General features: G+C 35.3%; 5 protein-coding genes across 5 annotated transcripts; 3 read left to right on the forward strand and 2 right to left on the reverse strand.

Moving 5' to 3' along the window:
• Nucleotides 1–5,027: 5,027 nt before the first annotated feature.
• Nucleotides 5,028–9,086, forward strand: LOTGIDRAFT_165083 (hypothetical protein; the record flags this gene model as incomplete). The annotated part of the gene is made up of 2 exons (XM_009061602.1): nt 5,028–5,517; nt 8,617–9,086. The coding sequence occupies 2 exons, from the start codon at nt 5,028–5,030 to the stop codon at nt 9,084–9,086; spliced, it is 960 nt and encodes a 319-aa protein (XP_009059850.1).
• Nucleotides 9,087–13,677: 4,591 nt separating this feature from the next.
• On the reverse strand, nt 13,678–17,699 carry LOTGIDRAFT_234316 (hypothetical protein; the record flags this gene model as incomplete). Its single annotated transcript, XM_009061603.1, has 2 exons — nt 13,678–13,989; nt 14,460–17,699. The coding sequence occupies one exon, from the start codon at nt 17,697–17,699 to the stop codon at nt 14,598–14,600; it is 3,102 nt and encodes a 1,033-aa protein (XP_009059851.1). The 3' UTR covers nt 13,678–13,989; nt 14,460–14,597.
• A 13,170-nt stretch (nt 17,700–30,869) lies between these two features.
• On the reverse strand, nt 30,870–37,871 carry LOTGIDRAFT_218859 (hypothetical protein; the record flags this gene model as incomplete). The annotated part of the gene is made up of 5 exons (XM_009061604.1): nt 37,794–37,871; nt 37,148–37,312; nt 36,638–36,826; nt 31,373–31,511; nt 30,870–31,144 (listed from the first exon to the last, which is right to left on the reverse strand). Exons 2-5 carry the CDS (start codon nt 37,298–37,300, stop codon nt 30,870–30,872), a joined length of 756 nt encoding a protein of 251 aa, XP_009059852.1. The 5' UTR covers nt 37,301–37,312; nt 37,794–37,871.
• Nucleotides 37,872–44,086: 6,215 nt separating this feature from the next.
• On the forward strand, nt 44,087–46,694 carry LOTGIDRAFT_165087 (hypothetical protein; the record flags this gene model as incomplete). Its single annotated transcript, XM_009061605.1, has 2 exons — nt 44,087–44,387; nt 46,426–46,694. 2 exons carry the CDS (start codon nt 44,087–44,089, stop codon nt 46,692–46,694), a joined length of 570 nt encoding a protein of 189 aa, XP_009059853.1.
• Nucleotides 46,695–49,989: 3,295 nt separating this feature from the next.
• On the forward strand, nt 49,990–50,211 carry LOTGIDRAFT_125190 (hypothetical protein; the record flags this gene model as incomplete). Its single annotated transcript, XM_009061606.1, has 1 exon — nt 49,990–50,211. The coding sequence occupies one exon, from the start codon at nt 49,990–49,992 to the stop codon at nt 50,209–50,211; it is 222 nt and encodes a 73-aa protein (XP_009059854.1).
• Between the last annotated feature and the right edge of the window lie 278 nt (nt 50,212–50,489).

Here is a 50,489-nt window from a genome sequence, read left to right on the forward strand (position 1 = left end):
TAGTGTATTGAATACAAACCAATATATGATTCTTAACCGTTTATCACAAATCGGGTGAAACTGGCGAAATAAATGAATTAAAGGTGCCCTCAAACCATAGAGATAACTAGTAGGAGGAGAAAATACGAGACAAACTTCGTCTGCATCATCTGATTGGTTGGTGGCTTTTGACGAACCTCCGGTTACTGCTCGTGCTCATGAACACATTTCAATATTTCAGCCGAAAGAGAAGAAAAAGGATGATGGTTTACATCCGGGTATCATCGCTGCTCTGGTAATTCTGTCTGTAGCCCTTGTGGCTGTCATCGTTGCTTTTATCGTCTGGAAGTGTTGTGTTGTTCCCAAAACCAAAACACATGGTAAGTTGAGATATAGTTTCATCCTGAGGAATCGCGCTTCTCTATGGGGCAGATTTAACAAACCTGAATTCCTGAACAGAATAAAGGTACAACGTTTTTAATGATTCTGGATTAACATAAAGTGGACTGCTCAGGTTTATTTTTAGAATCGTTTCCGGATGTACAAATGCCCTTTCTTTCATTAACTTATTATTTTATTTATTTCAGATTCCAGTCGTCAAGGAAAATATGTTGGATACCCCAACATCCTCTCTGCTGAAGACACGTTGTTCTCGGAGAAATCATTCCTCGGGCTGAGTGGAAGTAGCGCATCGACACCAGTGCCACCTGTCGACACTTCGTACACTCTTCCTCTCGATAGACATAACCATAACCTCAAGTTCAAATTGTAAACTTAATATTTTTTCATTGTGATGAAACAGAAAACGAAGAATTTTGTAAACCTTACTTTGTAGACCTTTTTACTATGACGGATCATGAAACGAAGTATTTTAGATGTTGATTTGATTTTAAGATTTATTTGTATGCTTTCATTCACATTAGGCCCAATTTGGTTTTATGCTATGATTTTGCGCAGTCACTTTCTTGTGTGACGTTCGAGATTAGGTAGAAAGATATAAATTGAAAGTAGATATTCTCGATTGTCAAACATGAAAATAACAGTAAGTTGAGAATATAATGTAGCCTAGATTATCAAACGGGAATAATTTTAATTAGAAGTGTTTATTCTCGGTTATCACACATCCATAGATTAATATTATTTGAAGGTTATGGCCAATGTTATTTTTTGAAAATGATGTGCTTTATAGCTTGGATTCGGGCCAGAATATTGCATCTACCCTAATGCTCGTTGACGCTTTTTAAATAGAGCCCGTATTGCACAAATCAAATCATTTCATTTACTTAATGTTATTGAACGCTTACACAAAATTATTTATGCATTTTAAATGAACTCTGTTGAACACACACCTGTGATAGAGAACTGTGAAAACTATCGTTGGTTTTTGACAAAAATTTCACATTAACTCAAAAAATCAAACTTTTTCAAGTGCTATTCGTTTTAGGTATATATATAGCCTTATTGTGTATGTTTATTCAAATATTGTATATATTATTGTTCTTATATTTTTGTCTTTTTATAAAATATTTCGCTTTTAAGCACACTTTTGAAATAATTTACTGGCAAATATCATCTGTGTAAAATGTCTCATTTAATGAAATTTGATGCACGTAATTTGATGGACAGTTTTAAAAATAAAAAAGGCCACTTACGAAGTATTTACGTTTTGTTATTTTCTGTCCTTTTTGAATTTAAGGAATAAATTTACGACACTTTATCGAAAAATAAATTAAATATGAACATTTTTGTTCTAATTTTCGTCAATAATTTTTGATAAACAATTTACAAATTTGTAATCGAATAATAGCAAAATCTTGAAATGAAAAAATTGTAAATTTTCTCAAATTCTAGTGCCTATAATAAATAAGATTCCGTCCAAATTTTTATAAAAAATATTTTATTGTTAAAGATAAATTTCTTAATTTTAAGATTGTTAAATATTTTAGGAAAATTGTAAAATTTTTGTAATAATATTATAATATTTGGAGTAAAATGTAAAAAATGAAAATGTAGCAAAAAGAGTCTTTATTACAATTCAGACTGTTGATATTGATAATGTTCTTTAAAAAAATTGTACTTAATCCATTTATGTCGAAAATACGACTTGTTAAAAAAAGAAAATTATTTTTGTGATAATTTTTGTGATATTTTAGATATTTAATCAACTTAGTGGAAAATTGTTTGTAAACCAGTATAACAATTTTCTTAACCAAATTTTCAAATTCAACTGTTAAGACATTTTGGTGCAAATTTCATTTTCAACGATTTTAATCGGTTGATTAAGTTCTTATTTTTATGAGTAAATTTCTAAGTTTAAGTACGCTGTGAACATTTAACGACAGTCCAATATTGAATATTATTGTTGTAAATTTCGGAGATATCAACAATTTTCCAAGTTCTATTAAATCTGTGATATTTTTTGTATTTATATAATATTTATGATATAAATGTTTCTGCAATTTGAAAGCATTGTTGTTTCCTTCCGATTCCATTTTGTCCATTATTTCAACACGCTTCCATACAATAAGTGATGCAGGTCAAAGAGACTGACGTGAATGTCTAAGGGATGAGATGGATCAATAAACCGAGGCTCCGAGGGTTCTATGCTGAGCACTCCAAAAATTCCGTCGATGTTTGAATAAAGACCAGAATAACATAATGTTCTGCCATTGTCTTTACAAACCTTCCTCCATTGCACACGGCATTTTTCTTTGACAAAAACTTTGTAGAAAAATAAGACGTGAATCAAGTCACTCCTCATTCTCAAACTGTCGAATTAAATGTAGTGCAATAGAAACTGCATGGTTTTGTAGGGTTTAAACAAACCAAATGAAAGAAAATAGAACATAAAACTCATTTCTCATTCAGAAAATTTCGCATCAAATTTGAAAAACCAAATAGAAAATAGGGCATGAAACTCAATTTCATTTCCCATTCAGCAAAATTCAAAAAAATTCTTGTATATAAGAAACCGTAGAATAAACTAAATGTTGAGCTAATAATAAAATCAAATAAGTAAAATCTTGAAGGTTTTTATATCTAAGTAGGTACTTGATATTCTTGATCGATTTAACCCTACTCCTTCCACTTTTCAATCTCATTGTTAACCCTACTTGAACCCTCCCTGAACATATGGTTTAAAGATTTTTTTAAATGAGCAACGCTCTGGATGATCACGGATTAACCCTAGCAGAATCATGGCCAGATGTTGGTATTTTGGTAGCAAAGATGACCAGGGTTAAAGCCGAGTTTTGCCCTTTTTTGACAGGACCACAAGAACATTAATTGGTGTTCAAATAGGAGATGTAGATTGTATCCCATTTTAAAGGCATTACATCAAGCTGAGCACAAATATTGAAAATGGCAAAATTAAGGAAAAAGATTAATTATCATAAAGTACTTCAGTATGAGATGTGAACTCTCTGAAAGGGATGATGATTGCTTAGTTGACATATAATTACCAAAATATAAATTATTAGCTATGTAGACTCTCTGAAAGGGTTGCCAAAGTAACTTAATTGACTATGTTTCAAATATTGATTTTGAAGAGTCAGATCTATATACCAAAAAATGTGGACGCTTCGAAAGGGATTTCTCCCTTTAGCGACAAACGCAAGAGTAATTAGCATATTATTACCATTTTCAAAATGATCAATATCTTACTTCAAAATTATTTTTTTTAATTCGAAGTTATAATCCAGCTTATATCTAAAAAATAATCGAATTGATCTCTCCAATGGGCGCCAGTAAACTGTAAAAGGCTAAGCAGGATCATAATTATAGGATCAATGTGCTTTTTATTATTACAGATTTAGAAAGGGGCACAGTTGGAAAATTAAAAGATAAAATATAAGCGGTTAAATGATAATTATAAGATCAAAGATTACATTAATACATATAATAGACTTAGGTTTGCCATCGGGAAAAAAGCACAGCATGAAAATCAAAAGATCAAGTTTAAAAAATTAACTGAGATTTTAATTGATAAAAATCCGTACAAGCAAGATAATTTCGTTAATCAAAATTTCGTTCAACGTATAGCAAAATCGAGAGTAAATGTTGTATAGATTTATAACACTGCTTGAGATATCAACAATCCATGATGGATTATTGCCCTTGTTTGAAGTTTTTAAGCAGACAGAATTATTGACATACTGGGCAATTATAGAATTATAACACTGCCTTGGATATCAGAAATTGATGCTGAGTTATTGCCCTTGTTTTGAAATTCCAAAAGAAGACAGAAATATTGACATATTGGGCAATTATAGAATTATAACACGATCAGGTTCTCCTTGAAGTCAAGTATGGATTATCGCCCTTGTCAGACTTGTGTCAATAAAACAGTCTACTCAATTAATCACTAGCGACAATCCAGCTTAATCCGGGGTTTATCTGTCCTCTGATCTTCTGCCTTCTCCCTCACCTTTACCTCATTAACAATGTTTATAGATTAATTAATCGTTGGAGTAATTATCTAAGTTGGAAAGGGATAGGGGTATAATAACCCAGAAATGCGATCAGAGTTTCATTTTCATTTCATATCTCACAAGAGAAACATCTTGACTTCATATCATACCATCAATTATAGCTTTACAGACTCAACCAAATTCTAACATCAGGTAAGGTATAGAATACAATATAGTAGGACGTAAGATTGTCCGTTAGCGTTACGGTCTTGGATATTGGGTTACGACATCGGAGTTTGCATATTGTAAATTTTTGAAACGTCGCCTATGAATAAATACATCTTCACAATGTCAAGCTATTACGAACTTCGCCTGGCATTATGCAGATGAACTAAGGACCACATAACAATATTACGTACCGTATGATAGTAGAGAAATGTGGAAGTCTTTATGCTTGTAGTGTCAGTACTACCTCTCTGCGATTGAGCATTTCATCGAATCGTCATTTCCACAGACTATATTCGTCTGATTTTATCGCAGCATCAAAGTCATTCCATATCTTATTATTTCAATCTTTTTATTTCAGAAAACATCATGATTCGGTGGATCAAAAAGAAATGCAACCGTACTCCCAGAAAGATGGATGCCTTGGAGTCATTGTCGACTCTCAGAGCATCTGACTTGACGACAGAGAACGAGTACCATATTTACGAAGAAATTCCAGAATACGGTATGGGCATCCCCACTCCAATAGCAGAAGACATAGCTACAGATTGTCCCGTGTGTAGATACAGCCCACAAGACGATATCCCTTGCGTTTGCCAGGATTCCAAAGTGGCTCGTTCCAATCCGAAGACGAGCTCAAGCAATGCCAGACAATCTCTGTCTCTGGAAGTATCATCAAAGAAAGGTTTCCAAAATGGAAACCGAAAGTACAATCATGCTAATCGCCCCCTACCGGAAATTCCTATTGAATTGTCGACGACGTCTTGTAACAAAAGCAATTTCAGAAATTCTGCTGATCTTTGTTCTCGCAACTCGAACAGTTTGTCATCTTTAGATTTAGAAATTGATGATGAAATATCGAGTCTGGATAATCTTTATATGAATGTGCCAGAAAACTTTGGGAGTATGTACTTGAGCTTGGAAGCGAATAAAAGACACTCTATGATCTCCACTGATTCTGGATTCGGCGAAGAACACAGCTTTAGTGGGAGATCGTCGGTTTTATCATCTCGCAGCTCCCTATCAAGTGAACAGGACTTTTGTTTCGAAGGAGTGATCTATGAAAATGTATTATAAGACCACGTACTGAACTGTAAGGTGGTTGATTCCAAACACCCACGACCACATGTGCTACCGGATGAACACGTTAACGATTCCACGGTGGTTGGAAATCGAAAACGAATATACGCTTAAGTCCTGGTAAAATGATAAGATAGCGCAAAGCATGCCCAATCGAGGCTAGAAAGGCCCCCATTTCCTTCTCGAGCTGGTTGATAGATATTTGTGAACGGCAATATTATTCCCCTTATTCGAAGTGCTATTTAAAATTGTTGATCATCTTATTGTAGAGATTGTTTTATTTGTTAATGAATAAATTTGTTATTTAAGTATTTTTTGTATGTATTTGACACCAGAAACCGCTATGGTTTAATATTAAAGCAGTTGGATATGACAGTAAGTTGTTCAAATCCTTCCTGTTTCACAGATACAGGAGGCTGGGGTTATTCTCTTTTCGAAAAGCATTCGGAATAATTTAATACGATAAGGTGCAACTCATTTCAATTAATTTCAGATCTCAACTATTTTTCGGTTGTGGATGCAAAATACGGCTTCAACTCAAAAGGTTAATTTTATTTAATTTAGATCTTTTAGAAACAGAGTTCTCATAGCTTTAATTTGAGGTAAGGGTGCAGGTAGGATAGAGCAGGAGGGGGGATGCTCGCTACATGCCAGAAAAGAAATGACAACTCATGCAATTAATCTTTAATCGTACAACTTAGATAATTACTCCAACGATTAATTAATCTATAAACATTGTTAATGAGGTGAGGGAGAAGATCAGAGGACAGATAAACCCTGGATTAACCTGAATTATCGCTAGGGATTAATTGAGTAGACTGTTTTATTGACACAAGACTAACAAGGGATATAATCCATACTTGACTTCAAGGAGAACCTGAGCGTGTTATAATTCTATAATTGCCCAATATGTCAATATTTCTGTCCTCTTTTAGAGTTTTGAAACAAGGGCAATAACTCAGCATTAATTTCTGATATCCAAGGCAGTGTTATAATTCTATAATTGCCCAGTGTCTCAATATTTATGTCTGCTTAAAAATTTTAAAACAAGGGGAATAACTCATACTTGACTTTACATCATTATGTAACTTTATTTTCGATATTTCTGTACGTTTTAATATCAAGGGGAATAACTCATCCTTAAAATTTGCTATAATTCGTAGATTAGTTTTTCAATTTCAACCAAAATCGTTAAAATGTTTACCTTGTAACTAGTTTTGTTGTTTTAAAATTAACGACCAGATACTTTAAATAACAACTTTCAGATAAATTAATGGACATATTTCTTTAGATTTTGGTGTATAGTTTTTATAAATTTGAGACAAAAAAAAGTTTTTTATCGACCTACATAAAAAGCTCAATTCCCCTTTAAGTTTGATCTAGACGCGAAATTCCACCGACTGAAGAAGACAAATTAGTCTTATAACACCTTTATGAAAATATTCAACAATTAAAAAATCTTCAAGACAAACAAATCCAAACATTGAATTTATGGATCAAGTCGGCATAGGTATAAGGCAATCACTACATAAATGTTTTCGCACTTACTGTTGCCTATTTTGCTAATAAACAATATTGGATTAATTGTTGACTTTTCTGCTTTATTTTATCTTAACTCTTTTCTGTTTAAGAATAAACAATAACAAGTTCAGAGCTCTGTTGATATTAACATCGGTAGATCTGAGGACGGTTTTTAAATAGATAGGTGCGAGGAACGACTTAAGCGACTTATAAGCTCACTATATATGATGTGATTCTTAATCAAAAATAAATTGTTGCAAATACATTTAGCTTTGATTTCTCCGTCAGATCACGCGAGGAAAATGCTCCAATTTCCTTGATTTATTTATTTCATGATGATATGAGAGGGGGAAATAAAGGGAGGTAATTTTTTCTAAAAGAGGGGAGATAATCCTCATTAACAATCACCTTAGATTGGGTCCCACATTTGATTTATTGATATTTATAAATACAATTAAGACCGATAGTTGTTCAATACATTTTTTACAAAAAATGTCCAGGGAAAATGAGATAGTCGATATAGCATACCTATCCAAATCACAATCTATAATCTACATGCAAACAAAACAGATAAAGTCCAAATCGCAAGCATTCCATTCAAATTACCATCCATAAGACCTTGACAAAATCAATGTGATAGACATGAGTCCAATAGCCATCTTGGATCATGCAAAGCCTGGTGTTCGTGGAAAGAATGCCGCTTCCTGACTTCAGAGATCGCAGTACAAACGTTTAAAATCGTGTTCTTCCATAATAAAATATAACAAATAACAAAATACGTTATGTGGACAGCTCATTAACCAATTGCAGATTGACAGTAGATGTTTCAAACTTGCATAACTTGCGTCGGAAGGGACACCCGCTACATTAATTATACCACCTGTTTTGCCTGGAATTTCAAAGCACATCTGCCTTAATCGTAGAATTTTACAATGTTAAGCTTAGAGAAGTATTAAACTTTAGGTTTTTTTTCGAATAGTACAGCTCTATCAGTCTAAAAATCTCAAATTTGCAAAGATAAAAATATAAAATTTTACTGTATTGTGATAACGTAACGTGATTGTTCCAATGACGTCATTTTCATTGTCATCACTGATTGTTCTAAGTTTCAACTAGAAACAGCGCAATTAGCACTTTCTACTGAATTTTACAAAATTTTCACAAATTTCTGGATTTTTTTCAAGAATTGTGTGCTAAAAAGGTGAGTGTTTATCGTATTTTTCTTTGTGTCTAGGTTTTGGCAAAAAATTCAAATTCTAAGGTAAAATTTATAAGTTTTTCTTGACAAAAGTATGACAACTTTGAAAAATTCCTATCAAAAGAGCCTTAATGTGTTTTGAGTCTGAGTCTGCTCTGACAGGACAATGAACAGTATAAAAATAACATGTTGTTTATCTTTCAGGAAATATGACAACTATTGATTCTGGAAAGCCACCTCTGCCTAGGGTTGCTCTAGGAGTTACTCTCAGAAAAAGTCAAGGGGAAACCGAGGAAGACTTCGAGAGAAGAACTCAAAAGTTGAACGAGTTTAGAGATTATAAAAGAAGGAACTTCCCACAAGAAAATCTGGTTCTCCCTGAGAAACCATTACTAACTAACAGCTACCATCAACGTCGTCAGTCACGACCGAAAACGATTCTTACCAATGGATCGTTACGATCATGTGTTGCACTTATGGATGCTGCTACGGCCACTAAAATCATGCCAGTACCTTCAGGAGTGACGGGAAAGGATACTGATGCGTCTGAAAGCATTGTAGGTCGATCAGTTACTGGTGCGTCTACATCTACGACTACTGCTGCGTCAACCAGTCCCGCCCTTTCTTTTGAACAAGAGGATAAAGAACTACAGAAGAAACTGGAAGAAAGATAGTGATAGATATGTCTGTGTATGTGATTCCGAGGGGAATATTAGATTTATCTAAGTATTTCATCCAGGCGGATATCAACTCTGATCACCAGGTCACCAAGAAGATGGCAGGTGAAATCCTCAAAGATCTTTTCGACAATTTGGGTTTTGGTGAAGAAAATGGAAACCAGGATTGCCAGAATAATTCTTCTGAAAAAGGTTCGTTTAAAAAAATAGCGTTTGAGCCCCACTGCAATTAATATCGTAGTAGGAAGCGATAATGAAGTATGTCATGGAGATCTATCTCCAAAACTCATTCTGCGATCACAGTTATAACTGCATGTAGCGGGTGACCCTAATGAAGTAGGAATTGATTCTCATGCTTCTACAATTTCCTGCTATTTTCAAAGATAAGTGTAGGCGAAGGGAAGTGTATTTGGACTGTGTTTACTACAAATTCATTGTTTTTTTCTTTTTGTGTTTCAGAAATTAAAGTCACCAGTTTCCAGAGATTCGGAAGAAGTTTAAAGTCCCTGAAGACAAGAATCGTACGTCGTTTGAGACCATTAACTTCTTGTTGTAGTTCCAAAACCACCTATACTACAGACTAATTCATTGACCCCGAGGTCAGAGTTGAGGATAAGATAGATCATTTGTCAGAGTTCGGAGTTGAGAAAAGGATCGACCCAGAGAGCAGAGCCTCGCGATTTAATGGACCGATAACGGCGACGCATTTTATTAGAATTATTTATGAAATGACATATTTATATAAATTATGCTATTTATATTTTAGATAAATATTTTTATTTAAGAGTCCTTCGTGTTTTATTTCTTAGTAAAAATGATAAGAGACTTGACGAATATAACGACTGTGGTCTGGTTTAAAACCCATTTATGTACAGTTATGTACCTTTTCCCATCTGTTCCAAAAGCATGGCGGATCATATTTAACTTATTGTAGCAAAAGATTTCGACAACCCAAAAAAGATATCAGATTCCGGAACTGCCAAACAAGCATCGTGTTGATTTACTTGTGCAGCAGGAACTAGAAAATGTATGATGTCCGAATATCGATATAGTAGAATATAGAGGTAGCCACTACACGAGATGTCTGAACACGATGTAAACACGATTTCCTTCTTCTACCGTCAATGGTATCAAATTTGCAACACATCGGACACCGTATGTTACTTCTTCGTACCTTAAGTTGCTCTCGCTTCATAGCGATCATCAATTGCGTATGATTGCGAACAGGCATCGCAATCATAAGTTTGGAACTCTCATGCAATTGAGTTGTGAGTTGCGTTCGGAACTCATTGCCATTTTCGTTATTCGAACCATACGCAACTGGTAATGGCATTGCTGTAAGAGCACCTTTAACAACGAACCAAAACGCTACCTGGATTACAATTAGTGTTACACAAACAGATAGTTAAGGGTGTCAAAATCAGCAATGGATGTAATAACGAACAATTTCACAAATTTTATTTTGACACCTTTCATGTATATAGTAACTAATGATTGTTTTTATAAGATATTTGTTTATTCAGGGCAGGTAATGGAACATCAAAGACACCGCTAATTAGTTGATTTAATTACAGTTTCCGTAAAATAAACAAATAAACAATTTTGTGGCTGAATGAACAATGATATATTTGAATTAAATAAACAGAGTTTTACGTCTTACTGTTCTGTTCCAAATTGGGCTAATGATGACGGTTAAAATAAAACGTAGAGAGATTTAACCTGAAATATAAATGAAATCGAATCTTTTCGCAGATCTTACATGCGGAATATGTAGAATAAAATAGTCCTGCAATACAGTGGCATTTATACACGATCTATATCAGCAAAGCATCTCATATCTATATCTTGTGCTATTGTATCTCAGGCAAATTCATATAATTATTTATCTCATTAGCTCTGCTAGTGTTTGCCTTAATATGATTGAGATTCCCCGGAGTGAAAGATTTCTTGGCCTTTGAAATCTAATTACGATGAGGATCTCAAATGCTAAAAGCTCCTATACTCTGCAAAACATATCACATGGGCGTTATGTCGTTGGTAAGGGAAAAATAATTTGAAAATATAATCATTGGCCCTCATGTGAAATGCAACTGTCTTTATAATCTGCATAAAGCTCGGTTGTCAAGAATCATTGACGAAAGGTGATCTTTTAAAGATTTAAATTAAGGAGCTAAATGTAAGTTCTCTCAAAAAATCTTTGGCATAAGGTGATCTAAGCTTTGGGTTTATGCCCAAGGAACAATCGGGCATACGAAAAATAACCTGTGAACGCTGTTTGCCTTTGAAAGTATAATAGGATTAGGATCGAGATGCTATAAGTGAACGTCTATACGATTAAACCCTTTGCCTTTAAAAAAAAAATGTCTGTGATACGATTGAAATCTGGATACTAAGTGAACGGTTAAACTCTTTTCTTCCATAATATCCTTGCATTTAGGTGATGCAAGCTTTGGGTTTATGCCTGAGGGTAGATCAGACATACAAGAAACATAATCTTATTAGAATCTAAAGACTAAGTGCAGGGCGAGTTCAAGACTAAAACCTTTCCTAAGAATCTTTGAATTTAGGTGATCTAAGCTTTGGGTTTATGGTTATGGGACGGTCGATGATATGAAAAAAACATAATCCATGACACCTTCAAACAATAGACCCCTTATAAAAACCTTAAGGACATTAATTTAGAATATAAAAAACGTACGTTATCGCTGCGTCTACAGACAAGATTACGGTATAATACGTTGTTTGTACGGCCGTAAGATTAGCTAATCAAAGAGACCGCATGTCATGTAAACGTCTACTCTGTTTTCCAATAAAATATAATCAGCCCTAATCCACCATAAATCTTTTAAAATCGTTTTTTCTGAAAGTTGATGTCGCAATTCGCCCTGGAGTAATGCTCGCTATTGATCTCTTATTTAACCCTACAGATATCTGAGAACCGTTAGTTTCAATCTTAACCCTGTACAGTTCACTTCGATAATTATTTGGCTATCATTTTTTATTTTTTTGGAAGTAATTTGACTTTTAAGGTAAATATCTTTAATGCCTTCATCATGAAAATTATGTATTTGATAATTTAATGTAAATTTATGCAATACGCACTCTCGGCATAATTCAATACCGTATATTTTCTTATATAGTGCGCAGTTTGTTTAATGACATTTAAGCTGAAAGATGACAAAATCCTATCAATATACCTATGCATTTACTTGTACTGGATTTTCGTTTCTTGCTTATGAATTTTGTTTTAGTTTTTTTAGGGATAGCTTAGGTATTTTGCATAATTAGATTTTTTTTATATATTCGTCAACGAACTTGTTATCAAATAAGATTTATTATAGTTTCAAATGCACGGAATTAAAATGGTGTTTCTATTTATATTGCAGAACCACCATGTTTCGTTGGATTAAAAAGAAATGCCAGAGAAAAAAGATCGAGTTGTTTAGACCAGAACAACTGGTACACATCCAGGAAGCAGAGTACCACATTTATGAAGAGATCATAGACCTGGATTTTATGAAGGAAGCACCTGCAATTCCAGCTCATTGTCAGTGTTGGTTACAGAGAGATATTGGACAATCTTACACATGCGTGTGCAAACGCAGGTGCACAGAACCTAGTGCTAATGTCAAACGATCAAAGTCTGTCTCGAATGCCGATTCTAGAAAATTCAGAATAGATATCAGCAAAAGACCATTGCCAAAATTACCTACAGAGTCGGATATATGCTGCGAATCCCAGGAAGATGCTGGTAGCGATGCAAGCAGTGGATATTATTCAAACAGTGTGTCCTCATTAACTCTTGAATACGACTTTGATATGTTGGAGAAACTAGAAGATCTTTACTTGGACGATTCAGTGCTGAATTCCATGTGTCAGAAATATTCTATTAATAGTAACACTTACTTACCACCAAAAAGTTCAACACCGAAGCCAGAGTTCAATACATTACCCAGAACCGGATTATCACTCTCGCCTATTGACAATTCGTTCGTACGAAATACAAGAAATGTCGATAATTCGTTAGAGCGAAATAATAGATGTGATCATTCATTAAATAACAATTCGCTACTACGAAATAGCAGATCATTAAGCTCAAATACAAACAATTCTGTGGTAGGGAATAGGATAAATACACACCCAACAAATGCAAATTCGTTAGTACGAAGTAACCGAACTATCACCATCAACCAAAAATTTGAACCCTGTGAAACTGGAACTATTATATGGAGCAGTGAAAGCATTTATTTGTAAACCATTAAGTTCTTTAGCATCCAAAAGTGCGCAATCGTTGCATTCTGTTGTTGATTTTAATTCAAAATAAAATCATTTTCCCAATTTATCTCTTTGATTGTATTCGAAAAAAAGAGGGGGGGGGAGCGTTAAGGAATAACCTGGAGTTTTACGCTCTATTTTCACTCTTATTATACGACTGAAAAGGGCAATTATCAGTCGACAATAAGGGGGTTTTGCAAGGATAGCTGCTTAAGTCTACTCTGTTTTCGATTTCTAAATGTCGAGGAGTCCTTAACGTGTACAAACTCTGGCACATGGGGAAGATTTTGTACAATAGAATTCAACCAATTTTGATGAATAAATTTTAATATTTTGTACAATTTATAAGAAACAAAAAGAAAATATAAACAACAACTGGAATTACAGAGTTTGGAGGGTCGCAAAAATACAAATGTACTGAGGTTTTATTTCTAATTTGGCCGAGAATAAGAACAGAATAAGTCTTTTAGGTATTGGAGATCCATGTCACAGAATATAGCTGCATCGCAACAATGGTATTTGAGACCCATATAAAGAATGCGTACATTTGAATAAGTATTTTGAGCTCTATACCATATTAGCATATAGGAAGGGGGATCACTCTCCAATGTGACCGAATGTGTACATGGACTCACTCCACTAAAACATTTTATGCAAATGATTGTATAGGAATGTAGTCCAGGCTATTTTTAGAAATCTTCTTTCTCTCTCCCTTTTGGGGTTTTTGCCTGCCTATTTTTGGGTAAAATTTGGTCTAGATTTGGAATTTGATGTCTGAAATTGCATTATCTTTCAGATTTGGTGAGATGATGAGAGACTTAAAGGCGGAAGGCTAATTCTAAAAATAGTCGTTTTGTGAAGTGCCAAACTCTAGCGGATGAGTATAACCGGTAGTAGTCTACTTTCAATTTTAGTAGCTCAAAATTTTCATGGTCATCATATAATGAATTTTTTAGGAGACATTGAGAATTGGTCAGGCTTTCATTCGACATATTGGAAAGCTTTCAACGAGATTTCTGGAAAAAGTTATAGAAGGTTGAATTTCGTGTTTTAACATGGGAAGAGATGGCAAATGAATTAGTGGAGTGAGTCCACATTTGGCTTCATGTAATTATTTTGAGTCCTACCGCATATCAACAGAACACTGTCGAAAATATAGAGAAAGTCTGGGATCCCAGTAGAGGGATTCAATTAATCTGCGAAACGTGTACATTAAAATTGACATTTTGAGCTCTACGCCATACTGACAGAATATGGAGGGGGATTCATGTTTTCTGAATAATATGGTGGCATCATAGAATTCGATGGAAGGCTCTCTGACGAACCATACACAGACCATCCTCCTGGTGCATCCGCTACACTGAGGTCAACAAATAGATCAACTACTTCCTCTTCCGGTTTAACATCACCACTTGCGCCACCTGGCTGTTTTACTTCCGGTTTCTTTTCTTCTTCGATTTCATCTGAGAAAACGACTTTACCGTTACATTTTGTTTTGACTTCATCAGGGACTACATCGATCTTCGTTTCGTTTTTCGTAGTATCTTCTGTCTTTTCCTTTAGCTTGGGATTTTCTTTCGGCTTTGCGTCATTTTCGTTTTCTTTTTCCTTCGATTTGTCCTTCGATTTGTCCTCATCTTTGTCCTTATCTTTGTCTTTGTCCTTATCTTTATCTTTATCTTTGTCGTCACTTCCTTCGCCATCCCCAGCGTCTTCCTCCTCCTCGGGTAGGTCTCTAGTAAATATGATATCGGTGCATGGCCAATGTTGTTTGTAATCAGTGATAATTTCATCAATTTGTCCCTTAAAACTGATAGTTTTTAAACTTAATTTCACAGATTTTGACGATAGCACGTTTTTAAGTAACATTGGTACGAAACCCCCCGCCATAGTCGCTAGAGTCTGATTGGTCGAGGACATTTGATGGACGTTTCCAAATGCCATGACAACGATCATAACAAACAACAGAAACACAACAATAATGAGGAATTTCCCAGTGGCTCGTAATAGATTGATATACACAGGGCCCGGAGCACCGTGCACTCTGACCTCACACAACTTCTTAAACAAACGTAATGGAATTCGCGGGGTATCGTGAGAATCTAAAAATAGTAACAATTGTCCGATTTTCCATCGGATTTCCCCCTTTCCGAAATCCAACCTTGTCTTAACTGGCGGATCCTCGGCCATTGTTTTCACCTGGAATCCAGCGTTTTCCTGCATACTTGAAGGTAGACTTGCAATTTTTCTCAAATCGTCCACCCTGTCGATCATGTCCTCGATGATAGTTTTATTAAACTGTAAGTAGTTTTCGTACACGTTGTTATAACAGTCGTGCATGTAAACGAACACAAGTAACACCATCGTTACGTACTTCAGCGTACTACTTGCGTTCACGATTATACCCATCATAGTAAACGCAAGAACTTCTACCAATAGTCCGAACGATTCAGCGAATATGAGAGCTATAGCGTACAGAACACACAGATTAAAAATTCCCACAATGCATTGTAAGAATATAGTTTTGACAGTGTAAAAGACGCTGAACCCGCCTGACGAGGGGCAGCAATTTTCCTCCTCGCTATCTTGGATGTTATGCACTGCTGTGTCAATACGCGAGAGCCGACGTTTTAATTTTCGCATTTTTTCAAACCGACGCTTCTGCTCTTCTTGAAGTGGTGTGTTTTCGCCGATTTGCTTCCAAGAATGGAATACGAGTCTGTACGAAAGGTAGATGGTTGGTATACAATACACAAGAAAGGTTATAGCACTAAATGGTAGGGTTATAGCAATATATAACGGTATTAACAATATAGCAATTAATCCACACTTCTTAAAGGGCCATAACCCAATTCTAAGAATCACTTGTATAACTCCGACTTGAGAAACGTTAGACATATCTTGTAGTGCCAATCTAGCGATGGATTTCAGTTTATCGCGCACCTGCTGTTCGGAAAATCCCAGTACTATTCCTGATAGAAAATACAAACAATACGCCGCTATGAAAATACCATGTGTAGGAGTAAAATACTGCATCGGATTCGTTCTATAGAAATTAAACTGTTCGTCCAGATTGGCTTCAGCTATGGCGGCTCGCCTTTGCATCATCTCTTGTTCTTCGAACTGATAATAAACAAACAGCCGACAATAGAACGGTAGAGGTACTAAAAACACCATTAGACATTTGATAAACCCTTGCATACACATATGCCACGTAAATTTATGATTGAAACTGTTTTCTAACGATGCATACACACTCAAATCACAACATTCGTTGAATGGTTCAAGACCTTTAATCTTACATCGCACTAGATTATCGTAAGCCGTCCGTAACAAACCGGTAGGTGGCTCATTTTCAGGAATAATCCGTTTTCCTTTCACAGTTATCCGAATTTCTTCCATTTTGATAGGAACGATTTCTTCAGTTGGTAGAGAATCGATCTCTTCACGAAATCGCCAAAATTTTGACACATCTTCTAACGTTATCCGTTTCTTAAAGCGCACGTGACAGTCTGTTTTCTCCGAAACTAAAATTTTCATTTTTACCGCCTTTTTCAACTTGACGACGTATTCAGACGCCACGTAGACGGCGCTGTACATATTGGTAGGTAGAAAGAGCGGGAAAAATAAAAACACCAACACTTTGACTAAAGTTATAGAAAAATACAAAATTGTAATCCATTTATCGTCTACTTGATCCAAACATACGATCTCATCGTCCACCAGTGAGCAACACGCATTCACAAATTCCGCAGCGCCATTGTTTTCGCGGATGACTTGATGACAAACGTAATCCCTATGATCTGTACCTGTCTTTATGATTTTTCCAACTTGGAAATTGTTCAATAGCATCTCGTTGATTAACGTCAACTGATCTACAGCCGTCAGATTTTTAAAACAACCGAGTGGTTGGTCTCGAAGTTCTATTGGCAGACGAACAACACCGATTTTCAAAATCGTCATAGAAAGAATGTCATAATGAAACGACAACATTAGCAACGTTCGGCCATGTTGCGATTTAGTCTTATACCACTGCCACGGTTTGTAAATATACCCAGAATTCAGTTGTAACGGTTCTGACGTATTAAACATGGAAAAATCAAATTCAAACAACGTCACTCCCATTTCAAACTCCATTTTCTTGATAGTTTCGTAAATTTCCGGCCTTGAGGAAAATATTTTGCATTTGCTATCCATAGAATTTAACAACGAATCCATGATTAGCCATCGTCCTTTCTTTTTAGGTACGGTTCCGGAGTAGGTAGTATCCCCGGATGTCCTTGCGAGACATGCGCAGATAAGAAACAGAAGGCAAAACATGCTCACATCCGCCATTTTGAATTCAATTCAGCTACTTCCTCAAAGAATGAAATTTGCTCCAACTATCGTTCATCTTGTAGCCTGAAAAATAAATAGAAGATTTCAATATTAATGTTGATGTTATTTTGAAATGAATGAAGAGGATTTTACGCCATATTGTATGTTTCTTGTAGGCTCATTTTGGTATATCATCAATCAGTAGAACTAAAACAGAGTTTCATTTTACTTTTGAATTAGGCTAAGTTTAAATAAACCTGCACACTTTTTGACATGTACTTTCAAATCAATTGTACATTCTAAAACCTGATCCACTGTCCAAACAATCGACTACTGTTTATTTTAAATATTGCTTGACGATCTATCTACATAATAAACTAAACTAAATAAACGAAACTAGATAAAGGAAATGATCTTACGCCTTTTCTTCACAATGTCAAACTATTACGAACTTTTCCTTATACCTTGACTTCCATAACTACCTTTCATGTATCATAAAGTACAGAGATTTGATAGGATTACAGCCAATCAGATCCCCCCACAGAAAGACTGTAAACGTTAACATTAAGGCTTTCTGTCGAGAACTCTGATTGGCCGTATTCACAAACGTATAATCCACCCAAATCACTGCATTTACAAACCTCTGTGATACAAGAAAGGTGGCTTATCAGTCAAGGTATAAGATGAAGTTCGTAATAGCTTTACATTGTTAAGATGTGGATATATCAGCTGCTCCTTGGTCAAAATCATTATCAATGGAATACGAAGCTAAATTCCGTTAAAATGCAGCTTAAAAGTTAAGAGACACGGTGGAATCCTGAATTGTCTTCTTGTGTCTTTGTTTTGGTTACAGTTTTATTTTTATTTCACAATACATCAATCTCTTAGGTATTATTGATTTTCTTTAAAGTGTTTTTATTTTTATTGACAATACATTCATTAGATGCTCGGGTAGGCTGCATGACCTTTGCATGTCGGTGCTTGTGGGTTCGATTTATAGAACCAGGACAAAGAACAATGGGCTTAAAAGGAAGCACATTCCATACTAATTGATTCTTGACAACGAACTTAACTCTTTGACTTTCAAGACTGTTTAAACTAGTATTTACATGTTTGATTTTGAAGCTGCTTTCGATTGCAGAATGTTTCAAAGACGATTAACATTGTCATATGGAACCAAACAGTCTACCATGAAAGTTCTGTTTGAGGTTTGCAACACATACTGCTTTACAGAAACTGCCGAGTATTGCCGAATTGAACAAGCAGCCTTTATGTTTCTTATGCACAACACGATCTTTGAGTGTCAGCTTCTATGAATGATTAAACAATTATTCGGAATTCTATTCTATTTCCATGTAAACGATACCGGAAATAACATTATGCATCATTTTAATCCGGTCAAAAAAATTAATGTACTTCCGGTTGCCTTAACTTTGAATTAAAGCCATCTCGGTCATGTTTACAAAGTTTTGAATGAAACTAGGAGCATGTCTACAAAATGCCCGAGGGGAGGGGTCAGAATGAAAGCTCTTTGAGGTCAGGGGTTGGAGGCTGCTAGAGGTCTACAAAGCGGATTTCAGATGGCTTGAGATGAGTTTTGAGCATTTATAGGGCTTAATGTTCACACCAAAATAAGACTTATTACAGGCTCGAAGGGGAGACCATTGTCAATTGCTTTCTTACGCCTGTGTAATACTGTGAACTGTTTTTGTGATCTCAATAAAAAGACGATAAAACAGTATGGTTATTTGTACAGACCCCGAAATAAAACATTAATAGTTTCTGCCCTACAGTTAGATTATTTATGGTCAATTGGTGATTTACGACCATGTGTATATTTTCGAACCTAAACGGTCATTTTTAAACACCTACAATTACTCACGTCTCAAATAGTATCTTTGTGATATATATATATATGTTATTGACCAGGGCAATGGTTAAAACATAAGCTATGCGGACAATCTAAACGGGAATGCCCTGTTGACAAACGTTTATACCAAATAAACATTACTAGTTTTGTGGACTTTTTACTGGGATGCCGAGTTGATACTATTAGCTATGTGGACTCTCAGAAAGGGGTGCCGAGCTGGTCTAGCTTAATTCCATATACTAAATTACCGTTATTGGCTATGTGAACTATCTAAAAGTGATACTGAGTTAACAAACCTGAATACCAGATACACGGAGTATAAAAAATGGATTCGATAATAAAACATTTTGCTCAATGAATTATATCTACTATTATTAGCTATGTGGACTCTCCGAAAGTGATGCCATGTTGATAAACCCAAATACCAAATATAATTAGATATGCGAATGGTAAAGAAATGGAAGCCGAGTTAACTGTCTCAGTCGAAGAGTGGTGTTAACATGTCAGTCACAAAATAAGGTTTACTGAACCCCAATGTTTTTTCATAGTTCAAATTCTATCACGATAACCAAAAACTGTTCAAAATATATGAAAGAAATCACCCTACCGTTTTCTCTATTAATCCTATGATAACATAGTCTATCTTTATTTAGCATGTCAATCACTGATTATAAAAATATTGAAGGCAATTTTACCTCCAGTTATTTTAAAGAATGGAGACCTATTGTTCACAATTTTAATTTGGTTTAGTTTGGTATGTACATATTCACAATGTCAAGTTATTTTATGCCTACTTATATCTTGACTGCAATAGCCACTATTCTTGTATCAATGGGATTGTACGCATGCGAATATAGCCAATCAGAACCCTCGACAGAAAGGCTGTAAAAATATTGCCTTAATGGTCGCAAACTTTCTGTCGAGGTCTCTGATTGGCTGTATTTGTACAATCCAATCAAATCGCTTCATTTTCAAACTTCCGTGATACAAGAAAGGTTACTATTTCAGCCAAGGTGAAGATGTGGTTGTATTGATTTCCGCTGTTTGTGAACTGGAAGAATTATTGCCAAATGGCTTGGTCATGGACACCAAAAGGAAATTAAGCCAATGTTAAACGAATTTCTGGCACATCAGGGAAATTAGAGTTACGTCCCTTTTGGATTGGGACACACATTCGTGATGATCATGATGTATTCCTTTTAAAAAAAAAAGGGTAAGACGAAAGTGTTCAAAGGTAAATCACAAGAGATCTCAACAAGGGATCTAAATATCGATTAAGATGTGAGATATTGATCTTATGTTTTATTGTCAGGTCGATCCAGTTGAATGAACACTCTACACGATATGATTGAATGAACTCTACCGACCGTTATATTTAATAATTCACGAAGTAAAGAGTAAGTAGTGTCTATATACTTTAAGTGATCGATGTAGTCGGACGAAGGCGGCTTGTTTGCACTATGCACCAGTTTCAGTATAACGCACCCAAGGGAGAGAACCCTTTGCACTGGCACTGTCAGAAACATACAGACTGCGTAAGACAAACTCGTCTCCGTCTGCTACCTTGACATCATAAGGCACTTTTTTGCATCACGAAAGTTTGTAAATGCAGCGATTTGATTGGATTGTGATTGGATTGTGATTTGATATGAAAAGTGAAAATGTTCTAAAATAGCCTTTAACATCCAGCCCCTCTTTGTCGTACACAGGTATAGTCTGGGAGTCAAAGACTAGTTCAGAAACTGACCATAGCCGATCGTCACCAGAACCTTAGTGATGTCTTTTCAACGAACTGTTTACATAAAAGAAGGTTAGCAAAGGTTCCTATCGATACTGTCTACAAGCTAGTTATTGACCTATAGTTATAACATTGATCCTTCCATGGTTATTCGTACCCATTAACAGCTGGGTCGACTGGAATAATGAAGGGAGATAACTTATTCAGTACGTATAAGTACGAAGTTCATAATAGCTTGACAATATGAAGATTGTATTTCCCTATTCAAAGGATACCATGCGCAACCCTCGAAATATGTACTCATGTGAACTGTCTAATCTAGTTATTGATAAGAGTTCGTGGTTTCGATGGCGATGACGAAGTATATGCTAGCAAAAAATCTAAAAGAATTGTGTTTAGGTCCTAAAAGATTGCCTTCTTATTTTCACCTCAATTTAGTCACCCGTAACCTTTATAAAAATAGGTAAAGTTGTGCATCGACCTTCCAACATGTAAGTCAGAGATAACAAGAGCGTATAGAAAATATTAACAAAATGCAGTGTGAATGAAATAATTGGAGGTATTCTTGCGATAAATTGAGTAATATCAAAGTATTAAAGGTGTCATTGTGGAGTTTTAAAGAATTCAATCAACCCTTTATTTAGGCCCCCTATAACGTTTAGGTAAAAAACAATTCAACCCAGCGTCAAATTTCAATTTTTTACTGTATCTTAGTAATTTCCTAGAGTATAAAAATTCATCATAGCCTCGAATTTCTGCCTACAATTGTACTGTTGTAATTTATGGTATGAAACTTTTTACAAGTGTGTATAGTTCGCGATAATACAAGGTCTTATTTCTAATTCGTTGAGACAATGTCTACTCTTTTTCGATTCCAAATGTTCAATGGCGTTACCAGCCCTTCTAGACTCGCGTACAGTTAGGAGACAGACTGACTAAATGCAGATACAACTGTCAAGGTTGAAATAACAAAAACAACTGTCGACGAATCTTTAAATAGCCTGTAGCACATGGGGCCTCGGTTTATTGTCCCACTGTCTTCAACAGTTTGAATACTAAATTGTAACATAGTATCGTCAATGTCAACAGAAGATTAACGATTTAAAACACAAATTCCACAATAAAAACCAACATTCTAAAACTACACAAAATACCTAATTGACCGTTTTATTTCCAACAAAGAATCTATTTAGAACCTCGTTAAATCAAAGGCGTTTTACTTTATTAACTCCAGTCACGAAGGTACGTAAGCTACGACCACACTGTCCTGAATCGAACTGAATAGAGCTTCAATAGCCTTTACCTATAGCTGTTCATATCACTTTTTAGAGTAAAAAGTCCACACCTAGTTAATATACAATTTATAAGTCTTAATAATGTATATGATTGCATTTGGTGATAATAATATAGCCTAATGGCCATAGATTGTCGTCACTTTCGTCTTCGAAAACTGATCGTGATCTTAATTGAAGACGTACTTGAAGTTAGATTTTCATTTTGAAAAGCAACTTCTAAAGCTTACATAGAAATATTTAGATGGCTACAGTCTTCAACAATCAAGCGTTTGAACTAACATTTCTTGGTTTTCAATGGCCATTGGTTGCATCAGGTTCGAAATCAGGGATTAACCTCTATTAATGTTTGCGAGCTAAAACACCGCCTTTGCGAACCATTTTTTCATATGATTAGCCAAATCTGAACTTAAACAATCTGATGTGTTGATGATGAAATATTAACTCGTCTATAATCATTTACCTTTTGGTAAAATAAAACTGTGACACGAAAGCAATTCAGTTCGACTTTAACCTGCCTAATTTGACATTAAACATTAAAACAGTCACAAGTAGACAAGTATCTTGATAAGTTGACGCAAGGCCACCTTCACTGGAGAAAACGTTTTCAGTTGTCATACTTTAAGTTAGTCTGAAGGACTCAATGAATTTTACTCTCCAGGATATAGGCCAACCGGAAGTTGAGCCTAAACGTTTTAAGCCATATGGTATATGCGATAGTGACGTCATAATCTCGTGACTTTTTTCTGGAAATACATTATTCAGAGCCGCTGATGGCAATTTTAAATGGTGTAAATAAAACCTTAATGTGTCTCCATTTCTATACACGTTAAACGGCTAAAATTTCATTAGAATTTACAAGCAAATGCCCAAAAATTGGGCCTTTATAAAGTATTAAATGTACGTTATTATGTATTAGACGTGAAAAATAGAAAGAGCATTTGTTCAAAAGTAGTGACCTACTTCATCTATTGTCCCCCGATGAAAAAAACCGAACCTTGCACCCTCATCCTTTTCTTCTCGTGAAAGGGTCAATAGGGGTAATATGAACCCAGACCTATAGAATCTATTGAATATTTGTTTGTCTTGTATCCTACTTAACCCATATACAGCCTCTCTCTTTCTTCATCGTTTTACACAAATAATATTTAAAGTGTTTTGTCTCCTAAATATTTCGGCTAAGTGCTCTGTTGATTTTTTTCAAATAAATTGAACTAGAATATGTGTCAAAAGTGCATGAAATAAGTAGGGAACTGGGTTGGCTGAGTGGGTTGGACGCTTGCTCGTTAACCTAGGGGCTCAGGTTTGATTCCCAGATTCAGATTTGCAATCTATTTTCCCCCTGTCAGTGAAATAGAAATCGCAATACCATAGCAAATTAAATGGTTCACAGGTTATACTGGAGACCCTATAAAGAGCAACACATGAAAACTACTAAGACATTTTACTGTTGAGGGCACCAGAGTATCAGTGTTTAATCGTTGGCTAGTCACGTTACGAAACGTTTTCATAACGTCTTGATCTCAAGGCTATTCGAAAGAAAACGTAGGTGTAGATCATTCAATAACCCATACGTATTGTTCTCTCTTTATTTCGACTGTTGATTTTTATCAATAGATTTAATATGTCCCATTTATTAACTAGGGGATTAGGCCATATCTTAGTATCACCCACCCAACAACGCCTAGACATGCTTCATTCAACTCTCTGTTTGATCGTACCAGGATTCAGTTGAATAGCCACACATTCTTTACAGTATATTTCGCAATTTTTTAACATTTTCGTGTGTAGGTGTCCACAATTTTATAAGTGGTGGGAGGAGGTGTAGTCATAGTTAAAAGAAATAATCACGTTCCCCATCATAATTAACTAATTGTAGAGTCGATTACGTCCCCTCCCCCATGTATATATCGCTTTATAATTAGTGGTGTCAACGAAGCATAAGGTTGAAATGCATAGCTTGGTAATCTTGGAAATAAACGCCGACATCATCATTTGTGTTTTAACATACTTAATTGTAATCAAAATGTCGGACCGGAAGTCGTCTGAAGTGTTAATGAAGAGTTGTAAAAAGGAGGTAGGAATGTGAAGGTGTTTTAATCAAACATTCAACCTGGGTGTAAGTAAATAAAATGATGAATAAAAAACGAGCCTCTGTGCAATCTGGACTTTAAACAACACGTGGTTTTTAATGTAAATAAATCAAGTGTCAATTTTGATTAAAAATTTGATTTAGAGCATCTTTATCAAATGATAAGCCTTTTATAGTGACAATATTCAGCCTCCTTCAGTCGACAAAAACTCTTAAACCATTTTTTACAAGGATAACAAATTAGATCAACGAGGATCCTATGTTCATGTTTGTCCTTAGTGAAACCCCTTGGTATTGAATTTTAGCAAAGTATCTGAACAGCTGGAAACCGCTTCTCAGACTTAGTGCTGACATCTTCGGTAGTATTTCATTCAGAGGTAAAGAACGGAGGCGGAGCCAAAGGGGGGCAGAGGGGGACCACAAAGTTTTAGGTGGCGTGATCCCTGAGTCCAGCACATCTACAATTCTTTTCGTTTTCAAAACGCGACTGATTTGGTTGGTGCGTATAGAACACGTCTGACATCACCACGAATTTTTAAATCAAATCCTTTGAATACCTTGTCATAAAACATGATAAAAATCAGAAAAAAATATTACAATAAAGTACCCCCGTTTAACTCAGAAGATAAAGATCTTGTTACGGCCTTTGGGTCCTTAAATAGGGCACTGTGTTAAGCGTATGGGGCAGATCGTTATCAGTGGCTTACGTTGTCTGCGGGGAGAGGGTGGATTAGGCTTGCCCGGATTTGCCCTCTTCAGTTTTAAATTTCATGATCGTTTCATGTTCCGTGGTGCAAACAGACAAATAAAACTCAAACTGCATTCAAGACCATGTTTCAAATAAAATCCATTGTTCCAAATGTTATCATAATATTTCCATCTATCGACAAACCTTTATCAATTTTGATATGACAATTATATGAAATTCAAAATTTGACATTTGAGAATTATTTGCTGAGCGTGTTTTTAGATCGATTATGATAAAGATAAATACGATATCTGAAGCTAAATATGAATGTGGCTCTTAAGATGCGAAATTTTATACAGATGTTGATAGAGTAGAGTCGAGAAAACACTTGACAAATAGATTTCGTAATCCTTATTTGAAGAGACGATACCTAATGCAAATACATGCTGTTAATTCGAATCGTGTTAACTCTAATCTTAAACTTAGTGATCTAGCTGGAAACCTGCTGACTCTATAACCTAGCTTGAAACTTGCTGACTCTATAACCTAGTTTGAAACCTGCTGACTCTATAACCTAGCTGTAAAATTCCATGAGAATCCATCTTCACAATGTCAAGCTATTACGAACTGCCTCTAATACCTTGACACCAATAGTCACATTTCAAGTGAAGATGATACCGACGAATACTAATAGGAGTATCCAAGTTACATTTTCCAACTCTCTTCTAACACAGAAGATACTGTTCTTAGAATCTCCCAAAACGGTCTCGTTATGAAGGTGGTCTCTTAGAAGAGTACGGGATCATATTAAGAACATGGACCTTATTCTGGAAATCTGAAAATGATTCAAATGATTATTAGGTAGGTATAATGAAAGGTTATAATGTAGTCAATGTCCATCCACAATCTATGGCTGACATAAAATATTAGATATAACAACTAGTCATCCACTAGGTCTTAAATGGATAGGTCACGTTCACGTCCAATTTAACCTTATTGATGGACATGTAAACTCCGCCAATGGTCCATTTCTATCCATAATCCACAATCTACCGAATAGACAAGAGCGTGAAATTTTATCCTTGGTAAACAGAGGTTTCTATCAAACAGGATTCTGTTATCTATATACATGTACAATTATTTACAATTTGAGATATCTTCCGCGTTCACAGGGGGCGTTCGGAGTTTGTACGACATGTTCTGGGCGTTTGCTGTGAAACAGAGACGAGCCCTTCTCACAAAATTTTAAGGGATGCAAAAGAGTTTTTTTTAAGGTTTTGTATGAGCATTGGAGACACTTATAGCTTCCACCCGACGTCCGCGGTTTTGTCGACAATATGTCATTATCTGGTTTAGTTAGAATTGAATCAAACGAACCGCAGATGAAACTGAAGCAAATAGAATGCATCATAATACAGGCAGTGCATTCTAGTCGTCACACGACAGTTAAACATCACAACATTAGGCTGGTAGTTACCCATGCAAATTTCCAGAATTTCACACTGCATGGCACTGGAGATCTGAGTTAGTCTGATGTGTAGGGCGTAAAACCCCATTTCATTTCATTTAAATTTGCGAATTCCAAAGATTAATAACAGAATGATTTCATGTATTGCATTTCTACTCACGACAGTCACGGTGTGGGCTATTCACCACCTCTAAGATTAGTCTTTTCACATTATTGTGATACCCACAGAGTTGGAGAATACCCACTGCCCTTGAACGAAAGCCCCCCATAGAAATAAGAGCTCGCAAGAGGATTAGAAATGATGTCGATCCTTTCAGATATAAATTAATTTTATCTATAGTTATTATTTATATTGCAGAATTTGATATTCTCATAAACAACGCGTTGAAAATTAAGCTCATATTAATAATTGTAACAAAATCACATTGAAAGCTTGGTATTAATTGAAATATGAAATGTATAGGGTAGACTGAAAGGTATTTTCTACTTAATTCAAGCCCGTATATTTGGTCCAGGCCCGTAGCCAGACTTGATTGTTCGTAAGGGCAAGTAATATATCAAGAGGGGCAATGGTGTATAATCTTTAGTTGCAGTAATTTAATTGGTCGGTTTGTCACATTTCGGAGTTGGGGGCGGGGCAAGCTACCCCACTCTCCCCCACCCCCCTCTAGCAACGGGACCATCAAGGTCTCAAGGGTGGTGACGTGAATTAATAGGTTCGAGCCTCCGAGAAGGGGAAACGGAATTATCAAGGGGGGTAAACAGTACCTGACATTTAATAACTCGCTGAAATTTGACCCAGAGAGGGGCAGGGGGGTCAAAGCAGAGGTCAACTACATTTTAGATGATATGATGTTTTTAAGTTTTGTGAAGACTACCAGGTGACTTATAAATGAGAACTACACTCTTACGAATGCTTTCACCTTTCACATATTTTATGAAGTTTTTGAATTACCAGGTATTATATTTTGAAAAAGTGTGAAAATTGTATAGAATTATATCTTAATGTATTAAATAGACATCTATAGGTTTATTAAAATTCAATGGTTAATATATCTTTTAGTAAAATTGTAATTTCTGCAAGCATACGACTGATCAAGTGAAATGTGAGGGCCTCTCATAGGTCCGCGCTCGTGCCATACGTTTACAGTGGCATAGATAAAACTGTTGCAAGTAGTAAAGTAAGAGGCTTTCCCCTGAAATCAATTTTTAAACTATGTCGATTTTGAATGTTTAATTGACTAAATCTAATAGTTGCTCGTATATAATAGCGTGAAAAGGGTTTCAGAGTATATATAAGTATATTATAAAGAGGCATATAGGTATATTAAGATATAATATTCGGGTCAAATACTACCGCTACTATTTAAACTACAATGTTTAATTGACTCAATCAAATATCAATAGATAATAGGCTATGATATGACTATTTACTATTTACTATTAAAGCTAAAAATGCGAGGTGTATTTACTAGTTACACATATAGCAAAATAATACTAAGAACCATTTTATGTACAATGACAATTTGGTACGTTATTAACGATCAGTTTTTGTTCACATATACAGTTCTATGGACAGTTCATACAATGTTTGTCCAAGTTGGTACATTATAAATGAAATGTTTTTGTGGACAGTTCATATATTATTTGCCCTCTTTGCATTTGAAACATGTAGAATATCAGTTTGTTTTGCCCTATATTTATATTTGTTTCATGTACATTATATACGGACAATTCCCTGTACAGTTCATATATTATTTTCTTATATTTGTATTTGGTACATGTATATTGTATACAGTTTTGACAGTTGATGTATTGTTTGCCCTGCTCATATCTGGTAAATGCGGATACACTGTACCTTGTACAGTTCTCTGTACAACATTATTTGTCCTATTTGGTACACGATGTACGTACAGTACCGCATGCGCTTCATGAATTATTTACCCGTGGTATTGTTCCTATTTTAGTTTTATACATGATGTTTCCAATAATAAAGAAAATGTCCATATATACGTGATATATAACCTTATACATAGTAATTATTGTGTCATATCATATACATCTATAACGTCTGATTTATAGCCCGCCAAATTCAGTACGCCAAATTATACTACGCCGAATTCAGTGTTAACTTTGAATAGGTATACAGACAAGTCATGGTCAAGAGGCGATTGATAATTCCTCGACCGTATATAATACATGCTTTATCAATATATGTAAGTATATATTGAAATTGATAAAAAAAACACCGCCTTTTTCTTTGAGTCGGTGAATACTTATATTACGAAACGTTACAATGTCTTCTTTTTCTTCAGAGAGGCCCACCTTTTCAACTTTCTTGATCGATCTTGTGGCATTCATTCTTCTCAGAAGTTCAAGATATCTGTACAGTTGGAAATCGAAACAGTTTCTGCCATTGTACACTGTATCTGTATAATATTGTCTGTCTTCAATAGACACATTAGACGGAAAAGAGAAGAACGTCTTCGTTTACAACTTAGATAAAGCAGACTTCTACAGTTATTTATTGATTTTAAAACGGATTTCAATGCAAATTTTACTAATATCCAATGACCCTTATCTATCATAAATCTTACCTTTACTTTATATTCATTATAGTTTAAGTTTTTAGATTTGAATTTAAATTCAAAAATCTGAAAAAATGACAAGCCGCCGATCGTGATGATATCCGGGGAGTGACATCAGGTGTTCCATAGCACTCCATGCGTTTATCAACGAACACCACAACAAGTGGCTAAACTAAAGAATAAGGGTCCGTGGACCTTTAGGTTGGGGGCTTTCCCCACAGTAATTTTTTTTAACATATGCTCTTCGCCCTTTTTTCCAAGTGGTTGGGGCCCCATTAGGGGTGGGGGCCCGTGGACTTGGTTCAACCAGTAGGCCTAGTTGAGCCACTGACCTACTCGCGAACCGTTGAACATGAATATGAAAAAAATATAAGTAAGGTATCCCAATTATTGTGATCCTTCATTCGTTTTTCTTATATTTAAAACAATTCGCGTCAGACAGTTCTGATAGCACAATTCTGTCATTTTATTGTATTTAAAAAATAAAATTTTAACTTACCTATATGTAAGGGATCATTTAATATCCAGATTCATTTTGATATAGATTGATTCCTCTCTTAACTCACTTTATAGTCAACCAACTCCCAAAACACAAGTTGTCTTTTAAATACCTTTAAAAATATAGTTTGTTTGCTTAAGGCTGGTTATACAAGACGTATGTAGGTGTTATCACCCAGACGGAAAGATTCATTGAAGAGGGTGTGCTTTTGTTTGAATATCTAAAAGATATATTTGATATATTTGATCAATGTATTTGATAAAGGGATACAGTCGTCGAAATATTTGCTTTACCAGCTGAAGCAGAATGTTTAATTGTACACGAATGTGAAGTCAGATGTTATTCTGAACAGTGATATGGGAAAAAGTGTTGATACAGTTTGAATTAGTTTCCGGTCGGTAATGGAATAGCTCAGTCAATAAAATAAAATTTTGATGTTTATGCTTTCAACCCGTATTACCAGTTAGCAAAGCGAAAATGTAAGCGACGAGATCCCTTTAATAATTGAATACGTAGGAATACTGGAAGAGTGAGACTTGAAGTTCAGATTGTTCAGTCTCAAAATATAATTGAATATGAAAAGGGCAAGAAAGGGAGGTACAATAGAGACCCAAGTTATTCATTCTCGTTTATAACACATAGATATAACTCTATATCAAAAACAGCTCTTTTCTCATTATTTCATTCAGTTACATTAGCCTATGACGGTCCTTAACAATCGGAACCGTTGGCAATATTTCTTACGAAAAGTAACTCTGAGATAACCCGACAACATAGAGAGAAAATGAATACAATTTCAAATCATTATGTGAGGTTAAACATCTGATTAAGAAAGCATGCTAGGATCTTATATAGTAACATTGCGACGTGACGTAAACGTGACGTAAACGCGTGATTTTCTGTAAAAGTTTTCGACAAAGAAAACCATACAACAACGTTTAAAGACGTTTTTATTAAGAAGAAAACAAATACAAAATCGAGACAGCCATTGCCACCATAGGACTGGTACCAAATATACTTCCAGCATTCAAAATCTTTTTCGCATGTTGTAGAGCGACGGCATCATTGGGATTTCCTTTTGAGCTATCAAACCACATATGAATACAAGGTTCACTATCAGGAACCATCTTCCAGGAATAATTCCAGACTTTACTGCAGAATTTAGCAGCGGAACCATATATGTCCTCAAATGTCTTGCACTGGCTGTTGGTTGGACAAGTTGATACCCCTGCAATGGTAATGAAAGCTAGTGTCACCTGCCTAGTAACAACTGTACGGAAACAGTCGAGAGGTGCCGATTAAACTTATATGTACAAGCAAGGGACATTACTCATTACTGGCAAGGGACATAACTAGTTACCTACAGGTGACATTACTCGTTACTGACAAGGGACAGAACTCATTTATGAGAAGGGGCATAACTCGTTACTCGATACTAACAAGGGAGGTAACTTACCTGTCGTCCAGTTAAAATCCTCTCCCCAGTTCTCTACACATGTTAAGTCATATTTACAATCGTTATACCAGTTAGTACAGTCACTTTCACACAATGGTGCATTATTTGCCTTTTCCGTCACATATTTATTGTTGGGTTTCTGCCGATAGATAATATCCTTGATTAAAGGCATTGTAAAGAGGTTTTCTTTATGTGTATCAGGGACACTAATATCATCGACTTGCAACATTCAAATTTTCAGTCAGGTAACTTTGGCTCTTGACATTCCACTGAAAGTAAGCTTTTTATGACTTAGCTATCGCTAATGCTCTTAGACATATTAGTTTTTGCGATGGTGCCATTATACACAGTTTAGCTTTTCTATGAATACAGGAACCGCCTGGGAAAACGAACTTTGGTTGCTGGAGGTTGAGAGATGAAAAAAGTTGAGGATTGAAAGCAGTTGCGGATAAAAGAAAATTTCCTTTCGTACACTAAAGGAGTTTGAATCCATGATAAAAAGGAGATAAGTACAAACAACCAACACAGAATAGTTTTTTCCACATTTCGAAGATGCAACTCCCCTGGAAAATCAAATGCACGACTTACCTCAATCAACCAAGGTCCTGTATTGGGTGAACATTCATAAAAACAGATGTCTTGAATAAAATGTTCTTTACACCTCTTGGAGAGTGGAGCACAATGACCAAAATCAATGCTATACAGATCAATGGTAGATTCGTGGGCTATTCTCGTAATGTTTTCTGTACAGCACGACCTTTCCTTCCATGGAGAACACTGCAACGGGAAAATTATCCTGGACTAAAGCGGCTGTGGATAGTGAATTCAATAGAGGTCGTGCGTCTTATAGGTTTATGCTGCGGACACACCGATTTGTCACTGATTTTCGTCGCCGACTCGAATCTTGACACCATCCAATCAGAAATGAATTGGTGTTGTGTGTAGATTAGATTAGGTATCCCTACGTTCAACGGCATATAGTGTGCAATAAGGGATTAAGGGTTTTACAATGATATGCTTTGATTGGATAAGAAAAACGTCCCTACGCCGGAACTGTGGTATAAAACTTGTCAGATCGCAATGGAGACGAAAAATATCAGAAAGCATAAAGAAACCCATTTGTTATCTCATTTTAACTGGATTACCATCATATTATTTCATTTGAAGACTTTATAAAAAAAATTTCAAAAAAAAGGCTTTTACCTGTTTATAAAGAGATGCTTCCCTGCTTGGTTTAGTTTTATGGGTGGCACTATCTATACATAGGTTAGTTAAGGAGTCGAGGGTATCTCTCTTTAAAGCTGTAACTTGTAGTAATCCAAGGCAAAATATCGGTAATGCTATTGACAGCCACATGATGTGTCAAGCCCTGAAAGAATGAAATTAAAAGAATGGTGTCATGAAGATGGACAGAGAAAGTTTAACTGAACAGTAGCTTATGCTCTCTTGTTCGAATACACTGGAGGTTGGTTCATTGTTCCATCCCAACAACTTCCCGGACTTGCATCACTGCAAAGTATTGGAGTTAGGAGAATTGAGAGGGTTAGGGATGAATGGAGTAGTAGTAGTTAGGAAAAAGAGACAGGGAGGTGGGTAGATACAGGTGATGAGTAATGTGGAGTAGAATCGAAGAACAGGAAAGGAAAGAGGGGGATGAAATGAAGTAAGTAAGGGACCAAGGTTAAGAAGTTATTAAGAGACAGGCGATGAAAGTAAAGAGAAGTAGCGGAGAGATTGATGTGGTAGTTGGAGATAAGCGGAAGTAGCAGATGAAAAGAGAGCTTTGGGTTGATATGCCAAGGGACTTCTCTTTTATTGAGAGGTATATATTGTACCTCCGTGCAGTGCTTCGAATCACAGTACTCCGAAGACTTATTATACGTCGCAGTTGTCAATACTTTAACCTAATTAACATTAAGGACTAAAATTGGGTTTATAAAAAATTCATAAGATGCCTCAGTGGTCAAATAAAATTGTAATGAATTCCCTCCCTTGAGTTAAAACATACATAATACGTTACAATTTCCTCTAAAAAAATTTGATTCGCAAAAGACAATCAAAAATATTAAAATAAAATTAGAATTTCAATTATCGGTCTTGTAAGCCTACTGAAGACGTTTAAAGATGTAATAGGATACTTACAGACAAAAACGAAAAATGTTTCCGAAAAAAAAGGCAAATAAAATTTGAACACTTCCTCTACTTTCTTCAAAACTTTTAATCAAAATAAAAGGAAACTGATTAGGGAAAGAAATGATATAGGATATCTAAAACTATCATGTCACATGATTACCAATTATCGCAAGAAGTAGAACAATTTTAAAGAGGCACAAGTGGATGTCCCCGACTTCCGAGGGTGTGTAAATCCAGAAATGAAAACGGAGCCGAATAGACGTCTATGATACATTTTTGGAGAAGGAGGGGGGAGGGCATCATTCTATACTATCACCCAGACGGAAAGATTCATTGAAGAGGGTGTGCTTTTGTTTGAATATCTAGAAGATATATTTGATATATTTGATCAATGTATTTGATAAAGGGATACAGTCGTCGAAATATTTGCTTTACAAGCTGATAAAATTTGTATCACCTACGTGTATTACTGTGCAAAATGTTTTAATTGTACACGAATACGAAGTCAGATGTTATTCTGAACAGTGATATGGTAAGCATGTTTGTTTTAGGTTCCAGTTGGTAATGGAATAGCCCAGTCAATATCGAGTTGGATTGTTCGAATTCTCTTTAATTAATGAAATTTTGATGCTTAGGCTTTCAACCCGTATTACCAGTTAGCAAAGCGAAAATATAGATGGAAAGATCCCTTTAATAATATATGATAATATATTTAATACGTATGAATACTGGATGTATTTGACTTAAAGTTCAGATTGTCCAGTCTAGAAAAATAATTGAATAAGAAAAGGCAAGAAAGGGAGGGACAATAGAGACCTAAGTTGTTCATTCTCGTTCATAACACATAGATATAACTCTATATCAAAAACAGCTCTTTTCTCATTATTTCATTCAGTTACATTAGCCTATGACGGTCCTTAACAATCGGAACCGTTGGTAACATCTCTTACGAAAAGTAACTCTGAGACAATTTGACAACACAAAGAAAATGAATGCAATTTGAAATTATTATGTGAAATCTGATTGTGAAAGCATTTAAGCATTGATATTTCAGGGCCCGCTTGGATCTTATATAGTAAACTAGCGACGTAAAAAAAAACTCGTGATTTTCTGTAAAAGTTTCCTACAAAGAAAGCCATTTTAGAACATTTAAAGATGTTTTTATTAAAAATAAAACAAATACAAAATAGAAACAACCATAGCCATAATAGGGCTGGTACCAAATGTAGTTCCCGCATTCAAAATTTCTTTCGCACGTTGTAGAGCGACGGCATCGTTGGGATTTCCTTTGGAGCTGTCAAACCACATACGGAAACAAGGTTCACTATCAGGAACCATCTTCCAGGAATAATTCCAGACTTTACTGCAGAATTTAGCGGCAGAACCATACATATCTTCAAATGTCTTGCACGGACTGTTGGTTGGACAAGTTGCTACCCCTGCAATAGACATGAAAGCTAGTATCACTTGCCTAGTAACAACTGTACGGAAACAGCTGAGAGTTGCCGATTAAACTTATATGTACAAACAAGGGACATTACTCGTTACTGGCAAGGGACATAACTCGTTACAGACAAGTGGCATTACATGTTACTGGCAAGGGAAATAACTCGATACTGATAATCCACATAACCCTTTACAATGCTCGTTACTGACAAGGGACATAACTTGATACTAACAAGGGAGGTAACTTACCTGTCGTCCAGTTAAAATCCATACCCCAATTCTCTACACAGGTTAAGTCATATTTACAATCGTTATACCAGTTAGTACAGTCACTTTCACACAGTGGTGCATTTTTTGCCTTTTCCATCACATATTTATTGTTGGGTTTCTGCCGATAGATAATAGTATTTATTAAAGGCATTGTAAAGATGTTTTCTTAACTTTTTCTGTGTATCGGGGACACTGATAACATCGATTTGCACCATTCAAATTTTCAGTCAAACGCCTGTACTTCTTGTAATTCCACTAAAACTAAGCGTTTAATGACTTAAGCCTGCCACAATCGAGAGGAACTAGCCGAGTTGCCTGCCCCAAGAGCTGTTTCCTCCATGTGCGCTGAAGTTTTAGTGAGATTTCTGCCTCGAGAGGCTGTGAGGAAAACATCTATCCTGTTTGGGTGACTTCGATTGGATCCCGGGTTAGACTCGAGTCATTCGAGTCACATCCGAACTGTAATATTTTGTAGAGTTGAGACTCGTGTGACGTAATATTTGACCTAGTTAGTAGCTCAGGGACGACCCTCACTATTTGGAAAGTCAAGCACGAAGCATGGAAGGTCTATATATGATCAAAAGTCCCGCCATATTGTCTTAACTCGATCAAATTCGATTGCGACCCTCACTCGGCTAGCTCGCTGAAGATAATTACGTAATTTCTCCATCAACTCTAGCTCGACCACAGAGGTTCAATCGAAGTCACCCTTTGATATTTTCTGCCTCAAGAGGCCAGAAAATCATCATGTGAGGGCGTCTAAGCTGCCAGCTGAGCTAGAAAAAGTAGCTAACTAATAGAAACGCGTTGACGGATCATTATGGTAACCGTGAATGATGCAATTTTAGAAGATCAACTTGCTGAACATGGCAAGACTACCCATGTCTATACGCTATTTATTCTGCAGAATTCCAAAACAGGGAAATGAAGCCATTTTAATTATTAGTTACGTGACACGGATGCAGTTCGAACTTTCTTCGGTTGTTTTTGTTGACGTACGGAATTGGCCGAAGATTTTCTAGTGAGACAATAGCTCTCGTCTGCGGAGAAAAATGTAGTGAGAATGTTGCTCAGGTGACAGTCTCTCGAGACAGGCAGCTTAGCAAGTTCCTCTCGTCTGCGGCAGACTTTAGTTACTGCAAAGGTCCTGAGATATTTTAGCAGTCTTTGCAATAGTGCCATCATACACGGTTTAACATTTCTATAATTACAGGAACCACGTGCGAACACGTACTTCACTGGTAGGTTGCTGGAGGTTGAGGGATAAAAAAAGTTGAGGGTTGAAAGAAGTTGGGGATAAAAAAAAGTTGCCCGGAGTTTGAATCCATAATAAAAGTACAAACAACCAACATAGAATAGTTTTTTTTCCACATTTCGAAGATGCAACTCCCCTGGAAAATCAAATGCACGACTTACCTCAATCAACCAGGGTCCTGTATTGGGTGAACATTCATAAAAACAGATGTCTTGAACAAAATGTTCCTTACACTTCTTGGAGAGAGGAGCACAATGGCCAAAATCAATGTTATACAGATCAGTGGTAGATTCGTGGGCTATTCTTGTAGTGTTTTCTGTACAGCACGACCTTTCCTTCCATGGAGAACACTGCAATGGGAAAGTTGTCTTGGACTAAAGCGACTGTGGATGGTGAATTGAATAGGGGTTGTGCGTCTTATAGGTTTATGCTGCGGGAACACGAACAGTCTTTGTCACCAATTTTCATATGCTTTGATTGGATCAGCGTAACGTCGTTACACCGTAACTGTGGTATAAATCTTGTCAGATCACTATTGAGACGACAAAAACATCAGAAACAAAAAGAAACGCATTTGTTATCCAATTGTAACTGGATTGTCATCACAAATATTACATTAGAAGACCCTTCAATTTTTTTATTTTTGTTGTTGTTGTAAAAAGCCTTTTTACCTGTTTATAAAGAGATGCTTCCCTGCTTGGTGTTGTTTTATGGGAGGTGCTATCTATGCAGAGGTTAGTTAAAGAGTCGAGGGTATCTCTCTTTAAAGCTGTAACTTGTAGTAATCCAAGGCAAAATATCGGTAAAGCTATTGACGTCCTCATGGTGTGCCAAACCTTGAAAAATTAATTTGTGAGGAAGAGATTGTTGTTGGAGAAGAGACCGATGTCAACGATAAGTATTAGGACTGACAGAATGCAAAAGGGGTCTGTTACTAGGGGAATTCTCTTATAATGAAAGGTACTTATTGTACCTCCGTGCAGTGATTCGAATTACAGTACTGAGAAGACTTATTGTAGGGACGCAGTGTCATAATTGGATATATGAAATATTCATAAGATGCCTCAGTGGTCAAATAAAATTGTAATGAATTCCCTCCCTTGAGTTAAAACATACATAATAAGTTACTAATTCAACTAAAATTTGGATTCGCATATCATAAAAATTTGGTAGCCATTGAAAACGTTTCAAGACGTAAAATACTCTCAGAATTTTTTTTCGGAAAAAATTACAAAAAAGAATTGAAATAAAATTGAGAGCGTATTTCAACCAAAGTAGGCCTACTGAAGACGTTTAAAGATGTAATAGGATACTTACAGACAAAAACGAAAAATGTTTCCGAAAAAAAGACAAATAAAAATTCGAAATAAAATTCGAACACTACCTCTACTTTCTTCAAAACTTTTAATCAAAATAAAAGGAAACTGATTAGGGAAAGTAATGATATAGGATAACTAAAACTTATCATATTACATGATTACCACTTATCGCAAGATGTAGAACAATTTTAAGAGGATGTCCCTGACTTCCGAGGGTTTGTAAATCCAGAAATGGAAACGGAGACGAATAGACGTCTGTGATACATTTTTCGAAGGAAGGAGGGGGGCATAATTCTATACTATGCCGAATGAATCATTTAACTTTAGAACAATGATATACAATAATTAACCTCACAAGAAATGTCGACATTGTTGTCTGATTTTTCACTATAAACTGGAGTGATGTCCCTTTAAAGATATGGATTAGTTCAATTGCTTATCTTGAAAATGAAGCTGGCAATTTACATCCAACTTTCCTTCTTTTGATTGAGATAATAAAATGGAGTTTTAGGTTTCACCTTTCCGCACTTGATTGAGCCAATGAAATTAAAGTTATACGTCCAAATTTTCGACTTGATTGATCTTATGAAATAAAACGTCCATCTTTTCTCCACCTGGTAGGGCTAATAAAATGGAGCTTTACGTTCAAATTTCCCACAACTGATATGGCTTACAAAATGAAGTTTTACGTCTTATTTTCCGCATCTGGGTAACGAAGATGAGCTACATCATGAATTGTATATGAGTAAAAATACCCATTATGATTGGGTATGAACATGCAAATCCCCCCCCCCCCCTTCAAATCTGTTAGTCACTGACCTCAATAGAATTCTTTCGTTCGGATCCGCGGTTCCTTTCCGGGGTGAAAAACTCTGATTTAAATCATACTAGCCTTTTTCTAGTTTAGCAAAGAATGCGAAATAACACTACACTTCTAACTTTTTCTCGTTGGGTGTTGTCGTCGGTTTGGTCATGTTTTTATTTTGTTTGTTTTATTTGTTTGTTTTTGTGACTTCCGACTCTAATTTATTATTTTCTTATTTTTTCCCATTTTTCAATCCTAGGCCTTGATAATTATTACCACTAGGTTTCTGCGACAATCTACGCCATTTTAAATGGGTGTGTTTATCAGACCTAATGCGATTTGCGGAATTAAGGTCATAGGCAGTTATTTAAAAGTCACGAAGTAATCGAATATAGTCGATCAAGGTCATTGGACAATATCTTAAAGGTCACCGTTCACCATTTTCGGGGGTCAAAATTACTTTGGTCTCAGAAACAGGAATTGTTCAGCTAAGCTAATCAGTAATATTGCCCAGAGCTTAACATCATTAGCCTTCTAAGCGATGTGTATCCACAATTATCCTTGCAATGACGACTCGCCTTTTTCAAGGCTCCGCCATAATGTAGAACGGTTAAGGACTGGATAATGAACAATTATCCATACATCGTTTTTCTTATTATAGACCTTATCATCGAGATGAACAATTTTCAGGTATCACAATTTTCATGCAGAGAATAAACTACAGTGAAAGATAAAAGAAGTGAAGTTCCTATGATTTAATGTATTTTTGAAGGAATTATGAGGTTTTCATACAGTTCTGGTACTTCTGTAGACTATTTACATATACACTCAAGTCAACCTTTGAATATGGTGATTCGTGGCCTTTAAGGGTGTACATTTTAAATATCTTCTAATAAAATATTTTAAGTATCAAATTTAAGGTTTATATCTATCTAATATAGACCAAGGGTCAGACCTAATCAACCCCATATCATATAAGTGAATAATAACCTATTATATAAGTCCTCGCCATTGATCGACAATCAGATATCATTAACAAATCAATTAAAATTGGACAACAATGAATCTACATGGAACTTTAAATGAAATGGAGTTTTTCTAAGGGATGCCCAGCTGATAAACCTTTCTACCTAATGAACATTATTACCTATGTGGACTCTCTAAAAGGGATGCCTTTGTTCTTGTCTTTCACAATGTCAAGCCAGGTTGGTAGATGACAGGTTAACGTTCGGTTCCAGCGGACGTTGATATCGCAAAATAAATGTCAAGCAGTTACGAACTTCGTACTTATACTTGTACCTTGACTGTAATAGCCACTATGTTTGTATCTCGAAATACAGCGGTTTGATTGGATTGTACGCCAGCGAATATAGCCAAACAGAGCCCTCGAAACATATGACTTTGTGTTCGCAGACTTTCTGTCGAGGCCTCTAATTGGCTTATAAGCGAGCGTACAATCCAATCGAATCTCTTCATTTACAAACATCCATGATACAAGAAATGTGACTATTGCAGTCAATGCATAAGTACGAAGTTCGTTATAGCTTGACATTGTGGAGAAGTGTCATGCAATGCCACGCTATGAGCGAGCAAGGGGCCAAATCACCGAGTCATAGTTGTCCGTCTTCAGCAGTCTAATCCGGAGAAGACAGTTTAGACGCAATATAAATCTTGAGTGTCCACAAAAATGGTTTTTCGTTTTTGGTTTGTGACCTCATGTGTCTTCAATTTTAAACTGCCACATTTTGTACGCCAATTATCTGACGATCTGGCGTCGTGGTAAGACCCAAAACGTACCTTTAATTATTTATTTTGACTTCTCTATTGTATATAAACTGACTAAACAGTGTGGCCGTGTCATCTGTAAACTGTTTACCTAACTGAAATAATGAGTTAGTTTTGAGATTATTAGTTTGAAGAAATATTTAAAGTCTAAACCGAATGGCGGAAACCTTGGTCACAATATAAAAATAAATAATATTTGTTAATTTAGACAATTTCGTCATCGTTTTTCTGGATTTATCCCACGATTGTGGAATATTTTTCTATCTTCTGTTTGATATTAACATTATAGCCTAGTAATGATGTACATGTGTCACTTTATCATTTGTTATAACCTCTCAAAATGTTGGTGAATATTAGCCACAATATGACATGATGAATTTATGAAAATATCCTCCAACAAGAGCCAAAAAAAAAAAATTAAAATCGCCATAGCAATAAATTAAATGTCATTAATTTGCTGTGATAATATTCGAGTTCGTATGTTTACTTATTGAAAAGAAAGGCTCACAATACTTCTCCTTGCCTCAAACCTTTTTTACTACATGAAACGTGCGCAATTCTGTTATAAAAATAGGACAGTAATTATGTTGGTAATTAAAATCATAATTTTCAAAGACAACTTGGGTATTTATTTGGATCAGTATATGTTTTACAATTGCCATAACTGGGTCTTCAATAAATACAAAGTTTGAGTTCGCATCGTAAAAAATAGCATTGACTTTATCATAAATATATATCGATAAAAAGCCAAACAGCATCACGTAAAAACAAATCATTAAAGTAGCTCACAGTCTATGGATTTGAAACAATCTTCCACAGAACGATTTTCTTTAATACTAATTCGAATAAAAGGCAATTCTTGGCAAATGTTTTCTTTGAATTAAAACCTTCCCCGAAATGAATGAAAATCTCTCGTATCAATTTAGATCTGAAAGTGTGGTAGATGGATCACGGCATGGCACTGCTGCCTCATTAACCCCTGCCTAATCATCGTTAATTACTTTAATGTTTTCATAAGTACACGCGAGTTTACACTTGCAGAACGAATTAGTAATATAAGACAAAACGACGTCTAAAGCTCTCTTGTAAGTGCTTCAACATTCGGCCTCTCCCATCAAATTTCGTAACCAAATCAGCTATTAATTTACCTCGTCTTGTCAAAAGCTAATCATTCTTTCTTTAATTAGCCTTAAACGTTTCCCACCCTTACTCAAGAGGTTTTAAATGACTACGATTGACCCTGACGGAACACTTTCGTGTCAACGGTTCCGACTGTCATATTGAATTTAGCAATGGCAACATGTGAGACTACATCAAAGTGATATAAAAGCACAGTGTAAAAGCAATGGAATGTAGATTCTTGTCCTGGCTTTGAGCGACTCCGACAATTTTCAGCTATCGTAGATAGATAACTTATCAGATAACCTGGTCTGATGGAAGCGGAAGAGGCCCTGTCCTCAAGATAATCAGTGGGGATAGCACTTGAAGAACATGGACCCTGAACGGAAAGATTCAACGCATCAGTCCACCGACACCGAACCCCTGCCCAAAACGTGACAAACCCATTTCCGGTACTCTCTGTATCAAAAGGATAACGCATCTAGGCAGAAAAGACGCGAAATCCCAGATGAAGCCCAAAATCATTCCAACGCCTCTGTGTTGTAGCTCTCTAGGTGTGACAACCACATCCAATCCGACACCTCTGAAGTAGGCGAGGTGTGATTTCTCTATGTTTTGTTTTCATTTCATTCACAGCGGAGGTTCCAATGATCCCGAGATAAACTTCCTTCTGCCGCGAGAACTCGCCGAGAGCTCATTCTATTGCACTCCATGACGTCTGCTAATTTGTCTTTAATTGACTTTTAATGAATTTCTACTTTTCTCTGGTTTATCTTTTACTGCAGTCTGTTTTTAAATGGAACCACGTCGGTCTGCAAAATAATGCATTTAATGCCATTTATTTGATTAAGTATTTTAGAAAAATTGACACAAAAAAAATTTGAATTTCTAAAAGTTATTCAGTTCAGAAAAGCTTTCATGAAAGAAGTATTTGGAAAACGTTTTACAAATATGACGTGATCCGTGACAATTTTTTCTGTCAACGTAACATTTTTATGACAAATATTTTTTTTCTCAACAAAGTTTTTATCAAGAAATATTTATTATTTATATATTTATTTTTTTGCAATTTTTCTCACAAAATTCTACCTCGAACGAATTAAGAACATCTGGTTCGGATAGAAACCAATACATTCAATTTATTGGTACATTGTCTCAATGATTTTTCTAGATTGCAGATAATCTATCTTTAAATTTCTTTCGATTTCAAGAAAAAAATTCATGACATAATGTTTTGAATAAATTTTTTACGGTAATTTTTTTTTAATACTCATGAGTAGTTTTTGTAGTTCATGTACAAATATAAAGAATAGAAAGGGACACAGAGCGCAACCTTGTCTTACTCCTTTTGTAGTAGAAATTATTTGTACAGAACTGAAGACTATTACAGAACAGTATAAAGGCTGAGAAAGGTTGATATCTTTGAATTAATAGACGAATAAAGAAATGTGGTAAATCTGAATATTTCGTTTTCGATTTGAGAAAATTTGCAACACTCAGCAAAACCAATTTGGAAACGTTGGATTTAGGCTCCATTTAAATTCACAATTACAGAAATTATAGTTTACAAATGGTCAGAGGATTGCACAGTTTGCTGTGATAAAAAAAGAGTTGATGTTTATCATAACTTTGTGTATAATACATTTTAATCATTTTAATCCATGGCGTTGTTTGGGTGGTTTTCTGAATGCAAAAAAATAAACAATTTTACGTGAGAGAGAGAGTCAGAGAGCACTCTATCACTGTTGTGGTGTAGGTTAAGATCCATCAATGCATAAGGGAACACAGAAAATAGCTCGGTAAATTTTAAACAAATGTTATCAATAAGATGAAGGGAAGAAAGCACGATGGCAATGAAATAACATCGACCAATTTCCTTTACCTCAAGATCAAACCAGGGTGGAATAATGAGACCGTATCGTGTTGACAACCTGCTCTTACATTTTAATGACATAATCAGGAATTTATTAACAACATGCTTCCAAAACCACAGGGGCACGCGACTACTTAATATGATACTGCTCTACCATTGGTCTTGCCATTAGATTGGTTCCTAGACATGATTGACACCTCTAACCCCGCCCATATTCCAAAAGATTTGTTCCTCTGCCTGAAAATATGATAAATATATAAGTGCTTTAATTGTTCTCTTGGGAATTGTTTTAAATCTTTTGTGCCAAAATATTAAATGCCAGGAATTTCATGGATTGATTAATTTGTGTATGGAATTGGATCATTTCCAAAGACCAACAAGAATATTTCGAAGAGTTACGAATTAAAAAGACAGATAAGAGTATTGGAATCGAATTATGAGATTGATTGGGCAGTGTTCGAATAGTGAAGAATTGAATAACTGTCTGAGACAGATATTGAAATATCGAAACGAATTTTTAGACTAATTGGGTAGTTTTCGGAGACCGAAAAGGGGATCGAAGTTTGCGACGAATCGCTATATTTAAATTTGAGTCGTAATTTGTATTTGTAAATAATTATTCAGTTTAGGGCTCAGCCGCAATTATCATTTGTGTTTTTGTATCAAAGTAACTGTAAAATGTGAGAAAAAAATTAACTGCATTATTGGTATGACTTATGAAAATGATATTCATCTACACCAAGTTTTCAAACGAATCTTAAAATCAGTGACAATGAACGAACGAATCAAAAGACCCTCATTTATGATTAAGGATATTTTAGGAAATTCGGAAACAACTTGTGGAAGCGGATCACATAGAATTGAACGATTGACCACAAAACCATCTTTGCCCACCTTACCAATTCCAAGTTCCGTACATTTACCGTATTTCTCCTACCCATCAACACCGATTCCACATGGTCTGGTTGGAATGAGACACCCAGGGCACGTGCCTTTCATGCTACCCAGAGGTGAGTTAAATAGACGTCTGTTTTAGGGGATTTTTTTAAAGTTCTAATATTGTAAATATTGCATGAGATAGAAGGGTTGGTTGGTCGATGACACGTCCATTTCCAGCTAACAACAAAGGAGAGAGAGTTTAAAAAATAAAGTTAAAAACTGTTCATTGATTGCAAACTTTCAGAGGCCACGAACACTTCTCTGTTTATATTCCCTTAGTAAAAGCCCAAAAGGTCAGTATCCAACAACAGGGTTATGAGTGGTATATAAACACCCTTCAGAAAAAAATTAAAGAAATAATTTTTTCTCAATTTGAACAAAACTAACTATATCCAGAGTTGACAAATTCAGTAGAAGAGCAGCTTAATGATTTCCGAATGTATGTTTTAATATTGAAACTGTATAATGTAAGTTGACGTTGTCATGTACACAACGTCACAATCAAACTGACGATAAAGGGCATCCCTGTTTTAAACCCGTTTCAAACAAAACAAAGTTAAAACAAAACTGAAAAATATGGTTTTCTACCAAACAATAAATATTGTGGATTTTTGCAATAATTTCCTTTTCAATTTTTTTAAATTGCTCTCAGCAGAAGCAATTACAGCTTCTTGACAGTTCATAGAAAATATTTAAAAAAGGAGTAAGGAATTAATAATCACGAATTTATGAATAATGCATTAATAAATGTATAACATAACATCGTCATACTCTTTTTGCATAATTTTCTAAGGGGACAATCGAAATTCCGAATGTGCAATTTGTACAAAATATAAATAGTATTAACTTAAAAAGAGCAGCCTTGCCAAATTGTATTTAAGCTCTCCAATAATTTTTGGAACACTTAATCAAGATTGTTTAATATGCCCACTAGATGGACACGATAGCGTAGTATGATCTTGTCCCATTGTGACCACAAAAGATCGTCGTTGTGACTTAGTGATGAGCACAATCTAAGAGTTAGTTTAAAAACTTAGTTTAGTATGTCTTAGTCCCATTCTGACGTCCTTGTGTCGAGCACAATCCGCTAGCGAGTTGCAGACGATAATTTAATATGAAAAAGACAATTACTAGTAGAAATCCTACATTAACCAAATTAACTGGTTAGCTGTCATCCCTCCTTAACTTGACGACTCAAATTGGCTTAACTTCTTGTTTACATTTGAAAATTTGATAAGCAAAAAATGGAAACGAGTTGAAAAGATAGACACATTTTACGTAACCGAAAGAGTTTTTTGTTTATTGAAGAAATTGCGTATAGCCTATTGGCATGTTTGAGAGCTGACGACCACCAAATGTGTTTACTTAAGATAAAAGCCGACGGATTTTTTCTTATATCTTAAAGACTAACTAATTATGTGATAATTTTTTTCTTGAATTTTTTTACCATAGAAATACTTTGTTCCGTTTTACAGGATGAAATTCAGTCGGTATTTTAATTATCCAACAAGATTTTTAAGAAGGAAATTTACACCATAGCGAGGATAAAAACAAAAACGATATTATTTTTATACTTGTCAGATTTGAGGGTGATTTAGTTGTCAGCTAGACTTACCGCACACGATTCCAAATTTGAATTTAAAATATAAATTCAGGGAACGATAGTCGGGAATTTTCTAAAAAATCTAAAAGCGAATAAATTTGTAAATTGCACGTTTCTTTTTTAACCTGAAACATTTTTATTTTCCGATCAAGACGTTGTAAAATCAACATGTTTTCAAGTAATTTAAATCAAAATGAAGTCATTTTATTTTGGAGCAAGAACAGTAACAGTACTGCCTTCAAGCGTAAAATTAAAATAAAAGGTGTATGTATTGTACTTACAAATCCTCTTCCATTGTTGATTATTCCTCGAACTCAACACTTTCGATCTGTTATATAAAAACTAAACTATTTCTAAGCATAAATATTCATTTATTACACGAAAATAAAAGAAAATTGTTTGAGTAATATTCAGTAAGTCCAAAATGTTTCAGACTTCAAAGCCAAAGATAGAAACTGAAAATTAACGAATAGTTATTGAATTCTTTTATATTTTTTTCAATTCAGCTTTAATAATTAAGAAAAACAAAAATGATGATTTACGAAATGATAATTTAGAATACAAAAATGATAATTTAGAATACAAAAATGATAATTTAGAATACAAAAATGATAATTTAGAATACAAAAATGATGATTTACGAAATGATAATTTACGAAATGATAATTTAGAATACAAAAATGATAATTTACGAAATGATAATTTAGAATACAAAAATGATAATTTACGGAATGATAATTTAGAATACAAAAATGATAATTTAGAAAAAAAATGATAATTCAGTAAACTTAAAACATGATTAAAAAAATCATGAAATATATCTTACACGAATTACTTTAATTTCGTTCAGTGTCATCGCCAATTTGTTTTACAAAATTAATAATAAAAAAACCAAAGAAACGAACTATCTAAAATTGTATCAAATGGAATTTTTTTGTTACAAGACGATAACAAAAAGCTGCTCATCAATGAGTTCACAGTTTCAATGATTCGAACCCGAAAGCACCAGCAACCACTTATGAGTTTATTTATTTGACTACAAGTGAAGTGGTGAAGGTGTTGATAGCCCTTGGAAGTAAAGTTGTATCGAATTCAAGAGGACCTTAGTCAGATGTTAGGCTCAGATTACACCTGGTGGAAGGTTCGAACATGCGAATTGGCAAGAATATGTCGCTAGTCGAATGCCTTCGTAGGAGAGTGTGGAGGGGAGGGGTTGTATTTGTAGGTGGGGGGGGGGGGGGGGTGCATCATTACACCATCACATACAATATGGTAATCTGAGATGTAGGGCCTATAGATAAAAAATTAATAATAAGGTCTTAAAAAATGAAATTTAATGAAACTAACGCTAACGTCATTGGTCAAAACAGGAACGAACACTACCAAATAGTCAACAGTAAAGAGGTATAAAACCACGTGCGGGGATTAAAGAGAGTAGCGACAAAATCGAGAACAGTTTTCCATGTTCGACGATTCACATCCATTTGATACCGTTCAAGCTGATTGGTTCATGCGAGATCTCTAAACAATATTGCAAAAAAATAGTGCCAATGTCCTGGCAATAGTTAACACATTGCATAGAGCATGGCGTTTAATGATTGACCGACTGCTATAAACTGAATGGTCGCGGATTCTGACCTCTCAGATCGACAATCGATTCAACATTTAATAGAAAGTAGAACGTGAACAACTGGTAGCAACAGCGATCTTGTGTTGTCTGTGCTTAATCTATGTCCAATTCAGTGGATTCGATAAAATGGGAATCGCAGATCGTCCCGGGCCTGATGTTACGATGCTGTGCGAACGTTAAGCAATATTAAAGAATACTGCCCTTTACAATGAACATAAAATTAAATCCTCAAACTTGCATTATTAAATTAGACAGGGATTCTGTTGTATATTTATAACAATAGTTAAGTCCACTGATCAATATATACTATTATTGACCAAGTAATATAATTTGATTTGTATGTTAATTCTAAGAGGTAGTATACCTTTAAATAATATATACAGCCGCTGTGAATAATAAAAAGAATAAACAAGCCTCTCTATATCGTTATGATATTCTCTTTATCACCAGCTGATAGAAATATGCGGCGCTTTTGATGTTTATATTCTCTGTTTTTGTGTGCAAGGGGCATCTTCCTGTCCAAAGGCATTGACTAGGGGGAAGTGGACTCCGCGTGATTCAAATTACACAAGTATTCAGTCAGATGGAACCACGTGTTATTAAGAAGGGTATTTAGATATTGTATAATATCTAATACTTCAAATCTTTGGAATCCTTTACGTGGTTTCCCTGGTACAAATTAACTAAGCCTGGCTCCGCACGTGTAACTGTTTGTTTTCAAATATGAGAGACAATTCTCGAAATTGCATGTAGGAACTTCGTCTTATACCTTGACTACAAAAGTCACCACAAAACGTACATTTGTTAATGAAAGTGAAGCGATTTGTTTGGATTGTACGATAGCGGATACAGCCAATCAGAGGCCTGGACAGAAAGTCTGCAAAGAATAAGCAATACCGATTTTCTGCCGAGGGCTCTAGTTGGCGTACAATCCAATCAAATCGCTGCATTCTGTGATGGGAGGTTGGCTTGACTTTGAGTTACATCAGCTTGTGAAGCAAATAATTATATCAGAACAAGTTAGGACTAAGTAGCAGTGCATCAAATTGTAAAAGAAGAAGAATTGGTTGAAGTCTTATCATAAATGGGCCGATTCTTTGATATGTCATTTCGGTGAATCTAATTCTGCCCAATGTAAAATGAAGAGTTCATTATCGACCTTATTAATGACAGCTTAATAAGATTGTGTATGATATTTAGCCGACTACCTGTCCAGACAAATCTAACAACCGAAGTTAAGATAACGTAAATAATGTGTTTTCTCTGGGGATATAGGTGCCACTTATAAACAATTTCACCACCTTAATGAATGTCATTTCCTTTATCATAGTCCCGGGCCAAATACGTTTAGAACTAACACACGTTCGGCGGAAGTCACTTGACGTTTTTGTAAGGCGTGAAGGGAAACGACGTCAGCGATTGGCTCATTGTATTCTCGTTAAATCTCGGCTACACGCGGTAGGGCCGTTAACGATTATCCAAGTCGATGTCATACAGATGTGCTGGTATAAACTCTAATTTGAGACGTTTAAACAAATTACCACGAGTTTCGTAGTGACATTTCTACTAGTTCCTAGCCCTGAGCAGTAACTGCACGTTTTTTAATCTTCACTACTCTACCTCCACGAATTCCAAAATGGAAGTGGCACACGTGGCAACCACGTGGTGTTACTGATAGCGAAGTTTGGCAAGTGGAAAAGTGAAGAATAATTCACTACATTATAAACGCATATGGAAACGGAAGAAAAAATTGAGGTTTTGTCGATGATCTTTTTCAGAACTCACACGATGCCAAAGGAAATGAATGAAATGTATATATTTCTATAAGACTTAGGACAATTATCTCCCCTTATCAATTTGGTAATTGTACGCTGAGTAAAGCCATGAATAGTGATTTGATTGAAATATTATGAGATCAATATGGTGAAAACGTGTGTAACATCCGTTCTCGGCCTTACCCACCTTACTCATTTCCCCGCAGTAAAGTTCAGTGCATCTGCAGTGTCAACATTACCCTCTCATACCATTGTTCCGAGTATGGGCGACCCGATCAACAGGGTGATCGATGAAAGATCGATGCCAAGATGTTTTTGCCAAGGCTTTTCTTGTCGAGAGATTTGTCCAAAGACCAATTTTACTTGTAGAAAAGATCCTCGTGAACCTAAACGGTTATTTCTTTCTTTCTTAAAATGGATAGGCGGCGTAATAACAATAAATGTACATTGATGTGACGAACAATAATTTTGAAATGATATTTCAGTTTTCAAGTCATACCGATATTCGCGAAATCATTAGCGAATGAACGCAACTAACAAACACATACAGAAGTTTTGGCTTTCTCTTTTCAGGGTGTTATCCAGTGGAACCCTTTCTAGAACCACGCGACCCTTCATTTCCGGTACCTATACCACTTCCGGTGTATATTCGCACCAGATCGCCGATGGGAGATTGTTTCTCCAAACCAAAGAAATGTAGACGGAGTCGCACAGTGTTCACAGAATTACAACTCATGGGTTTGGAAAAGAAATTTGAAAGCCATAAATATCTGTCTACTCCTGACAGAATAGAACTCGCGGAAACTTTAGGTTTGAGTCAAATACAAGTTAAAACCTGGTACCAGAACAGACGAATGAAATGGAAGAAACAGGTAAATAGAGCGTAATTCATACATTTATTGATTGATCCATTAGTTTGATCTTTCATTCATTCATGTTTCTCTTTCTATTATATTATATTTATTTATTTATTTATTTATTTATTTATTTATTTATTTATTTATTTATTTATTTATTTATTTATTTATTTATTTATTTATTTATTTATTTATTTATTTATTTTTTTATTTATTTATTTATTTATTTATTTATTTATTTATTTATTTATTTATTTATTTATTTATTTATTTATTTATTTATTTATTTATTTATTTATTTATTTATT

This window comes from Lottia gigantea (genome assembly GCF_000327385.1).
Source record: "Lottia gigantea unplaced genomic scaffold LOTGIsca_49, whole genome shotgun sequence".
Classification (NCBI taxonomy): Eukaryota; Metazoa; Mollusca; class Gastropoda; family Lottiidae; genus Lottia; species Lottia gigantea.